Consider the following 52,966-nt stretch of genomic DNA (forward strand, 5'->3'; position numbering starts at 1 on the left):
AAGGAGACTTACAGTTAACGGAAGGGCGTGGGTTCAATTCCCGGCATTTTTTCCATTTTTCCAAGTATAACGCTAACGGTCGACACAATCAGTTTAAAAAGAAATCAATGTAATTTTCTTTCTTTAAATTTTGTCGACCGTGGGGAAGTTAATGAATCAAAATTCCAATTTTATTTTTACAACCCTAAATACATTGCCAACAAATATATTCGGAGTAAACCGATGAAATTATGTCTGTTTGATACGTTTCAGTCAAGTTTTCTATCACGCCGCCACGGACCATACGTACATTGAATAACTTAATATACATTATAAATCGATTAAATGTTCAGAGAGTTCCTCGTGTTGCAGCGGTAGAGGCTGTGACTTGTGAACTAAAGGTTATAATGATAGCCATGAGTTCGAATCTTCTGTAGCGCTATCTTTTAATAATATTACTTTTCCTATCCTCTTCTGTACGATATGTTTAAAAGCTTTTTTACCTCAACTTCTTTCTTTCTTTCTTTCTTTCTTTCTTTCTTTCTTTCTTTCTTTCTTTCTTTCTTTCTTTCTTTCTTTCTTTCTTTCTCTCTTTCATTCATTCATTCATTCATTCTTTCTTTCTTTTTTCTTTCTTTCTTTCTTTCTTTCTTTCTTTCTTTTTTTCTTTCTTTCTTTCTTTCTTTCTTTCTTTCTTTCATTCTGAGATTTAAAATAGCTCAATTGGTAGAGCGCGTACCAATTAAACGGAAAAGTTAATCGCACGGGTTCGAATACTACATGCTACATTTTGATCCCGATATTTTATTTTTCCTTAGTATTTACTTCTACAGAATAAATTTCAGATTTTTGTTGATCGAAATAATATTTTACAATGTGTTTGGTCAATGATGTCTTCTGCTATAAGTATGGAAAAATTTGACCTCTTATCTACTCGCAAACTGAGATTATGCATATGTTATCTCTTCAATAAACATTGTAAAAGTCGATTTGGCCTTTAAAAAAAAAAGTCACATGTTGTTCGGATTATAAAGACACAGTTTGTTGACCCTATAATGTTTGTGCACTCATAAATTGACCTCTGAGTGTATTTGGTATAAATGCATGATCTTCTATAACAACAGGTTAACTTTCTTGTTGAATGGAGGCCTCGAGGTCACTGAACTGTGTATTTGGAGATGATGTATTTTTTGGGTCATAGCACACGTGTTAAGCAAAAACATATACATGAGAAGTAAACAGGTTACATCTTCTCTGCTGTGACTGATACCATAGAAACGTGCTCTTTGTTTAAACATTGCAAGTAACATTAATGTTTCATATTGCTTGCAACCCCCCCCCCAAAAAAAAGCAATGTTGGAGCCAATACTAGACCAATTGTCCGTTCCTGTCTCAGTATCAAAACAACATTGACTGGTGGGTGCGGGGGGGGGTGAGAATTTCATACTAAATTAAATCCCTCATCACTGCCATCATCGTCACCATCACGACTCTAATAATCATCTGACATCAGTTGTATTATCCATCATCATCATCATCATCATCGTCATCGTCATCATTATCATCGTCGTCGTCGTCGTCGTCGTCGTCATCATCATCATATCATCATCATTACCTGACTACTAGCCACACACCCATACCAAGGAAAATAAAATATCAATTTTGCTGCAAGCCCTCAGAGAAAAGTAATATACAAATGTTTAAAATCATGTTTTATTACAACGTATCTAATAGTAATAGGAATTTGCACACAACCATGACAACTGCTAAATTAAGCTGAAATGAAGAAAATATAGACTATAAAAAAGTCTAAAATGAAAATAAATGTTGTTAGACCGTCGTCTATTTCAGTACATATTTTCAACAATTAAGCCGTATTCACTTTTGCATGGTGAGCATGTATGTGAATTCGCAACTTTCATTGACATATGATTTGATAGCAAACATACAGGCCTTCGTTATGTACAAATATGGGCATTGGCATGAATGGCGGTGTTTCACAATACTGTCATGATGTCAAATTGTATTCGTAGGTAACATTCGGTTACCGAAATTTAACTACGAATACTTGCTTTTATTGTTGACATGTCAGAAATATTTAAACGCAGGCTATTGAAACTTGGTAGAAATAAAGAGTGTATTACCCTGCACCTATTGCTTAACTATTGTTTACTATTCTCTCACTTTGTGGAAATGACACAGCTTTTAACATGTATTCGGAGGTAATGCATATTTTTTACCAAACCTACCTTTGTGCCATTTAGAATTTCTGGCAGCTAAACACAATAATAAAGATGTCCAAATGCAATGCATTTCAGTATTGGACATATCAAAGCTTGTATCAATTGCGCATTTATTAGTGATTTCCATTTTTTAAAGATATATCTAGTGCTATGAAAAATTGTATTCGTAGGTAATGTAAAAAAATACCACTCAAAAAATGATCACAAAAATTCATAATTATGTACAAATATGTGAAAAATTGAACAGGCAATCTTTGAATACACACCTTTCAGGAAATCAATTTAGATTCAATCCAATGACTTCTTTTCATAACTGATTTAGATGTTTTAAAAATACTTTAAGAAATATTTTGACAAAATGGGCAAAATAGCATGTTTTGGGGTCTCTGTGTCTAAGTTTTTCACAGAAGGGTGTTATTATATATGGCGCGAAGCGTGTGATCAAGGCGAATAAACACCATACAAAAACGAATGAACTCGAAGGTGACCTGTGATACTACAACATCCGGCGGAGTTTTTCTGACAGTCCAGAGACGTAGGGGATGGTGATGTTCTTACCACGTTTTGCCTCTCCGTCACCTTGGGTCTTGCGAGCGGCGGAGTCTTTTTCGGTGGATTTGAGACAAAGGGGTACCGGTGTCTTTCAAGCCCAAGAACACGCTACGTCAAGCGCTAGTCCACCCTAAAGACAAACAACCCAAGGATAAGCAGAGCAATATTGTTTACGCCATCCAATGTCAAGACAGCGGTTGTGAAGAACTGTATATTGGTGAGACAAAACAAACGCTTGCAAAACGCATGTACCAACATAGACGAGCCAGCACTGGTTGTGGAGACTCGGCCGTCTATACACACTTGGACAGTTTCAAACATTCCTTTGACAACAAGGATGTTATGATCTTGGACAGAGAAAGCAGATGGTACGAGAGAGGAGTCAAAGAAGCAATTTACGTGAAACGGGAGGAGCCTTCACTGAACAGGGGAGGCGGCCTACGTCACAACTTGGCCGGGGCCTACAGTTCAGCGATTAGGAAGATCCCTCTCAGGTTGAACTCGAAGGTGACCTGTGATACTACAACATCCGTTTCACAGGTCAATGAACTTTTACCGCCAGAAGATCAGTCGGGCTGATGATGCGTTCAGGATAGAACGTGAAAATTTCCCACTCAAAAACGTAAGTCCAGTTGCCTAGATTGTAGTTCAAAATAATTTATTATTTACTACCTGGATGAATGATAATCTTCACAAACGTATTCTAAACAGAATATTATTTTGGGGTTGAAAAAATATTTTGCGAAAAATGTTTCCCCAAAATATTTTCAATAACGTTTTAAAAACGTTTTCATGACCTTTATATAACCCGACATTTAAATGTTATTAAAAGGTTTTGAAGAAAACATTTTAAGAACATTTCCGTGTTTGCTGGGTTCAAACGTTTTAACATGATGTTATTTAAGTATTGACACAATATTTGGCAAAAATGTTTGTAAAAAAAGTTTACAATAACATTTTTTGAAAACATTTAAAAATATTGTTGTAGTGTGCTTTCATACAAAACGTTTTAAAACGTTATCATGACCTTTATATAACCCGACATTTTAATGTTATTAAAACGTTTTTACCTAAACCAAAAGCCAAAATATAACTTATTTAAAACGTTTTTGTGTTTGCTGGGATGGAATTTAATCCGAGCTTTAGCCCATAGGGATTCATCAAGGATGGCAAACTGTTAAATGAATAAACAGAGAGAGAATACATAAATGCCAGGCAATAAACCCATACAGTACAGGTAAATGTTACAAAATCAAAAAATGAGCAGATCAGAAACAATGTTTATGTACAAAGATTATACAGAAAAGGAATGATATTACAAACTATTGATGGCAAAAAATGCAAAATATGCGTGGACCAGTGACGGAAATGCGTATGATAAGACAAAGATCAATATAGATCAAAAACAGAGACAGCGCGAAAAGGAAACGAGGGCGTAAGTTGGGCAGTCACAACACCAGTTTGGTTCAACGGGGACCCAGTAATGGCCGAATGAATTCTGACGTACCATGACTTGTATTTTGGCCAAAAAGGGGTCGTACATTTTAGTTCGCTGTGAGTGCAAAATCCAGTAATAAAATAGCTATGTGTATCTGCTTTTGAATAGCCAATTACCATGATTATAACACAACATGATACTAACTCAATTATATTATCTACTATTTTTCGGAATAATTCTGGTATACCCTGCGTACAAGTATAACTCCACCCCTAAGCCTAACCATCACCCTAATCCTAACCCTAAAACACAGGATGCGCAGGGTAAACAAGAATTGTACCTATTTTTCTTAAGAGTTTGAAGATTTGTTTGTACGCGTACATATCAAACTTTGAAAATACTCTGGTCAATGATAACTATATAGATTGCCATGACATTTATTTGTGTTAAATTAAATCACAATATACATTTTTTTGGTCTTTGGAAATAACTAAAGTAACAAGTATAGAGTAAGTCAATTACCAAAAACTTAAATAATTGTTAAGTATCTTAAAAATCGTAAGCAGCACTGACTATATTTTGCATAGAAACAGTAACAAATAAATAGATTAAAAAATAACTTCCCTTCGGTTTATACCGAACATACACAAATAAAATAAATGATATTTTTCATGTAGTATCATGTGAACCCGTAGCCCTTGGCATGGAAGACGGTACAATAGCGGATGACCAAATCACAGCTTCTTCAAACCATTCCGTAGCAAATAGTGACACATTAAACTTTGAGCCTTGGAGAGCTCGACCAAGTGGTAGTTTATATTGGCGTCCACATGAGAATACTTTAGACATGTTACAAGACCAATGGATTCAAGTAGACTTCTTAGAACCCGTAATCATCACAGGAATACAGACGCAAGGTAATGATCAATCGGATATCACGATCAGGAGATGGATAAGTAAACTACAAGTCCAAACTGGGAATTCTGTAGACACCTTGACTTATATCACGAACCTCAACTCCACTCATCAGGTGAGAATTGTAATAACTTACATGAAGGCATATAAAGGTCCTATGTGACTTTCATTTGATTTGGCGATATTAAACACAATTTCTTGGTTGGTAAATGAATACCGGTACATTTCCGAAATGAGATCTTACTTAGAAATACGCATGGCCAACATTTTGTAATGTAACATGCTTCGGGAATAACTGATGAATACATTTTGTGTTGTCATCCCGAAATTCAAGTATAGACCTATAAAATACATTCCGTGGAATATTCGTATGCGTTCTGTTCCCGAAAAGTGTATTAATAGCTATAATATTACATGCTGCAAAAATTGTCATTACACTAACTTTAAGTGAGCAATAATGTAAATGGACGTTGGCATGGTTGGTGTGTTGATCTTATAAAAATAGCCATGAACGCCACAAATCATATTACTTACCAGCAGCGGTGTACTAGATGACCGGCTTCCAGAATGACTTTATTGGGTAAAATTTTCAATTTTAAAGCTTAAATGGGTCAAAATGGGCTTAATGACCAACACAATGGTACCCTGCACTTTAATGCACGGAGAGGTCTTAAAAAACAATCCAGCAAGTCCGGCTACCCTGTTTGGAAAAGACCACTACCCCCAAAAGGGTCGCGACCCACAGTCTGGGAACTGCGTGTTCAATATAAAGATTATAATCGGAAACCACATTGTCAAAAACAATAAGGCAAGTATAAAATCCAACCCAATGCTAATTAAAGTATACATATCATATTACATTTAATGAAGTAACCAACCCTTTCTCCCGAACTTTCTGCATAGACGGTCAATACAAACACTTGCAACTGTAATCAGAGGTCCCGGGTTCAACCATCTATTATAATCGTATATCAATGAAAGGCTGATTGTATTTTGCGTCACCTTGTAATTAACCCCAATTTCACCATTGCTTTCCTGTAGATATTCTCAGCTAATACAAATTACAACCAGTTTGTGATGGTAGAATTTCCTGAACCAATCAGTGCCCGGTATCTTCGCATCGTTCCAACAGAATGTGAAAATAAGTGTGGACTTCGTTTTGAAGTCTTCGGTTGCCGATTGGTAAATGAATGTGCGTTTGATCAAGACATATGTGATACCAATGCTGAGTGCCATGACAAAGACAATGGGTACCAATGTACATGCAACTCAGGATTCATCGGAGATGGCTTCCAATGTGCAGGTAATAAAACTACACTGGACTATGAAGACTAAGTCGAGTAATTGAAAGGAGTGAATGAATGAATCAATGGATAAATAGATAAATGAATGAATGAATGAATCAATCAATCAATCAATCAATCAATCAATCAATCAATCAATCAATCAATCAAACAATCGATCAATCAATCAATCAATCAATCAATGACTGACTGACTGGCTGTCTGTCTGTCTGACTGACTGACTGACTGACTGACTGACTGACTGACTGTCTGACTGACTGACTGACTGACTGACTGACTGACTGACTGACTGACTGACTGACTGGCTGACAGACTGACTAATTGACTGACCGACTAAATGAATGAATGAGTGAATGAATGAATGAATGAATGAATGAATGAATGAGTGAATTAAATAGAACACTTTAATTATAGCAAGAATTCTTATGTGGCGGCAAGGGAGCTAAATCCGACATATCCACCGATATAGAATATAGAATATATTCCACCGATATGATCGATTATGATCTTATAACAAGAAACACAAACCAGACAATATTAAAGGAATGTGTTTCATCACCTTCCCTGAATGGTGGCACCTGTACGAATGGTGTTCAATTCTCTGATATGTGAGTGACATGTGCGAAACAAGTATGCGATATAATGCTAAACCTACCCATAGGAAAGCACTATTCAACACATACATGTATGTATTATCATGAACGTGCTTCACTTTTTTGTTTAAATGCTGACATTAAGATGACGTCTTACAGTATCGTTCACTGGCAGAAAAATGTGTAAGCTCTGACAATTTGATTGATAAGGTCTTGTGCAGAATCTTGTTTGCCCCAATTTGCTACCAAACACTCTAAATTGACAAAGATTGATACCAGTATATGAAAGTTGGTGCATTTTCAAAAGTTGCAAAATTCGAAATTGCTAAGAGTCGTCAAGCTTGCTTGCCCGCGATGGGCTCCTGTTGACTATCCCAAGTGCCGTTACAATACAACGCGCGGTTTATTCAATTTGAAATGTATGGATGAATGATGAGAATGAAGGTTAAGCACATCGAAAAAAAAACCCAACTTGTTATGATAACGGGGAAAAACAGTTAAAGTAAAGTCCAGGTTAGAGTTTAGACAGCATTACACATGCTAGCAAAATTAAAACCATAATGCCCGCACTCTAGAACTTTTTCAACTTTTAAATGGTTATTAACAATTATTGCTTTCTTAAACAGCATGGTACATACAAGTAAAAAACACTTAAAAGATTCGTGGAAGCATGTTTTCAGATTTTACTAAAACAGTTTAAACATAAAAATTACTCTGTTCATAAAGATTTGTAAAGAGAGAGAGACACAAAAGTGTCATTTTGAGTCCTGCAGGTTTTTAGCTGGTTTGTAAAAATGGTTCAACTCAATATCTTGTATGTCTGGTGTTTCCCACGGCCACACAACGGCGCCTCATTCTCATTCTCATTCTCATCTCATCCATGCGTTTCCAATTAACAATTGAATAAAACTCGCATTGTACCGGCACTTGGGATAAAGTAGTCGACAGGGCCCATAGCGGGCAAGCAAGCTTAACAATTTCGACCGCGTGTATCATTGTGATTTGCAACTTTTGAAATGCACTTTCATATACTGGTATCAATCTTTGTCAATTTAGAGTGTTTGGTAGCACATTTGGTATCAAATTGGAGCTAACAGGATTCTGCACACGACTTTATCAATCAAATTGTCATAACAAGATCAGGTTTTGGTGTAGGATGGGCTACATAGCTGCGAACTTATAGCGGACTTTATTTGAGATGTTTATATATACCACATATTCCTCTCTGCAATTTCAAGTTCCGTAAAATTAATATTGATTGAATCAGATGAAACTTAATTAAATTAAAAAACAATCTAACCTATTATATTATATTATATTATATTATATTATATTATATTATATTATATTATATTATATTATATTATATTATAGTTGAAAATAGCACGACGAGTGGAACAGGTACTCCATCCACATCAACATCAACACCTTTGTCACATAGCAATCGAGAATATATAGGTGAGCATTATTGAAAAAGAATTTGGTCGATTCACAATACAATGCGCCACCAGCGTTTGATGGGGAGAGGCCAAAATACGCAGTGCATCATGGGAAAATGTCAACATCTCATCTATAGCCTGCGTAGTACGAATACAACACAGGAACAGTATGTTATTGCGTGTTTAAATATCAATATAAACGGATGCACACTAAAACACCAATTTACAATTTTAGTAGATCCATTCTCTATCTATTGATCAGACGGAATCCTTCGTGGAGCTATTTTTAAACATTATTATTATCGCACTCGCGTGAAAATCCAATGGTGTCTTAGACTATGCCATAGTCGAATTTTATTAAAAATATGTTATTATTAGTCATGATGAACCCATTTCGTTGAACTCAAAATTATACTGATGTTTATTAAAATTAAAGTATTCAATAGTGAAATGGTCATAAAGAATTAAGAATATCAGATGATTAGTGACAATAAAAGTAATTGAATGCAACATTATCTTGTATAATTATAATGGCTCACTTTAATACTGAACAATTCTGATTTTGGAATCTACCAGTTTATTGATAGCGAACCACGAAAACCCGACTATGGACTTTGAATTTTAAGCAGAAGTTTGCCCCGGGACTTTGCTCTCTAAAAACACACTGTCAAGCATACTTGTTTATCAGTCCATTAACCACAAGTACTAAGCATGGTATAGTACAAGACGCGCTAGATGTTTGATGAGAGATTAACTTTCGCGTCAACACAAAAGCGCCGCAAATACCCGGATAGTTGTGTACGGTGTAGTTAATGGTAATGGCGCGGGCCCGGAAGATTTAAACCATAGCGAGATATGGGCGACCAATTACAAGGCAGATCCATTTAAAGATGCATTACATCATGGCCAATTTTAGTTAGGCCAGAAATTGGCCTAACTCTCCATAGAGTCCCGTGTTAAAAATCTTAACCGCAAGGCAAAGTCAGTAGTCCACTTGGGAAGCTAACAAACAGAGGGAGTGCGGTGACTGAAAAGATCTATCAGTTGCACACAAATCAAAATAAATCAGAGTTTTATGCTTAAATGTAATAGCCAGAGAATGCAAAATGGGCAAGTGGACTACTGAGAAGTCTAATGGTGTCTTAGAACGGCGATGTCGACCCCGGAGGTCAAAGTTGAACTTGCAAAAGCAACTGCATGTAATTGCTACAAATAAAAATATTAGGCACGCAAAGCAAACAAATGGGGATGGCCGTATCGGGCCATATTGGTATTATTTTTGTTTGCTTTTGATGTGTTTTATGTATTTATATTATTATTTATGGAATTTATATGGAAATTGATAAAATTGAAAGCTCATGTAACAAAATAAAGATGTTCGTTAATGCTTATTTTGTCTTTGGCAGGTATCACAGTGGGTGGCATATGTCTAATACTTCTGACAGCACTTATCATTATGTGTCTTGTTAAAAGGTAGGTTGAAAGATTCGAGGCACGTATACCCAACGCACTGAAGAGTCTATTGTTTTATTGTGTCCGATTTGAGCGCTGACATATTGGAAAATGTTGCCAATCAATATTAATGTAGTCGTGCGAACGACACCTACAACTGTTCAATTGGGCGACTTTATTGTTAGGTGCTTTTATTCATACATTGGCGTATCGAGCTGTATCGGTTGGTCCGCAATTATATTTAATATAGTATTATAGGCCTACAAGTATGATTTGCTTTGCTTTGCTTTATTGAAATAGTATGGCTATATGCTTCTCGAGTTATCAGCAAATATATCACATTTGAGGTCCAGGGTAGACTCCTATATACGCGATGCTCATGTAAAATACTATGGTAGGCCTATATATAATAAAACACGATGTGGACCGCGGCTAATGTCCTTTAAAATACTACAGTAGGAGTGATATCATAATTACTTTAAATCCTTATATAGACCTATTGGCAAACAATGTAGACAACTTACTTGTGTAGATTCTTATATCCGCCACACAGAGCGCACACTTTGCCTATGCTGCTGAACTGTCCGTAGCGAAATGGTAGAGCAAAGCGTGTTCACTGAGTATAATCAAATGAGCGCCCAAACCAATTTGGGCGCTGCAATAGGTTTGTATTGTAGGTGAACCTCTGTTTTGTGTGCATGCGACAACTCACGCACACCCTTGGGATGGACTAGTACAAAAGGTACCTCTCGTTCGTATAAGCGCTTTTACGTGACTTTCGTTTCATCACTTTTTGACAGTAGCCTGCCTATTATAGCGTTAATACGCTAGTCCCGGGACGCTAGTCAGGTCAGTTACCGATTTAATGGCGGAAGCCCTTTGTCTCGAACAAAAGGTACTTCTCGATGAATAGCGTGTCGGGAACTCCAATTGGCACAAAGGAACAATAAGCGTTACATAATCTATTTCCTCTCCTTCCTATATAAACTCCTTGCGTATACCAACTTGGTGTGGGGAACAAAGACAAAGACAAGATAAAAACTATATAATACAGGGTGTCCCAGAATGATCTGTACCGGGAAAGATGGAATTTTTTAGGTATGAAGGGCATGTTAAATGTTCATATTGTTTTACATTTTAAGTTTTACATATATTTAGCTTTCTCAGATTTTTAGATTTTAAAATTGGACGTTTCTAGTAGAAGTTATAGAAGATTGCGTAAAAATGGTGAATTCTAAGTTTTGACAACGCAACCTATTTTGAAAATCTGTAACATTACTAACCGTTCAGCACAAAGTTATTTGGAAAAAGTTATGCAGGTATTTTAGTTGTGCCCTGTTCATATTTCCACTAAATAGCCGATATCTATCTATTATTTATGACGTTACGAAGCAATCATTACATGGAATTAAGGATTTGCGGCCTAATCCCATTCTCTCTTTGGCGGTAGTTTTAGTTATTGTGGTGTGAGGTCCATGTAATTTGAAATGCTTGCAGAGGTCGAACTGGTTGTGGTACAGAAAAGATGGCTCCTCAATTTATTGTGCAGCAGCGTAGATTCCTTTCAAAAACTTACTGGCAAACCGGCAGCTATGTTGAGACGCAAAGAAGATTCATTAGACGATTTCCGCGAGCACGCGTTCCAGTCAAAGGAGCGATAGTGTATAACGTAAAGAAGTTTGACGAGCACAGAACTGTCAGGAATCGGCAGAGTGAAGCTTCAGGTGCTCGTAAGACTGTAAGAACTAGAGCGAAGATTGCAGCTGTCTGGCAAGCTTTAAGGCCCAACCCCAACAGTAGTTGTCGTCGAAATGCTGTGCCAAACATCCCACGTTCGTTTTTAATCGTATCGTGCCATTTTCAAGGGTATGCGAGTCGTTTGCGCTGAAAATGAAAAGCAGTTTTTCATTGATTTTACATTATTGCATGCCACGCCAAAACAAATAAAGGTAGCGTGCTGAAATTCACAGAATAAGTAGGAGACATGTCCAGCATTATAATGCATGTATCAAAAATAGATACACTGCCCGTCTTCTATTTTTAGTTATTTTTGCAAACACGGTACAAATCATTCTGGGACACCCTGTACAGTATGTAAACCAGGATGGTATACACTGTTACTGCAATAGAAAAAATCCAAAACCACAGGGATGGTAGACAAAGTTAACAAAAATACAACCTACAAAGGTAGGTTACCAATCATTGTTATTGATTGATTGATTTATGTATTGATTTTTATTCTACGCCGTTTTATTGGGTAAAACCATGCCCAAAATGGCGTGTTTAAAATGTGCTTAGCACTCCCTTGGCCTTTTTCATTTTACCATTATAGACTCCCCATGGGGACAAAAACATATACACTGCACTTTTGTGCTTCCAGATGTCTATAATAAATTTTTAGTACAGCAGATAAGCGTATCAATTGAGCCCAAGCTGATAGAAGCAACATAATTGACATTAACACTCCCATAGTCCCATAGTGCGCAACCAATGTAAGCCATTTATGCAATCCCATAATTCCAAGGTCAAAGTTTATACAGGGATCAAAGTTGCTCAAATTTTGTTAAAACCAATTCCAAACTTCGACATTTATAACTCCGGAACGAAAAGCCGTAGATAGGTCAAACTATACATTTTCTGAATCATTATGAGCTGAGGGAAAATCTGGAATAAGTTTAAACAAAATTATCAAAAATGATTAATCTGCAGTACTATTTTCTTTACTTAGGAAATCGCAAAGGAAAACGACGCCACCTATTGGAGAACCAGGGTACCTGGAGCCTAAGCCTAAAATGGACGAAGAACCCTGGAACCCATACATCGGCCTGAGCGGGAATCAACCGCCAGCTTCAGAGACTGAATACGATACCGGTCTTATAAATTTAGCTGCTATTAACAGCAATGAGTCTGAATATGAAGTGTCTTTAGACCAAACACCACCACCTATTGGAGAGAACGGGTACCTGGAGCCTATGCCTAATAAAGGCGAAGAACCCGGGAACACATACACCAAGCTGAGGGGAAATCAACCGGCAGCTTCAGAGAAAAAATACGATACCAGTCTTATAAATTCAGCTGCTATTAACCCTACTAACAGCAATGAGTCTGAGTATGAAGTGTCTTTAGACAAAACACTGCCATCTATTGGAGAGAACGGGTACCTGGAGCCTAGGCCTAATAAAGACGAAGAACCCGAGATCACTTACACCAAGCTGCGCGGAAATCAACTAGTAGCTTCAAAGACGAAATACAATACCAGTCTTATAAATTCAGCTGCTATTAACCCTATTACCAGCAATGAGTCTCAGTATGAAGTGTCTTTAGACAAAACACCACCACATATTGGAGAGAACGGATACCTGGATCCTAGACCTACTAAAGGCGAAGAACCCTGGAATCCATACACGGAGCTGAGCGGAAATCAACCGGCAGCTTCATAGAAGAAATACGATACCAGTCTTTTAAATTTAGCTGCTATCAACAATGAGTCTGAATATAGTGTCGTTAGAAATTAACTACAACATAACAAGCACAGAAGATAACGATTATGTCGATCTAAAGACCCTAGTGGTGCTGAGCATGATACAAATGATATAAGGCACATACCGGTATCCAATTTAGTGGTGACAGGAATCATGATAATCTCGCTGACAAGCATTCAAAGCGAAATAACTATACAGGGTGTATTCACCTTTTCGGTAAATCCCATAACACTTTGCGAGTACACCTGAGAACTCGTCATTTGACGTCACGCCGATCTGCCGATGCGCAGATCTTTTATGGAACATCGTTACTGCGCATTGCAAGTCGGTGTGACGTCAAATGACGAGTTCTCAGGTGTACTCGCAAAGGGTTATGGATTTACCGAAAAGGTGAATTCAATAGGTGGGGCTTAATCGCCATGTTGTAGGACACTCTTGACTAAATGTAGTTTTAAGATGATAGACGGGTTCTATTTTGGAGATATGCACTATTTAAATGTTATTCAGCACTAACTTATTTGTGCTAATTTGGGTATCCTGAATTCGAATATTTTATCGACGGCAAAGCTGTATTTGAACTCATTCCTACAAATATTTAATATGCTCCAAATTCACTCAAAACATATCGAATTATTTGTCTGGTCTTAAGGATCACACAAATGTCATAATTATTTGAGCGTGTATAACCTGTAGTTATCAAGCATACTGCAGTTACTGTCCGTTTTCCTATACACAATACACAGTGCTCTCACCATTGACACGTGACCTCTAAAAATGATATACGTTGGAAGAATGGGCACTTGCCTAGTTAACATCACTGTGTGAAAAATAACCAGCCAATATTTTAGCTATTCTCCAAACTTCTAGCAAATATATTTCTCTAACATGACCTAAAATTACAGCTAGGTTAGATGTTCAGAAATAGTCGCACTTTTGTAAAAATATGAGTGAGGGCAAGGCATAGCTAGCCAACTCCCCGTGTTAATTGAATGGAGATTTGACCGAAAATATTGGTATCGGACTGCTCACTTCTGAAGGATGCCACAAAAAAACGGTACAAGCTACATTTTAACTATTCTAAATAGGTTCTAGAAAATATAGTTTTGTAACATGTCCTAAATTTTTAGCTAATTTAGATGTTTGGAGAGGGTCGCACTTTTGTGTTTTAGGAAGGATATGTAAACGACAGATAACACCAAAAATATGAAGAAATTATTTCCAAACCGTGTTAAGTCAACAATCATTATGTTGCTCATTTTGAAGAATGCTGGTTAACAAAAAGCAGGTCTTTGTCTCATTTCGTAAACAAAGCTACACATACCATTGTTTCCTTTCGTTTCCTTTATAATCGGTTAACCAACTAAAGCTATAGTACCAGCTTTATTGCGATGTCGCACATTGAAAACAGACACTTGTGCACAACCAGAGAAGATCTGATTTATTCAGTTGAGCTGCTTCAATGAGTGTTATCTTGGTTTAATAGCTTTTAATGGGGTTTAAGTCCTGCAAAGGTCGAGATGAATTCTACTGTAGACATGACTGCATCATGGTAAGAGGCTCAACAGGTCCAAAGTCAACTGCTTGCTGAACAGGGCTAAGTTTGTCACTTTTCATATATAAATGGAGGCAAATTGTTCAAGTTCAAGGAATTCCTTGCCTTTGTTATGCAATACGCATACGTCTACGAGTTGAATCTATCTCATTTCTCATACAATACGCATATTCCCTGTCGAAGTGCCGTAACAGTACGACAGCAACTTAGCTCACTTCCGGTAATTTTTACCGGCGTGACCTCTGCTGTTACGTAATGCAATGTTGAAAATCAGGTGGCAAATAGGGGTTTTCAGAAAACATCAAAAAAATGGAATACACGAGTCGTTCCTCCCTTCCTTTCCATATTGAGGCCATAGATAAGATATGAAACATGAGTATAAGGCAAAGAATAACGTGTAAAAGTTGAATTATTGTGGAAAAAATGAATGCTTTTGGTGCGCGAAGTAGCCTAAAAATGAGAGAAAATGCATGTCACGATCACTAAAATGGTTATATCTACAGCTTGGAGGAAACGCCGGTCTAATGCTTTTCTGTTATGATAAACATTAATTAACCAGAGCTTGTATTAAATTTTCAGCGAAAATGAGCGGTGGAACAACCTAGTCGTAGGTTGAAAAGTTGTGTTCTTTGAGTTCTCGTGTCGTAAGCGCACGTTGCAAGTGTCACGATGCTTCACGAAATGGATCCCAGCCGGCGCTGTCTATTATGCATGTTATATTGATCAATATAGCAATTAAAAACGTCTATTGTTATATATTTTATTAATGCAAAATACTCTATTGTGTAACAAAATATTGTAGTCGTCAATTTAACTGAAGTACACGCAGTTTTAAAAAGACTGTTGATGAGTGAGATACTTGAATATGTTGAACGAGAAATAAGATAGCAAAATAATACCTGTTGCAAGAACAAGATGCGATGGCTTAGTGGACAGAGTGAAGGTCTGCAGTGCGGAAGGTTGAGAGTTCGATTCCCACCATGTTATTCTTAGGATTTTTCAGTTCCTTTTTCTTTCTTTTTTTCTCTCCCTTTTGTCTTTAATAATATAGGCCTAATGAATGCAGCTTGAAGGCACACCTTTTTCATGATTTATTTCTTGTTGCTAAGTATTTCATATTTAGGCCTAATCCTACATTCGATTTGATCTTTTTTTAAATTGCATTTTAGTTCAGTAGCTTTCATGAAATAATTTCAAATAAAGCATGTCAAACTTAAGTAATTTTTAGTTCAAGATTATATATAGGCCTATCCAATAAAGGAACATCAACACATATTTTCACGATTTTTTAATTGGATTAGACCCCTCCCCTATCGACAACATATTTTATGAGCTTTTATGCATTCATATTACATCACGAGATGCACGAATTTCAAACCTAATATTTTGGCATATTTGTCATTTTTACACAATGTCCAACTTACACCTCGGATTACACCTAATTGGAATCAGCAGAAGTTCGTTTTCCAGATAGAGCTTTGATGTCTTATTTAATCCCCCATTATAGAACACCACAGTTAAGCGGTCAAGATATTAGGTGTTTTCTTTCATTTTTATCTCGCTACTCCTGGCTGCTTCAAATGCAGGGCTAATGTGAAAACCTTCCTGACAGTTATTTATTAATATTATAAATATTGTTATAATTTTTGGAATTACAAAACTTCAAATTTAATAAAAATATGAAAACTAGGATAAAAAAAAATAGTTAAAATAAAATCAAAAATCAAAGAGAGGTGCTAGCGGGGTTCGAACCAAGATCGAACTTCCAAATCTTTACTTTACCCCGGTATTTACCACCAAGCCATACCAGTGATTTGATAGATACGGTAATAATAGCAATATTATTCCCACTCATGGCTCACTCGTATATTCTATTTCTGGAATGAATTAACACCGTCCAAATAATGTAACACAAACCTTTATGCTGACTTTAAAATAATTGTTTAAACGTTGGGAGTATTATTTTCAAGGTAAATAACCAACAATGAACAATTGACAATGCAAGTTTCTTTGCAGGAAAAACATCGGCCTTACAATATATCGCGTGACAGTAGTCACGCACAAAGATAAACATTTCAACATGTTCAATATACGACTCGGAATATACCCCAACCAAAATTGATGAAATTTTCAGGCAAGCTCACTTTAGTTATTCTATAACATGACACCCATTTTGATTCCGGCGCTTTTTCTTGCTTGATGATATGAACATTTTTATGTTCGTGACATGCATTTTTTCTAATTTTCCGAGCTACTTTGGACATGTTCAAGCTTCTTTATTGTCCATTTAATTCAACTTTTACAAGTTATTTGTTGCTTTACACAATGTTTGATATCTTATCTGTGGTTAGGGTACATAAATGGAGCAATATACGACCCGTGTCTTCCATTTCTGGAGCTATTTTGATAAAACGTGTTTGCCGGCTAAAATTTCAACATTGTGTTACGTAACTCGTGTTCACCAACCCGTATAAATTTTCTGTCGAACAAAAGAGGTCACGAAGTTGCTGTCGTACTGGTAAGGCTAACATAGCAATAGGTGAATACAGTGCAGGGTGATATAGTCTAATCTATTGCTATGGTAGTCAATCCGATTATGGCGTCACTTCTACAGCGAATTGTATTGTGGGGAGGAATTTTAGTTAAACTGACTTCCGACTTATTTCGTTTATGTGAATGAAATGTTAGAAACGAGACCAAGTCGGATTGTTTAAATTAAAAAATGTAAATAAACTTTATGATTCGAGAAGATAAGGTACTAAATTTCTTTTAAATTGACCTCTCCTGGATAACCATTTTTCGTGTTATTGTGCAAATCACGCTTTTTCGCTTTCCCATACTTATTTTAAATTGTGCTATTACATATTTTATCTGTAAATGTGATATTTTTAACTATGTACTTTGTTTTTTGTATTATTATGTTGTTGGTGAAGTAATATTTGACTCATTTTAACTCTTGTTAAGCTGAGGTTTCAGAATGTATTCAGAATGCAATTTGGTGTGTGTCGTGTTTTTATTGTGCTGGTCACGCGCCTTCGAATTTTCATAATTATTCTGTTTTGTACTATTATTGTAAATATCATATTTTAAACTATGCGCAACTTTGTTTTGTATAATGACGTTATTGTTGATGTAATATTTGACTAATTTTGAATCTTGTTAAAGGTCCGTAACCTGATCGACATCATCATCATCATTCCCCATATTTCTCATTGTTGATGAGTTGTTGGTGTCATATAATAGATTATACTTATCTCATCCCGAAATTTGTCGATCTAAATCGATGTATTTCGAAGAAATCATCAAAAAACAGGCAAATTGTGGTTACCAATTTAAGTGAAATTTCATACGCCCAGGAATTCTGGTTCGCCCGGAAAAATAGATCAAAATATATAGAGGGCGCTCTCTTGTCAAGCATGATACGAGGAACATGAATAAAAATATAAGAAAGCCTTCCCACACTAAATAATTAATTAAAAATGAAATAAAGAAATACCATTTCATTAAAAACAAACATAAAAGGAAAATGTGGTATACACAAATTAAAAAGAAACACTAAAGCATGAGATATGGGTCAAGAATTGTATTAAGGCGCCGTAGTGTGGATTTATGGAGGGTACCGGGGGAGGGTACTATATCCCGACACGCTCTAACGAATATTTTACATGTGTGGTTTGTACGGATTGGTCTTGGCACTTCATGAAGAGGTGTTCTATTCTTAATGTCAAGTCTATATGTGCCTTTTTTGTTGTGCCTCCTCGTGTACTTATCCATGGCACATAGGAAGCGGCGTGGATTTATCTATGCCCGTCCAACGGGGAATAGATATTGTATTTGTTGTGTTTAGTCTCCTCCTTCTACTGTGCAATATACATCAACTTTTTACCTCAGTCATTTTTATAAAGCTGGTTTGTATTTTAATTATGTATATTAGATATTGCTGCCATGTGTGTATGCTCTTATGTTGTTTTGTAAAGCGCTATGAAAACCAGTTTTTTACTATGTACGTTTTTGCATGCAAGTAATTAATTTTAATGATTCAGTTGATTTTGTTGTTTTTGTATAGGTTAAATTTGTGAATTTCCTCTGTCAAAGCCTACGATGCGTATTCCACGTTTGTTGTTTTGTTCTTTCGTGCTTTAAGGGTAGACGAGGTATTGTTGGTCGAAGCAACCAAAAAATCGATTTTCATTATCTAGATCAATATATTATTGACAATTAACACCTTGATGTTTTGCAAAAGTTCATTCTACAAATCGTATATTTTGCAAACTTGCTTAATTTATTGTTGTTAATGAGTTATGTACGTTTTACAAAAGTGTTGTTGTTTCAGCCCTCTTTACAACGTAACTCAAGAACCGCAGCACCTATCAAAGTATATCTGTGATATTTTAATTCTTCCACACGCTCGCTATGAATTGAGCAATGCAGTTTTTGCCAAAGCGCACTACCATTCGTAAGATGCTGTGAACTACCAAATCACAACAGTTTAAAATAATTAATAACCTTAAAGCACTCCATTTCTGTGCAATATGCATTGTATGCTTTTCCAATCTCTTGCCTCTTGCACTGGTGCCTATTTCACATTTCCATTTTTTGCTGATTCTGCGTGTGCCTTCTTTTGATTTGCTCCTTGTGTGAAATATGCATCTTGTGTTCTTTTGGCTTTGAATTTTGCATGTTTATTGTTGTATATTTCACATGCTACTGTCCCCCCTTTGCTCGCCTCTGACGTAACTGTGCAATATACATCAACTTATTTTCTTTGTTAATTTTAAAATGTTAGTTCGTATCTTAATGCTGTATATTTAAATATTGTTGCCATGTGTTTATGCTTTTATGTATGCTTTGTAAAGCGCATTGAGATTTGTTTGTAATGCGCTATATAAGAATAAATTATTATTATAAATTATTATTATTATTATTATTATTACTTCTTCTCAAGATCACTTTTTGCACTCCTCTAGCTCAAGAACCATAGTAGCCTCAGGGCCCAAACTTGGTATAGTGATGGCCCGTGACCCCTAGCATCATTCTAGGGTACCCCCGACCCCCAGAGGTCAAAGGTCACGGGCTACAGGGGCAATATGTGTAAAAGTTCAAACAGCTCTAGCTCAAGAACACCCACAGGGTTCATACTTGGTACAATGATGACCCCATGACCCTCTAAATATTCCTGTGATAGCCTCGACTCCAGAGGTCAAATGTCATGGGCTACAGGGAGCAATACGCGTAAACTTGAGCTAATTAGCTAAAAATACTCAAATCAAATGTGGCAAATTTCATTAGGAACAACATACAGTGTATAGGGGACTTATTTTTTCATTGGACGCTTCTATTTTGAGTTATATGCAAATTAGCTAATTAGCATAAAAATGCTCAAATTTTGTCCAAAGTGTATCGTCATTGGTACCAAAATGTGGCAACAGCAAGTTGGCGATTTATTTTTTCATTGGACGCTTCTGTTTTATGTTATATGCAAATTAGCTACTTAGCATAATATCTTGGTGGATCGGGGGAGTCATGGTGGTTAAAAAAATATCAGGGTAGGTTTAGGTGGTGAATGGTGCTAGGGTTGACTAATGAGTGTCATGGTGGGTTAAGGTCATAGATATTCGTGTTTGCTCAAACACCGCTGTGCCATCTAGTATGATTTTCATTTTGTTTATATTGTACTTGTAAAAAGAAAATTACTTAGAAATTACAAAGAACATTAAAGTTATTATTTCACATTGCCTTTATTTGCCTTAAACCAGTTTCCTATATACATCCTTAGCGTTTTACAGAATGTAACAATACCTTTATGAAAACAGAAAAGACATTTAATATTTGTTTCGTGTTGTAAAGAAACAATTCGTTTCCTGTTTAAAAGATAACTATGAATCTGTAGTGATAACAAAAACTTAAATATATAGATATCATGGTCAATGGTATCAAGGATTTTAATAAGTTCATAAAAATACCTATCGAATAAAATAACACCATTATCAACAGCCTTACTAAATATTATCCATTTTATAAAATATTTTTCTCTATTTTACCCACAATGTGATTGTTACCAGTTTTCGCAGTGTATGCGTGGTCTTTGGGGGAAAATATTCGGAAATTCCAAAATGAAGTCACCTCTTTGTTAGCTTTTTTTAAATAATTTGTTTTGAAAAGTTTATGCAAGTAATTATTTTTTCCAATTATTAACTTCCTTTTGCGTTTGTTATTGCAAAACATAACTGCACTCCAAATATCAATTTATTGAAACATAAGCTACCTACATGAATGCAATGACCTTGAAGTAGTTATTGTTGCATTAAGGCGAGTGGGATGGCAGAGGCCATATAGTTTCCAGTGTAAGTCATTTAGCTAAAACATTGCAGTAGAATTTTCAATGTCAGTTCATTGTATATTGGAATTGGAATTCAAGAAAGCAAATAATCTCATATATATTCCATACGTCTTGCGATAAGGCCAACAATATATTACAACGACAGTTTTTGGCGCTTTTTCCTCCAGAGAAAAATCATGCATATGGGGCGGAAATGACATCTTTATTAGCTTTGGATCCCCTTTATAGAACCCATGCCATTCCACTTGTGTGTTAGCTTTATTAACACTATAACACGAGATATTAACACGAGATATTGAGACTGAACATCACATTGAAACTGCAAAGCAACGCTGAAAAAAATTATACAATAGATAATACCACTGAAATAACACTTTTAAAAAGGAGTTCTTTTGTTATGTCTATCACACTGAAAAAAATAACCGCAACACTTCTGAAAATGAGTGGCCATTGATTAATCACTCTGAAATCGTACTAATCACACTGAAATATGTTGGACCATGCTATTGTTATGAAAAGTAATCCCTGCACAATAGCCACACTGAAAATGGCTACACTGATAGCCAGAACGGAGTCAAGTGACTCTATAAGTGGAGTAAACTAGCACTGACTCTCCAAAGGAGTCACCTGATTATCACTGGAGAGTCAGTTGACTCTACCTGTGGGGTCAATTGACTCTACATTCAGAGTCGTCGACGGAGTCAAGAAATTTATGACTCTTCAAGGGAGTCAGACTCTGTAATTGCTTGGCTCTTGACACCTTGGAATGTTTATTCTCCCATTCCAAGGGGATGGTGGTCAAGTCAGATTTTCTCCATCGTGTCGTCTGACAATCGCCAATGGCGTGAAACTCAGAGTAAAGTCTCCTATTCCGGTAGGTCTATACTTTGAATTTTATCTTGATGTACATCTATGTGTATCATTATTTTGTCTTTTTTCGGACAGTCGAAGTGACTCTGTAATGGAGTCAGGGTGACTCTATTAATGGAGTCTGGGTTACTTTAGGGGCAGAGTCCAGCAACTACGCGACTCTATGTCTAAAATGACTCTATATTGGGAGTCAAATGACTCCTGTGTAGAGTCATCAACAGTGACTCGTCAGCGGAGTCAAGAAATGTATGACTCTTCAAGGGAGTCAAATGACTCCCAATATGGAGTCATTTTAGACATAGAGTCGCAGAGTGGCTGGACTCTACTTTTAGAGTCACCTAGACTCCAGTTTGACTTTCAGTGTAGAGTAACGCTGAAAATGGTTTTCAGTATGATTTTCAGTGTCAAAATTTCATGTCTCAATAGTTGAGTTCAAACACCGCAAATTTTCGACCCCGACTCGCCTAAACTGAACTAGAACTGTTACACAAGGAAGTAGGTCAATGCATAAATTAGTTACTATCATATTTTTGTTCGTGGTATCATAATCATTATTGTAAATGCACAGCACGCATTAACAGAATAAAAAACACCGTCTTCATGTGGGAAAATTTCATCGAATCGAAGAATCATCATGTTTTTCATCGTTATATTTATTGTATGCTGCTCATTTGCTGCGTCAGACCAAGGTAAGTTTTACCATAGACTACTTTTGTACTTTTTTACTAAGTTGTACTTTAAAGGTGTAATTTAGGAACACCTAAATTGAATTACAGCCACATCATACGATTTCGGTAAACTTATAATTTGTTATTATTTGCCAAAAATGTTGATATTGGTAACAACAGTGTGGAAGGGTTTCTGGTTATTTTAAGCCAAAAGTAAAATGAAAGAAAACCACTTACCATCTTTAACTGATGCATTATTGGGACTTAATGTGTTAAAACATCACTTCAAAATACAACAAATTCGGCTTATTCTAATTACGTGTAAGTTGGAACATCCCAGATATTGTAAAACATGTATATAACAAAACATTAACCCACTTTAAAGTTTAAATATACAAACCGTGCCCATTGTACATGAATATAAAATATTTCTCGCTCGAGGTCCAAACTTTTTTTGTCCAAACATGGATCAAATTGTAATAATTAAAAACGTAAAATAAATAGCGCTGTACAAACAAAATAATTTTCAAAATTGTATTAGATATTGATAACCAAAAAGTGCTAAATATTTACAAAAGAAAAACCCATAAAAATATTACTAAGCTGACTAAATCTCCAGCGGAACAGCAAATCAAGCGACCCCGACCAGGTCCAACAGAAAAAGGCGCCAAATACGAATATTGTCAATATTGACACCTTGGAGGAAAAATGTTAGTGCATTAAAAGGTCAACCCAGGTTAAATAATTAATTAATAAATAAATAAATAAATAAATAAATAAATAAATAAATAAATAAATAAATAAATAAATAAATAAATAAATAAATAAATAAATAAATAAATAAATAAATAAATAAATAAATTAATTAATTAATTAATTAATTAATTAATTAATACTATATTCGAATCCGGCGCAATCCCTTGCCAATACCCGACAAGATCATAACGAGAGACACCATTCCCTTAATCAATACATGTAACAACTATGGTTATTGACGAATATTGTCAATATTGACACCTTGGAGGAACAATGCTAGTGCATTAAAAGGTCAACCCAGGTTAAATAATTAATAAATAAATAAATAAATAAATAAATAAATAAATAAATAAATAAATTAATTAATTAATTAATTAATTAATTAATTAATTAATTAATTAATTAATTAATTAATTAATTAATACTATATTCGAATCCGGCGCAATCCCTTGCCAATACCCGACAAGATCATAACGAGAGACACCATTCCCTTAATCAATACATGTAACAACTATGGTTATTTAATTCCTTTCGCTTCAACGCAGTACAAAATTAATTATAACAATTAAACACAATTAAACACAGAAACATATATTCATTATTAAGACTAAAATAGAGGGTATGCAATTATGACGTCACTCAAATCAAATTCTGTCCTCTAAGAGGCCTCCAGGGAGAATGTGTCAGGATGAGACAATAAAACAAACGTAGAGACCTGTGCCATCTTCGAGCTATCCTCCAAGATTGCCACCATTTCCTTTATTGCATAGAGTCTATTCCCACTAGTGGAAATGCATAATGAGAATTCTTTCAAAAGTGATAAGAATTGGACAAAACAATGAAAATTGAAAAATGTTATCATTTCTATGAAACTGTAAACCCTGTAGGACTGATCGGGGCATTCGGCCCATTCTCCGATAAAGTGTTCAAGTTTGGTCTCAGGAATGACAAAATGCCAACCACGAAGAATTCATGAAATTCATTCAGAATCGTAAACGTTAATAGTTTAAGAACACAAAACAATGCATGGGTGATTTTTCAACAATACTTCATTTTTAGCAATATTACTCGTACGTATTGGGGTAACGTATCTGTGGTAACGTATCTGTGAATTCATTTCCCACCTTTGTCTTAATCGTGCAAGTGTAAAAAATTGCCGACTTAATACCCATACTTGATCAATCATCACCCAATGTACTAAAGTCTGGTATGGTATTTGGCTTCATTTATCACAGCGTTTTTTTCCGAGGGGAGTAGAATTTAGGTAACGTATCTGTGACCCGGAGCGCCCCTTGGCTGGCGACATGGAGGAAAACAATAGACATGCATAATCAGCTTTATTGTTGTTTACTTTCTAGGCATGTTACAACCTTTAGCCTCACACATTTTAGAAAGCAACTCCTAAGTATAAGTTATATTAATAAAAGTTATTTCTCTCTGACGAAACAAGTCTGAATATGACTTAAAACTATGGGCGACACAGATTTGGCATTTTGAACACTTCGTTCTCATCCAAATTTATGAGAAATATAAATTAGTGTGTAAGCAAACTGTCACATTGTTTTAAATGAGAAAAGAAAAAATTATAAGATAATTAGCCAATCATGCCCCGATCAGTCCCACGGGGTTTAAAGTTTCATAGAAATGAGAATATTATAAATTCTCATCGTTTGTCCCATTCTCATCGATTTTGAAGAAATTCTCATTTTAAATTTCCACTCGTGTCCATTACGAATGATTCCCGTTTGACTCCATTTAATTTCATAATAACCGGAAATATAATTGCTAGAAATGTTTTCAGTTCTGGAATCGAAATGGTGACATTTCTTTGTTGTAGAGGTAAAGGCTGCGGGAAAATATAATTCAGTGACCTTTTAATATTTACACGACGGGGGGGGTGGTGCAGGGGACGTTTTGACAAAAAAAATCGTATAATGTATGATTTCATTAAAACACTTCAGGCTTCGTTCACGTACACCACTGGGCATCACAATCAAGCAGAAACTAAAAATTCGAGAAACATTGAGGGCGTCTCTGTGGAGCAAACCACACATTATGGCTTAAATATGTATCATAATTGTTGTCATTGCAAACAGGATTAGAAACTTCCAGAATGAAGTGATACGGTTTCATAAACACTTATCCCGTATTTGACCTTCTATTTGCCTTTGTTGTTGCTTCATCAACCATATAAGCCAATTACTGCATGCGGCAACCCCAAATACCAATTTGTGAATAGGCAAAATACGCTACTGATGAATAAAATACAGGCTGTATCAAAATGATAGTTCCTGACACATGAGTCATTTTCCAAGAAAATATTAGACATATAAATCAATTTCATTTGGAATGGAGATTATATTAATAAAAACAATATATAAGTAGAATATATGATCTGATAATTTTACTTGAATTTGTATTTGCATTTTGGAGATATTCCTTTGAATGAAGGAATGTGTTTCATTCATAACACAAAGTAAGTCGTTCATTGCACTGTTGCAATGTCTATTGTTTAAATGAGTGGATCCATTGTGCCAAGAAAAATTTATTCTGAATTTCGTGGTCATACCTTTATCTTAATTTGTTCAAATACAATACTGAGACATAATACTCTTGTTGCAAACTTTTGCAGTCAAATCACATTATTGTTATTACTATACGGAATACGCCACCAAGCCAGTTTTGTGATAAAATCGTGAAAAAAACTTTCCTTAAAAGCGCGTCAAGCCTCAAAATATGCTACATATTATCATAACTTTTAAGCTAAATTTCTTAGTAAAGCTGGCAATCTTAACATATTGAATTTTCCAGCAAATTGAATTTTAAAAAATCACAAAAATTGAAAACAGTCGGGAAATAACCATTTTGATATAGCCCGCATTGACCTCTTGAGCTATTGTTGCGTAGAATTTAACTTGAACTCTTGAACAATGCACGATTGTGGCAATTGATCGTGACCTTAACTTTATTGTTGTGGTTATTGCTGCTGCTATTATTAATCAGTGTTAATGCGTAACACATGAGCAGTAGCACATGTTGGTTAAACTGTAATAAGGAAACGATGAATGGTGGATATTGCAAATTAATCGAAGAATCATCATGTTTTTCATCATTTTATTCTCTGTATCTTGTTCGATTGCTGGATCCGAAGAAGGTTAGTTTAACCAAATTTTACTTGTATAATTTCGGAAATCCTATCACAATCAAACATACAGCTAGTTTAAAAAATCCCTACTCATTATTTTCAGTTAACCTTGAATTAATTGTAGCCAAACTATTAAATCTACAATATTTTGTGAAGGATATTATGAAGTGCGTTAAAACAAAATGGTTTTGCTGCTTAAGGTGGCATTACTTTTTAACTCTTAGGACGACATTTGATTGCCTTTAGACGTTAATTCAATCGCACTGGCTCAATTCAAATATGCTTTATTGCAACAATATTATTTCATACATATTGCGCATTTTGTGACTTCTTTTGTTGAATTTTCTCGATACTATAATTCTTCAGTTAAGCACGAAATAAATCCCAGAATTGTTATTAAATGAGACAAATTACCAAGAACTAAAACCGAGCTAGTATCTCAAAATGCCAAAAGTGGGCATAAATACCCTGCCTTGAGAAAAATGGTGTACATGTAAATACTCACTGAAACATGTCATTGTTTTGACAAAAGATTATTAACTCTCAGTCTGCATGGTACAAAGGAAAATATAGTCCATGATATCAATGCAGGTGGCCCGAGGGTTCAGTAGCCCCAAGCAAAAGCGAAAATGAAATTGTGGGAGGGGGCGGGATAAAAAGGGAGATGTTGAAAGAGAGCCACACCGCTCATTGTCCATGGGTCTCCGAAGCTTCGGCTCTTTTTACGCTCCTGTTACTAGCTAGTCAACACCATGACAGTGTATGTAAAGGATAAACTTAACTGTGCATATGAAAAGCTATGAAATTGAAAGAGCTACAAATCAATGTTGTGGTTTTTGCAGCAGTGCTGCATTAATTCTGAATTGGCTGGGTGTTACTATACTGAAATTTTCGAATGTGAAAGGCATTTTGTACCACTGAAGTTTTTCGTACACATCGATAGCTTTATTAATATAAAGATTGACTTTTGTAGAATTTTGGTTGTGTATCCATTGATTTTATATGCGATTTCATTGAAAGAAGTGTTTTTTAATGCAATGATTTTCAACAACACACTCAACCTGGGCTCCTTGCATGAGGAATATTAGCTACAAGCATTAGCTGAGCATGCGTCCTGTCAATTTCTACTCTCACACCCCTGATTTAGCATAGGGATTGGGCTCGTTTGCATATGCATGAGTTCGTTGAGTTGGTCGTAGCGTCCTTGGAGATAGTACATTTCTAGTAAAATGGTATAGATGAGTTTATAGTCAAAATGCGTGATGTATTTTAGCAGTTTAAACGTAGGCCTATGTTTTTGTAAATGTGCATAATTTCCAATCACGTCGCAGATGGCAACTATCACAGCACAAGTAATAATTTATCCTAGTGTATTGCCCCGGTAGAATACCTTGCATATGCCATAGACAAATTTTGATAACTTGGTTGGTAGACAGAGATGACGTCAGTGGTACTGATTTTGGTTTAGATCTGAAACCATATTATACCTCAGGTTTAGATTGAGAAAGTATAGGCCTACATAACATATCAAGTAATTATCTGGTGGGAATTGTTTTATTGTTGTATTAATTGTGGTATACTGAACCCGACAACCACATTTGAAGAAAATAATTATAACTATGATTAATTTTATCATGGGCTATATTTTTTTTCGGCGGAGGAATATGGATTTAGCCTGGGGAGTTAGCTTTCAAAAACTGTATCACGTGTCATTACATGTGGATGGGATGGGTGAAGTTTCGTGTTACCAAAGTATGGGTGTGTTACCATTACAACAACAACTTACTTATTTACATAGTACATCCAATCACAGCGTGCTGATCTGTCTAAAGTAATAAACAAAGGTTGTTCAGTCGCACAGTAACAGTGCATGCACGTCATTAGAGGCGCTGTAGTTTAATATGGATATGCAAACGAGATGGCCGGTGACCGTGACTCAACTGTAAATGATTATTCTTCGGGACACCTTGACGGATTTTCCGCAATTGACACACCGTGCTGTAAGCATGGTAAAGTGAACCTGTAAAATGTACCAAATGCAGTTTTTGATATTGCGGTACATGTCAGCTATTTTTATGCAATTTTCGGCCGTTGTTTCGGCCTACAGTTTGTTTAGGACTTCTTTGTTGTGGACCATACTATTTTGTTTTTACGAAAGTGATAATTTCTCCATCATTTTGTTTCAAGTTGCTTTATTTATTACTAAATAGCCTATTCGGTCTGGGTATTAAATTGATAGGCCTAATGGCGCAGTGTAAAGGACCATGCGGTTATAAGTTGAGACTCCCAAAAGACTGACGGCGTGACATTTTTCTTGAACAAATGAAATGATAATGATATTTTCAAAATGAATACTTACACCCCTCATAGGGGTCTATGTAAAACAGTCAATTATCAGAATTGCAAGTGTAGTCTAAAAGTGACAAAGAGATATTGTATTCTCTGGTTTGGAATGAGTATTTATGACTGAAAGCAGTTTAAGCAGCTAATTAGCACTAATTAAACCTTTTGAATAAATAATTAGGTCTGTTAATGAAGTAAATTTTGATCACCCTGTATACATAGAAGCAAACATCGCACCCAAAATAAAGTATATTTCTGGTTGGCTTTTTCAATTCAAGCTCTGTTTGATTTTGTGGTCCTCAGATTGAGAAAATATTCCTGAAAAGAAAAATATACCACATGTTCCTTAAAAAGTTCATTTTACACACTGTATATCGTCTAGTACACCCTGAATATTGATTTCGAATTTTGGTCAGTTTAATCTCTGTTCTTAATGCTTTCCAGAAATAGGCCTACCTGTAATTGGTTCATAAAATGATATAACTATTCATCGCAAAATTGAAAACAATGGCCATACCCGATGTCAGTCAATGGTATATCCAAACCACAATATGAACCTGAAGACTCGTCATCAGACTTAGACACTATCCATGCTATCAATGAGGAATTGCTATTACCCCATACCACAGTATTATGTTTATAATCATTCCTAGGCCTTATTAAAGGCTCAAATGCATACAACTTTTTAACTCATTTATGTTAAGTACAAACTTGAGAATAATTATGTTCTTCATTTTAAGTAAATGTCATCATATGTTATTAAGTATACCAAGAAATGAACTAAGTACTCAGCATATAAATTAATTTGTGCCCTCATTGTGGGTTTTAAGACAAAATAAAATAAAGGAAACAAACATCATTCTCCTTTTTACAGTGTCGTTTCTAAAAGCTCATTTTTAAGCCAAAGGTCCTCTCAGTGAATGTGAAATCCAACATTTTTTCTTCATTCACTGCGCCGTCTTTTTTAAAGACATTTCTTGTTTGTAGTATCATGTGAAGCTGGGGCTCTTGGCATGGAAGACAACACGATATCGAATGACCAAATCACATCGTCTTCATATCATAGCGTAGAACATAGTGAAACATTAACTTTTGGACCTTGGAGAGCTCGACCAGGCAACGCCCGATATTGGCGTCCACGGGAGGATACTTTAAACATGTTACAAGAATCGTGGATTCAAGTAGACTTCTCAAAAACCGTTATCATCACAGGAATACAGACACAAGGTAGTGATAGTAATGAAGATTCTAACGACAGATGGATCAGTATGCTACAAGTACAGACTAGAAACTCTAACAACACGTTGACAAATATCACAGATTCCAACGGCAACCAGGTGAGAATAAGCATCACTTAAAGTTAAGCATTCTGTGTGTATAAAGCAAAATTCAAACCCAATTCCCTTAGTTTTGCAAAAAGAAGGGCCTTTTTTGGCCCCAGCCCTCTGTTTATATCATATACTATTATTTGTTGTATGTTTCTAACAACAACAATTTCGCGCCGCATTGTGAAAATGTCAACTCTTTAGGGGTGGTGCAATAATTATGTATACCCACGGGATGGTAATTTATAGGGGGGATATTTTGGCACACGAAAGGGGGGGGGGCAAGCATTTTTGGCAGATTGAAGGGGGGGGGGGGGGGGTTAAAACGATTTTTGGCAGGTTGAAAGGGGAGGGGTGTAGGCCTAAGCGATTTTGGGCACAGATATTTAAAACCTTAAATTGTTTTATCATTTATCGTTTCTATATTACGCCCTAAAAAGATGTAGGAAAACAACACTAACACATTCAAATATGCACAATTTTCCTGCTCGCTGCGCTCGTATTATATGATAAGATAATTTAAGGTTTTAAATTCGGGTTCCCGAAAATCTTAGTGTGTAAAGCTAAGGGGGGGGACAGTAATTTTGGGCCGGCCAAAGGGGGGCAAGCGACCACTTTGAGATTTTTTCACCACCCCGTGGGTACACAGAATTAGACCTTAGTCCGGGCCGCACGTCTGATTTTTGATACTGTGCGGTACTTGGATAGCTAGATCACTGTCATTAAAACGTGTTTTCTGTAACATAAATTTTGCAATTGTGAGGAGGAAGTCACCAGCTAAAAGTCAAGGACTTAAAAACACATACTTTAAGACGTGTAATGCAAGCATTGATTTGAAAACCCACCACTAGTGGGTTTTTTTAATGAGTTTTTCGATCAGTTGTGGCATAAACTATATCTTCCCGTGAACCAAATTAAATATAATTATTTTCTGAAATTAGGCCTTAACGTAAATTGTTGCTTTTTACTCAGGAATAAAAAGCACGACTTATTTCAAAACAAGCTAGATTTTAAATTCGTAATACCAAATTTGTTTGTCCGCTGTCTGAATTCCTTGATATCACGGTACACATTAATATAGCTTGAAATTTCGTAGCATTCTAAGTAAAGTATCTAGAGCATAATAATTTTATCGTCAACAAAATGAACGAAGTACTTTCGTTCTTAAGTTAAGAGAAAGTCACTTGTTGACCAGGTTACAACATCACCGTATTTTAAGTCATACTTGACACTATCACAAATTGTAAAAATACCTTATTCTTAAACAACTCTGTTAATGTCCAAGCTTAATCCTCAAAAAAGAACATACCATAACACTTTCAGTTCATATTATACATTGGGATGTTGCACAACCATATATATAAGAATGACAATCTAACAACTTTAATTCATCGTCGGCCTCTGTAGGTTCTGCATCCAGAACGGATTGGCATATGTTACAAGTGATGTCAATTTTCTATGCAATAACCATTCATGCTGTTATTAATTTATCGCAGATATTTTCAGCAAATACAAATTACAATGGAAGTAAAATAATAACATTTCCAGAACCCACGAGTGCCCGGTATCTACGCATCGTTCCAATAGAATGTTACAACAAATGTGGACTTCGTTTGGAAGTGTTCGGTTGCCGATTGGTAAATGAATGTGCGGAGGGCCAAAATATATGTGACAGCAATGCTACGTGTCATGATCTACAAAATGGATACCAATGTACATGCAAACATGGATTCATTGGGAATGGCTCTCAATGCGAAGGTAATAACACGTACAACACACTCTCGTGACAGCCTTTTAATTTACTTTTATTAGAATGCCTATTCATTTATTTTTGATGTCAACGATTATTTTTTTACTGCAACGATTAAAAAAAACCAGATTTTAAATACAGTCATCGCCAATACTCATATCTTTATTATTTTTCCTGTTAAGTTATATACCGCTTTAATACCGTAAAACCCCGTCTACAAGCATATATAGTGTTTTTTATAAAAGCTTAATTAATTCGAAGCAAGCGTTAATATACCAATACAATAGATCGGTCTTAAAATAATACTTGTTTGTATATGCTTGAATCCGTAATTTATTTGCTCAAACTCCATAATGGCGACTGGATTAATGTAGCTTTCATCAGAAGCACACTATATGCTTGTAGACGGGGTTTTACGGTAGGCTATCCCATGGCATGCTGACATACAATGGATGACTTTTGTATGATTAGATTTGTACTAGGTGTCCGGTATTCCATTAACTATTCTAATATAATTCCAATGAATTCTCTTTAATTGAAACACGTCACTTATTCATTTTCTGACCAGTTAACTACTCATTTTTTTCTTTTCATTTCATTTCTTTTATTTCTGACTAGGTTATTTTCAGGTCTTATGAATTTCTTGATCTGAGGTGGTTGGAACGATGGCCTAAAATGAAAAGATTCAGAGATCTTAAATCACCGAAAATATTATGGGGCTTTAATATTAACTGTTTTTATTCATTATTCATATATTCATTTTGATTTTCCAGGTTTGGCTAGTAAAGTACATTCATAAAAAGAAACAACATCTACCAAATATTTTTACAAACGGAAATAAAGCTCAAAAACCTTTGCAGCTTCTTGAAACTTGGTCCCATTTTGAAAATCAACAGCAAATAATTTTATGTACTTTTTATTTACATTTTGAATTTGCTTAAGTCGCTGGGCAGGAAAAGCCTCCCATGTACATTTTGACTGTTACTCATTTCGCAAAACAGTGAACAGAAGAAAATGTAAAATTTAAAGGTTTGGCATTTAGCAGGGAAAATCAACGCTATTAATTAATAAAATTAAACATTTGCGAACAGCCAGGCAGTATTTATGTCCCCTGAAAAATAACAATATTGTTAAATAACATGATTTGTCATTGCTAACTATTTGCCAAATAGGTAGTAGTGAGAATGCATATGAGGTTTTTCACACTAAGCGACGTTAATTAACAAGACATAACATCATTTGAATAAGGAGTTCATTAATAGATTTGAGGGCATGAGCGATTGTTTATGCCAGAGACATGGGCAGATTTCGAGGGAAAAACACTTTTTCAATGTGGTAAATCTGTTGAAAACATCCTATTCATGCACAATTTTTGACCAAAATGTAGGTTTTAAAAGTCAAAACCCCGAGGGATCCTTACAATATTTTTCAAATCTTATGTCATAAAATGGAAGAGCACACTTATATTGTCCATATACTAGCTTCATTTAAACGAGAAATGGCCAATTCTCTTTATATTACCAATCTTGTGCGAAAGGTATTTTCGCCTGTTTTGTCCTACGGTTGTAAATTCAATGAACGATGACTTTAAAAAATTTTTTTATTGATTTTGTATCGCTGAAGCATAATGCCATATGTTAAAACCTTATCGATATTATGAAAATCATTAAATCAATGCTCATTGGTATTCAGAATAAACAGGTGAAAGTGGATGTTGTAATTTTTCTTATGTATGTGTTATTTAAATGCTGTCTCAACAGATATTACTGATATCGACGAATGTGTTTCGTCCCCTTGTATGAACGACGGGACTTGTGAAGATGGAATCGGTGTATATACTTGCCAATGTTCTGAGGGATATACCGGTGACATATGCGAAACAGGTATGCATGCCTACACTAATCGTCATATTCATTATCATCTACATTATCTTCTTTACGATTTTGTCTTCTACTTGTTATTTTACTTTACGTGGTTATTGCACAATACTGGTCTGTACAATTTCAACGTCGCACTGATGTAATTAGAAAATGTTTAGATAAACCTCCTATGTACATGGGTGTACATTTTGACTGTTACTCCTTTCACAAAACAGGGAACATGACAAAGTGTCAAATGTGAAGGTATTTTCATTTTGCAGGGAACATCAAATGCACTTATTAATAAAATACAACATTTAAAAAAAAAGTCAGGCAGTTTTTGTGTCCCCTGTATAATAACAATATTGTCTAATTGGACGATTTGTAAAAATTAACATGAGGTTTTCCCGCCCAGCGACGTTAATAAGACAAAACATCATTTCAATAAGAAGTTCATAATAAATGTGAGGGCATGATCGATTGGTTATGACCAACCGAAGGAAATCAACGATAAGTCTTCAATTCTATTAAAATAAACACACAAGAACCGATAACCGAAGTCTGAAGACGTCATGATGGGCGCCAACCGAGTAGTCCTGGGCACCACTACATCTCGCCTTAAAGCTTTTTGTATTGATTTTATATCGGTGAAGCATAATGCCGTCCGTTAAAACCATATCGAAAGTATGCCAACCAATGTTCGAGGGTATTCAGAATAGAATTCAGAATAGAATTGAAAATGAATGGAATAATTTTTCTTTTGCATGTCTATTTTAATGCTGTCTCAACAGATATCGACGAATGCATGAAGTCCCCTTGTAAGAACGACGGGACTTGTGTAGATGGAATCGCCAACTATATTTGCCAATGTGCTGAAGGATATACCGGTGACATATGCGAAACAGGTATGCATGCCTACACTAATCGTCATATTCATTATCATCTGTACGTCTTCGTCTTCCACTTGGTTATTAAAAAGAATATTATTCTCTACAATTTCAACGTCGCGCTGAGTTTAGTTGGAAGGAGGGCCTACCGCGCACCCTCGGATATATACTTCTAATCAACGTTTTTAGATCAGAAAACATATGTAGAAAAAGATAAGCTATGTTAAAAATTTAAAAAGTGTCCCTAGGGGTTAACAGGGATCATATTTTATACATGGTTGGTATTTCAAGATTGCCAAAGTTTTCCACTGGCCATAACAATTCAGACAAGAAGAGTCCTTAAAAAGGACAACGTTCCGCTATGGCATACTGGTATTGAAAATAAATCAAAATCTACTCTTTCTTGACTCATGGAAACGATTAACATTGATATAATTTAGCTGAACTACTTGCATGGGGGTGTAGAAACACGCAATACAACAGTTGTTAAATGGCATGTTGTGGGACCGGTGCACTGGCGTAACAAACAAGTGGTAGAATCCATTAGTTGCTATGACAACGTACCTAGCCCAGTTCGGACAACGACCTTATGAACTTGAGGAGGTCTTTTTAGCTGAATGCATATCCAGTAGAGAGAACCAGAGAGAGACTGTCTATGCTGAATGCTGGCTTAGAATTAGTAGAATTAAATTTGATATATTTTGTGGAAGACTTGAAATCAGTATAACTTTTGTTAATGAAACACTTTTGATATATCATGGTTTAAATGATTTACAAACTAAGTATTTTAGAATATTTACTTCAATCTTCATTCAAAAAATACTCTAGTGCATGTATGCAGTTTACTAGTAGTATGCCTAGATGCTTGTGGACTCAATTTCCTTGGTGAGCTCCCACCAAAGGGCAGTGCACTCACTGTTCATTTAGGGCAAGTTCGTGAAAGTAAATACACATAAATCATTACCAGTTTATAAATTTAGCCGAATCTCTGCAAGGTGAAGTTACAATTTTAAATGGTAAAAAATATTAGTTGGCTTTGGGTATGAGAGTATTGTATTTCTGTCATTACTTTGCTGTCACATCCCAAGATCCAATAACGTTAATACAGATTAAGAGTCAATGAACTGAGAACTCGGCCATTGTGATGTAAAACAGCAGGACCAATGAGATGCCTTGTTACACACTAAACTGTGGTGATTGTCTCTGCTACATCTCCTGGCCTCCATGCACTTTCATGACTATTAAACCAAGCAACTATTTGACAACCTAGTGTACGAGAGGCAGCATTTTACCTCTTTACAGTCTCTTTCTCATACATATAATTCACGCTTCAAGCAAGTTTTACAAAAAGGATATGATGAGAACTGGTACTGGGTGTTTTGATCAATCTGAGCATATCGTTCCTGCGGAACAAAAAAGTATACTTTTGCCTATCTGCGACTTACCGTTCTTCAGTTATAAACAGAAAGGTAAAATGGGGAGTCAAAGTGCTCCGATTTCAATAAAAACGGTCTCAAATTGTAAAATGAACTCAAATAAGGAATAGTTCCCACCTACTAGGATACTTCGTTACCTAGACTGTGCAAACTATGCCTTATTTGAGTTAATTTTACATGACGAACAATTTGAGATCATTTCATTGAAATCTGATTTCTTTTAGTTCTTGACCCTGTGTGACCAAAAACAGACCACTCCAATTCTGAACTTTCTGTTTATAACTTAAAGCTATATTATAACATATCTGTAAAAATAGATTAGTATTTATTTTCCATAAAATGTTAGCTTTTACTGTCAGATATGTCCCCTTTTAATTTTGAGCCGAAGAAGTGAGGTAAAGCAAAGAAAATTGGACTTTACTACTAGCGCCAATGTAATACGGTACGACCCTCTGGGGTGTGTGTGTATGTGTATCTCGCACGCCGTGTACGTACTGTGTTATGTGTTATGAACATCGCATACGTGTTCGAATAATATTTTCATCATAATAATAAAACGACGGTTCCTGCGTTTTCAATATCTTGATTTTTACAGAGTATCTTTGTTTACTAAAGTACATTACAATCGTGTAAAAACTAGAATTTAACATTTTTGAAGGCGTTCTCCTCAGCAAATGTTGCTAATATGGCTTTAAGAAAGGTATGTCGCAGATAGCTCAAACTACACTTTTTCTTCGTTATGACCGGAGGTGTACTTTTTGAAATTTCAACTTTGTTGTATGAAATTTTATCCCTGTTGACCCCTAGGGACACTTTTTGAATTTTTTAAACATAGCTATCTTTCTCTACGCATGTTTTCTGATCTAGAAACGTTGATTAGAAGTATATTTCCGATCGTGCACGCTCGCCCTCCTTCAAAATAAACTAGATGTAATTAGAAAATGTTAAGGTCAAACTCTTTATTGCTGGTCTGTATACATACGTAACAGCCCTTTGCATGGTCATATCATTTCCCTGGGAAATTAACATTTTCTGCATGGACCTTTAACTAAATTAAACAGTACCCCAGGGTACAAACACGTTTTAATAACACTCGGAAAACATATTTGAAAAGGTGATGCAAAACATTTTAACAAAATGATATTTAACTGTTGACAAACAAAATATTGTTCAAAAATGTTTGGCCAAAATATTTTACAATAACGTTTAAAAAGTATCCAAGACCTTTATATAATCCGGCATTCAAATGTTATTAACAATTATTTGAATAAACGTTTTAAGAACAAATTTGCTTTTGCTGGGACTAACCTACTATTCTCCAATATCTTTGTATGTAACATTACAGCGGAAAGTACCATGTCCAGTGAGACTCAAAAACCATCCAAATCAACACCAACCTCTTTATCGCCTAACAGTAAAGGAAATGCAAACAAGCAATCGATGACAAATAATGCAGGTAAAACATTATTAGCATGTATTTTTTTTTTGCAATTAAATCTAATCTGAAACTGACCCGTTAGGCTGGTCACGTGATAAAAGGCTGATTATCTTGATTGCTATCTTGAGTGCCCATCTCTTGTTTAGTAATTTTGAGTAACTTTCACGAAACAAGAGAGAGGGATTCCGGTTTAACTTATCTCATTCATGTGACTGTGCCATCAAGACGATACCTGTATCATGTGATAAATCAAACAGGTCAATGAAGTCTGGAGGTTCCAGACGCAACTCAAACACTTACTCCTGCCTTACTTTTGACTGCATGAATGCGACATATATAATAATGAGGTTCTCGCAGTAGCTGACCTAACTCATGCACTTTACAGCAACTGTCACGAATGGTGGCATGGCTCTCAATCTTCAGCGGATTCTCTCTCTTCTTTGGAAGAGGAAAGGACAAAGGATAGATCCCTGAGGAACGCCTGAGTTCTGGCTGGATGCCTTCCCGTCGGGATTCCCGTTTAGGATGACCTTCAGTGAGCAATCTAACAGGTAAACCTGTAGCCAGTACAATAGTTTGCTTGTGAAGCCAAGGACAGATAACTTTGCTTTGTAGGGCATGGTGCCATATGCTATCGAATTATGTGCTGATATCAAGACACATTATTCCTGTCATTGATAAAATTAGTGATACATTGGGCAACAAAGGTCAAAGCATCAGAGGTGGAATGGCCAGCCCTAATGCCAAATTGCCTGTTCGATATTAGCTGGTGTGAGGTAAAATGGCGCACGTGACTTCTTATCAGTCCTATCCATAACTGTGGCGAGCATATAAACATAATTATGCTTGTTACACAGCGTCTTTTGCAGGTTCACATTAGCAGAATTGTTCTAATAATAGTGATACTACTTATTATTACATGGCTTTTTTAAAAGCTGAAAACGTAATTAATAGTAATGAAAGAGGCATGGATATTACAGTTTATTTTCACTTTTGCAGGTACCGCAGCGGGAGCTGTCATTGGTGGCATATTTCTAATAATCTTGACAGTACTGATCATTGTATACCTTGTTAAAAGGTAAGAGTAGATATTTATTTGTATTAATAATGAATGAATAAATGAATGAATGAATGAATGAATGAATGGATGAATGGATGAATGAATGAATGAATGAATGAATGAATGAATGAATGTATAAATTAATATGTTATTAGCTTAATTAATTAACTAATTAATATGTTATTAAACTAACTACAGTTATTAATAAATTTGCCATAAATCACAATGGCAAGATATTATTTAACATATCTGTATTTCCTCATTAACAGGCGCAAGAAGCAAGCCAAATCTTCTGCACCCCGGGCTTCTAAAAATCCCATCCTTGATGATGAGGACGGTACGTGCGTCATCACATTACAAGAAACAAATGTTAAATACTCTGCTCCAAATGAAAAGAACACAGAGAGTAGACAATCATTGGCTCTACGATCCTTGTCTGATGGATATGAAGATATCAATGATGTCAACCATGACATACCAGACAATGGCAAGGAATACCTGTATGAACAAGTTGATAGCAATAGGAAGAGTCAAGGGAGCTCACCCTCAGCGGCTGAAGAAGGCTGGGCGGATAACATAATTTACGTTACTTCTGATGATAACGGGGATGTAAACCAGGAACCTGCCTTGTATGCAAGCGTCGACGATAGCAAGAAGAACGGCGGTAAAGATAGCAACGAAGAAGGCCAGGAGGATAACACAAATTATGCTGCTACTGATGATAACGGGGTAATGAACAAGGGACCTGCCTTATATGCAAACGTCGATAAAAACAAGAAGAACGTTAGTAAAGATGACAACGAAGGTCAGATGGATAACACACATTACGCTACTGCTGATGATAACGGGGAAGTGAACCATGAACCCGCCTTATATGAAAGCGTCGACAATAGCAAGAATGATGCTGGTAAAGATAATAACGGAGACGACCGGATACATGGCACAATTGACGCTACTTCTGACAATAAAGGGGACTTGAACCAGAAACCTGCCTTATATACAAGCGTCGACAAAAGCAAGAAGATCACTGGTAAAGATAACAACAAAGAAGGCCGGATGGTTAACACAATTGACGCTACTTCTGATGATAAAAGGGAAGTGAACCAGGAACCCGCCTTATATGAAAGCGTAGACAATAGCAAGAATGATGCTAGTAAAGATAATGACGAAGACGACCAGATACATGACACAAGTGACGCTACTTCTGACGATAAAGGGGACTTGAACCAGAAACCTGCCTTGTATGCAAGCGTCGACAAAAGCAAGAAGATCACTGGTAAAGATAACAACAAGGAAGGCCGGATTAACACAATTGATGCTACTTCTGATGATAAAAAGGAAGTGAACCAGGAGTCTGCCTTGTATGAAAGCGTCGACAATAGCAAGGAGAAGGCTGGTAAAGATAACACAATTGACGCTACTTCTGATGATGAAGGGGAAGTGAACCAGGAGTCTGCTTTGTATGAAAGCGTCGACACCAGCAAGAAGAACGCAACTTCTGATAACGACTGACCAGCAAATGAAGCTACTCAATGGTACTCAAATGCTACTCAGTGGTACTCAAATACTACTCAAAGTTTCAAATTTATATCAAATAACTTGTCTTGACAAAATTATGGTTTGATATACCTTTAATGCATGGTAAAGACGATTTAAAGCCGCAATAATACGATTACAGTTTAATTTAAAGTTCTTATTCTTTGCCAAGAATGAAATAATATTAGTATTAAAAACCTGCCAGGAAGGCTATCTCGTCATTTTAAACCGAAATAATGAGATGTCTATCTTGGCCGTAGCCCTATCTTGGCCGCTTAACCCTAGAACTACTGAGTCATATTTTGTAACACGGACTGCGAAGGGGTGGGGGTGGGTGCACCCTTTAATTTTCAATTATAACCTCATATACCGTTATATTTGAGATCAATGTATAGCTATGGGTGTTCTCTATCCAGTGATACAAAAATAAGTACAAACATGCCCCACATATTTCACCGAGTTTTTTCCTCAATATAAAAGGAAATGACTATTTCAACCTAACTAACAAGTAAATAGCTCTTGCAATAACTACAGAGGAAGGAAATGAAAATCATTGATTTTACTGTAGAAACCAATGGTGGGCCTCACCAATCCCCCATGGTCATCTTTGACGGCCAGTCCCCGTGTAAGGTCCTGGGGTAAAAATTGAATGAAAAAGAATGGATCTACGATAAGCTTAGGTCGTTTGGGCGTAAACGCGTGCGTTTTTATATGGGGGTGCACCCTGCGTTACACCTCCGTTGGTACGTACAACCCCCCTCGTAGTTCTAGGGTTAATTCTTGTATTCTATGGGATTGTCCTACACATACTATGAATTTGGCTGATTCCAATCAAGTGCAATAAGTTTGGGACATGTGTAAATGTCACCAATAAATGCACAAAAAAGTTTGTAGAAAAATAATAATCAAATTCTATTAAAGAAATGGTACATTATATATCAAGCAATGTTGTTTAGCCCTGGTGGGCAGTGGTGGTACCCGTAAATGTCAAAATGTAACAAAATCAGTGAGGCGTCAAAATAAACTCAAATAACAAATATGACCTTTTACGATAAGGTGAATCTATTATTATTATTATTATTATTATTATTATTATTATTATTATTATTATTTGTTGTTGTTGTTGAAAACTTACTGCCAAATACTCTAACATAATGTTATTTAAGTGTTGACAAAATATTTGGCAAAAATGTTTCCAAATATTTTACAATAACATTTTGAGAATGTTTTTAAAATGTTGTTATATTGTGTTTCCATACAAAATGTTTTAAAAACGTTTTAATTACCTTTGTATAACCCGACATTTAATGTTATTATAACGTATTTTCCCAAAACCCAAGCTCAACACATAGGGCCTAAATGACATTCTGGCATCTTATTATTTGTTACATCATTATGTCGCTTATTGTTTTATCACCCAGAAAGTTTCCATTTTTTTCTTCTCTTTTTATTCATTGTGTACACAGTATAATTTGTTTACTTTTTTTGCAAATGCAAAAAATGCTCATAATAATGTCTTTATTTAAAAAAAGTAAATGTGTATGGTGAAATTGGATTCATTATTTAATCTCTTTCACCGCATACTGACTTTTATTTATTGTATGCAGAACATGATTTGTTAACCTTGGGGCAATATTTTTTTTAAATCACAATGTTCGTATAACAAAAAGTAAATTTTGTGTAAAGTAAATGTATGGCATGGTGTATTGTATTGATTCCACTTTCATCGCATACTGACTTTTATATATTGTATACAGAACAAGATTGGTTAATCTTGGTGTAAAATGTTCAAGCCATAATGTATTTAAAACAAAGTAAAATAAATGTGTATGGGGGTGATGGACTTAATTATTGAATCCACTTTCATCGCATACTGACTTTTATTTATTGTATACAGAACAAGATTTGTTTATCTTGGTGTCAAATTTTCAAGCCATAATGTTTTTAAGACAAGGTAAAATAAATGTGTATGGTGTATTGGACTTCATTATTGATTCCACTTTCATCGCATACTGACTTTTATTTATTGTATACAGAACAAGATTTGCTTACCTTGGGGCAATATTTTTGTAAAAGCACAATGTTTGTATAACAACAGGTAAATTATTGTGTATGGTATGGTGTATTGGATTGATTCCACTCTGACCGCATACTGGTTTTTATTTATTGTAAACAGAAGAAGATTTATTTACCTTGGTGTAAAATTTTCAAGCCACAATGTTTTTAAAACACAGTAAAACAAATGTGTATGGTGTGTTGGACTTCTTTATTGAACCCGCATTCAACGCATACTGACTTTTATTTATTGTATACAGAACAAGATTGGTTAACCTTGGTGTAAAAGTTTGGAGCCATAATGTTTTTAAACCTCACACTGGCTTTTATTTATTGTAAACAAAACAAGAGTTGTTTACCTTGGGGCAATATTTTTCTAAAACCACAATGTTCGTATAACAAAAAGTAAATTATTGTGTATGATATGGTGTATTGGATTGATTCCACTTTCATCGCATACTGACAATTATTTATTGTATACAGAACAAGATTGGTTAACCTTGGTGTAAAAATTTCAAGCCATAATGTTTTTAGAACAAAGTAAATAAATGTGTATGGTGTATTGGACTTCATCATTGAATCCACATTCACCTCACACTGGCTTTAATTTATTTATTGTAAACAAAACAAGAGTTGTTTACCTTGGTTTAAAATGTTGAAGCCATAATGTTTTTAAAACAAAGTAAAATAAATGTGTATGGTGTGTTGGACTTCATTATTGATTACACTTTCATCGCATACCGACTTTTATTTATTGTATAAAAAACAAGATTTGTTTATCTTGGTGTCAAATTTTCAAGCCATAATGTTTTTAAAACAAAGTAAAATAAATATGTATGGTGTGTTGGACTTCAACATTAAATCCACCTTCACCTCATACTGACTTTAATTTATTTGTATACAGAACAAGATACAGAATAAGAAAAGATTGGTGTAATTGTTTTAAAGCCATGTTTTTTTTGTATAAAAAGAAGTAAAATAAATGTATAACTATTAGAATGATAGCTGAACGAAAAGAACAATACCGTAACAACAATAAAACCCACATCAAAACCCCATTTGCACTCCACATCTAAAACAAATTGTATCATTATCATACGTTGGTATAATTGAACAAATATAGCACCAAGTAATATTTTATGCTTATTCCGTGTCAATATGTTGTATTATTATTGATCGTTGGGCGGCCATGGCTACGGAAAGTTTATTATAAGGAAAAAATATTTACACCCAATTTGGACAAAAAAGGCTGCCCAGAATTTAAATCTCCTAGGATAAATTCTGTAGGATTCAAATTCTGTTTAATTTAATCAAAATTATTTATAGAAAATAACTTAAAATAGTTACTGTCACCTTACATAGTTCCTTTAAAGTAAAATAAAATATCCCATACATATTTTCACCTTTCACCGATACAAATTGAATGAGCCACGTGGTAATGATCTTTGTTATTGCAGACTGCTATTTATACGGATCATTGCATGAACTTTGTTCATGTTACTTTTCATGAACATGATAAAATTAGTAACCTTAGTAACCCACTGAAAACATTTCCCCCCGGCATTTCCCTTTACGTGTCGTTAACAACTATACACTACAAGATTACTATTGGGGCCGCTTGCACATGTGCACAGTACACCGTCGCCAAGGTACTGGGCTGGTACTGTGCAGTACCAGGGGAGTACCACTGCTGGTGAGTCCTGTGTAGCAGCATTGGTACCGTGTAGGTACTCTGTTTGTACCAGTCAGATACCACAATTGGAATCCTGTAGTGTAGCTATAAACTTGCTACATGTATACTTCTATAAAAGGTTACTCAAGTTTTGCCCTGAAAGGTGTACACTAAAGAGATTAAAATTCAGTTGAAGTTATGTAATTTAATATCATTAGAGAAATTATTTGCGATGACTCTCTACACAATCGGAGCATGCTGAAACAATTTCCCGGGGATGACCGCAAACATTTTAACATATAAAGCGAAGAAAAAATATACGACAAATTAAACATATCCTTGTGACTAGAGGATTAAGTTTCCTACAATCACCAAACCCAACATCATTCGACAGTGAAGACCAGTAGATGGATGCTGGTTGCAGTCCACCAACGTCCACAATAGGTAAGTCGTGAGAATCGTAAAAGCACTGAGTAGGCTATTTTGTGTGGATACCCTGTCAATGGTAAGAGCAGATTGATTGTGTAGTTTCCATGTTATAACTAGCAGGTTTTAACAATGCTAAAAGTCAAATTGTGTGTTAAGGGATCTGGAATGAGCGTTTTGAGTGTTTTGACAGTATTTTTTGTGGGACATAAGCGCACATCAGACATATCGAATTGCATTCTGAATACGAAGAATGTCTTTCTGATATCAAATTCACGATATAATACAAATTTTATGACAAATTATTAAAATTTGATATTTTTCACATTTTTGATATATAACAGTCCTCAAAGTATATTTGATAAACCTAGTGATATATTCTTGAAGTGTATGTAGCTGGGAGGAAAAGCCGACGATGAATTGAAAATTTTGACCTTTCATATTAAAGATATGGATTTATTTCCCAAAAAGACCTAATTTCTTTGGTGTTTTGGGGAAAAAAATCCATACTTCAATACGAAAGGTCAAAAGTTTCAATTGATCGCCGGCTTTTCATCCCACCTGCATTAACTTTAAGTATAAATCACCAGATTTATGAAGTTTACTTCGAGTACTGTTAAATATCAAAAATATCAATTTTTAATAATTTGCCATAAAATATGTAAAAATCCAAGAAACCCAAGCAAATCAGGGTCACGTTCGACCTTGAGAAACTAAAGGACCCAGACGTGGCAAAAGAATTTGCAGCTAACATCGGAGGGAAATTTGCACCGCTGATCTGCCTGAATGATACAGACCTGGATTTGGACTCCCTCACTGACACCTTTAATACAGCTCTCACTGAGACTGCCTCCGAGCTTTTGGGCAAACACCGCCATGTAAAGAAGCCATGGATCACAAAGGAAGTGCTTGAGCTCTGCGATAGGAGAAGAGAGTTAAGTGTAAACGATACAATCCAGATGGTGCGAGAGAATACAGGGAGGCCAACAAGCTGGTTAAGAACGGCATTAAGAAAGTGAAGGAAAACTGTATTGGTCAGCAGAATGAAGAGGTGGAGTCCAGCCTGAACAAGAACAACAGTGGAAAGGAATATCAACTGATAAAAAACCTAACCACTGTAAAGAACAGCAGATCTGTCACTATCCAGGACAAGGACGGGAAGTGTCTAGTGGAAGAAAAAGAGATCCTTAACAGGTGGACACAGTATTGCTCCGAATTGTACAACTATGAATTGCAAGGCGATCCATCTATCCTAGACTGCCCACAGTATTACCCAGATAATGAGTAAAGTCAGCCTATCTTGCGAGAAGAGGTGGAAGTTGCTGTGAAAGCACTGAAAAAGGGCAAGCAAGTCACCAGGCGTAGACAACATTCCAGGTGAGCTTGTTCAAGTAGCAGGTAATGCAGCTATTGATGTACTTACTAAGATATGCAACAACATTTGGAAGACAGGCAACTGGCCTACACCTTGGACACAGTCACTAGTGATCATGCTCCCCCAAAAGGAAACCTCCAGCTTTGTCAAAACTACCGGAAAATCAACCTCATCAGCCACCCCAGCAAGATAATGTTAAGACTCATCTTGAACAGACTGAAACCTCTGGCAGAGAACATCATCGCTTGAAGAACAGGCAGGTTTCAGAGCAGGAAGGAGCACAACTGAACAGATATTCAACCTTAGAATACTATGTGAAAAATATCTCCAACACCAGCAGGACTTATACCATGTCTTCATTGACTTCAAGAAGGCGTTTGATAGGGTGTGGCATGCTGCGCTCTGGGCCACTATGAGAACCTATAACATCAACCCAACTCTTGTGCGTACCATCGAACAGCTGTACAGCAATGCCATGAGTGCAGTATTGGCAAATGGAAGCATAGGCGACTGGTTTCGAACAACAGTGGGGGTTAGACAAGGATGCCTGCTATCACCAACGCTTTTTAACTTATTCCTTGAAAGAATCATGGCTGATACGCTTGAGAACCATGAGGGAACGGTCAGCATTGGAGGCAGAGCAGTATCCAATCTTCGCTTCGCTGATGACATAGATGGCTTAGCTGGTAGTGAGCAAGAACTGAAGTCCCTGATTAACAATCTCCATCAAACATCACAGAGGTATGGAATGGAAATAAGCGCAGAAAAGACCAAGCTGATGACCAACAATCCATCAGGAATCAGTGAAGCAGTGGAAATAAGTGACCAGTTTTAAATATCTTGGTGCGATGATATCAGACGAAGGCTCAAAACCTGAAGTGCTCTCCAGAATCGCACAAACAATCGGTGCCATGGCAAATTTAAAGCCATTGTGGAATGACAAGAACATATCTCTGGGATCAAAAATCAAGCTAATGCGCACCCTCGCCATATCCATCATCCTGTATGCTTGCGAATCGTGGACACTGACTGCTGACCTGGAACGGAGGGTACAAGCTCTGGAGTTGAGGTGTTTCCGTAAGATCCTAAACATCTCATATAAAGACCATGTGACCAACCAGGGTTTAGCAAGCTATCGGTCCCTATGACAACCTACTAACAACAGCCAAGCAACGTAAACTACGCTGGTACGGCCACATATCTTCCTTCTCCGGGTTAGCAAAGACAATCCTGCACGGTACAGTGAATGGTTCAAGAAAGAGAGGAAGACAGAAAAAGAATGGACTGGCCTGAACTTTGCCACCTCACAGAAGGCAGTGGAAGACAGGAGCAGATGGAGAGAGATTGTTAAGATGTCATCAGTGGTGCCCCGACGACCAAGTCGGTTAAGGGAGCAGTAAGCAGTAAGTAAGTGTATTACATTGCGAATTTCAAAAAATCAAAATTATTTGATATCAGAAGGACATTCTTCGTATTCAGAATGCAATTCGATATGACTGATGTACTCTAATGGCCCACAATAAATACTATCCAAACGTTCATATCCCATCTCTTTATATTTAATATTGAGATCTTTGTAAGCAAAAATAACTGTGAACAAATTTGGATCATAATAAAATTGCATTTAAAAAAATAGAAATAGAAACTAAAATAAGATGTTTTGACCTTCTGTCAACATTTAAAAATTACCACGCTTACTTCAAACTTCGACACATAAATCATTGCAACCCAAAATACGGTATTGTTTTAGATGTAAAGGGTGAAAAGCTATTTGACAAAAGGGATGTTGCAGATCATTTCAATTTTTTTTTTTACAGAAATTGTTTCAAAGCTGGTTGGTAAACTTCCTAAACATTCTACTTTTGCTTACAGTTTTATTACAGTCACCTTTATTTTAAAAGAATGTTCCGGCTGACTCAATCCTTAGAACTTTATCCTTGAGGAACTAAGCAAGAGCATTGGATTTGACTACCTTCCAAGCCCGTTTTATCAAAGATGCGGCAGATGCTCTTAAAGGGCCAATCACTTTCATTATCAACCTTTTTCTTAGGTCTGGCATTGTTCCAACTCAAACGAAATTGGCAAAAGTCATCTTTCTCTACAAAAAGAAGAGCAGGCTGGATGCAGGAAATTATAGACCTGTCAGCATTCTCCCAGTTGTTTCCAAACTGTTAGAAAAGGCTGTCTTTTTTCAATTGAACAAATTCCTGGTTGAAAAATAAACTCCTGTATGAATTCCAATCTGGCTTCAGAGGATCATACTCAACTGACACTTGACTCGGGACTCATTCACCTTCAAGATCATATCAGGAAGAAAACTGCTGCTGGCGTCTACACTGGGATGGTTTTATTAGATATCCAGAAGGCATTTGACAGTGTTGACCATAAAATCCTGTGTAACAAACTGTCTGCCGTGGGTGTTAAGTCCACAGCCTGGTTTGAGTCTTATCTTTTTGATCGTAAACAAATTGTTCAAATTGATGGGGTTGTCTGATCTTCTTGCCATAACATGCGGAGTTCCCCAAGGTAGTATTTTAGGTCCTCTTTTATTCATATGCTATGTCAATGGCATGTCCACTTCTATTAATTGCATTATGTTGCAGTATGCTGATGATAGTGCTTTGATATATATTCCAACAAAGATCCAGAAATCGATCGTGTTCTTCGTGATAATTTGGAGAGCTGCAATAAATGGCTTAAATAAATCTCTGTCTCTACACACAGGAAAAACTGAACTGGTTCTGTTTGGATCTAGGCGCAAGGTCAATAATGTTTCTGATTTTTCAATTATCCTTAGCAATGGTAAAATAATTAAGTCTTAACATACTGTTGTTTATCGTGTTCTATAACTTAATCAGTTTCTTGATGGTGAGGAAATTGCAATTAAAATAATATTGTGAAACACGTTAACCGTCTCGTTTGAGAACTCCTCTACAGACAAGCAAATCAGCTCGTGTTTTGTGCCTGTTTGACTATTCTATTTCCTCCTCCTGGTATTGCGCTATTTTTAAATATCAGTCGATCAGATTGCAGCATGCTCAGAACAAAGTTATCAGATTTATTTTGGGCAAAGATCACATGTATCATACAAAGCTGACTTTCAGAATTTAGGCATTTCAAATATCAGGATAAGGGCTGAGCAGTTCCGATTGATGTTTCACGATGTTTGCCCAAGCTATATGAAAGAAAACTTTGTCAAATTATCTAATCTTCATCGTTATAACACTAGGGATAGCAATTTTAACTTTCAAGTTCCAAAAATTAAACAGCAGATTCTGCTTCCTTTTTGTTAATGCATTTGATAATTGGAACACACTTCTTGATGATGTAAAATTATACAATACAATATCAATGTTTAAAAAAGATGTCAAAATTAACCTTTTAGACCACATGGATATACAGTTTTGATATTGTAATCTAGGTGTTTCATGTTTTAAACAGTTGCATATATGTGACCGTACACCACGAATGAGCCGTAAATGTCCTCAATTGTATTCTGAGTTACAGTGTCAAATGGGCATGAAGGTCGTATTCATAGGTACCTCAATTTGGTGCTACGTGTACCTCATTTAATGAGATACACGTAGCACCAAATTGAAATACCTATGAATATGACCTTCATGCCCATTTTACACTGTAACTCAGAATACAATTGAGGACATTTACGGCTCATTCGTGGTGTACGGTCACATATGTTTTATTCTCATTGCTTATTGTGTATTTTTAAGGACCCTTTGGAAATAAGTCTCTGACTTTAAGGGACATCCTTGGCATATTATTTTATAAGAATTGTGTTTTTGTATGTTCTGTGCAATATGTTTACTGACTGTATGATGATATGCTGAATATATTCAATTCAATTCAATTCAATTCATATTAGAATAAATATAATATTTTCAATTTCCTGTTCTGCAATTGTAAACATGGTACTTTAGATTAATTTTGTCGTTGATTTTTGTTCAATACATGCTGCCGATGTAATACAGCGAATTAACTCCGGGACATAACAAACATATAGTTGCCATGGCCACCGGCAATTGGATCTTACTTTTTATAATTATAATTAATTAAATAACGCATTTCTGCCTTCGTTTTAGTATCAAAGCAACCCCACGGATAGTCTCGTTTTGGTTACACGGTCCTGGCAGTAGAAATCATGCAAGAACGATTGCAAAACCGTACGTTCGTGACATCTTTCTATTGGGTAATCGATTCGTCGATTAATGCTTCTCAATGTTGCAGCCTATATAGACAGTCTACATCGTTTGTTATTTTATTTATATGTTACTCTGCTTAAACGATTACTCCGTACGGAAACACATTTTTGTCCTGATGGTATGAGATGGGTGCAGCACACAACGAATCAAACCATCATTGCGTTGAAACATACAACATGACTGATCCAGAAGTTGCTAATGGCTGGCTCTATAACGAAACTGATAAATTTATTCTTCAGGTAGTTATTCCTACCGTTTCTTTCATTGGCGTTACAGGAAATGCGGCTTTTCTTTTTATGATAACGCGACTTCCGCACATGCGTACTAGTTTATCCAGTTATCTAGCCATCTTATCCGTTTGTGATATTTTATTCCTAATAATTGCTAATATCTTATACGCTATAACATTGATCCAGACAGACGTAAGTATTGCCTGGCCTGCACACTCTTCATTAAGCTGCGGTGTCATAATTATTTCCTCTCACGTCTGGTATTTTGCGTCAGTTGGACTCGTAATATCGCTGGAACGCTATTTTGCCATTTGCCAGCCATTACGACATATATATTTTCAAGGCATGAAACGCAACGCTAAACTGATTTTGATGGTTTTGCTAATCTCTTTAGCTCTCACCATTTCAACAACACCACGATACACGTGGTACCACAATTACTGTTTAACATGGCCGAATACAGCCAAATTCGAAAACTACCCGTCTTCGATTGGTGTTTGTGGAACGTGGAACTACTATTATAATACGTACGAAGGACTTTTATTAGTGACAGTTTTCATTGTATCAGCATTAATAAACGGCATACTTTATACAAAAATCCTATTAGCGGTAAGCAGCTCTAAGAGGCCAACAGATGCTTGCAATTTTCAAAGCAACCATGTACGCAACCAAGTGGCACGAACTCTTATCATCAACGGCCTGGTCTTCTTTATCTGTCAGATTCCCTATCGCATTGACAATCTGGATGATGCACTCGAGCATTTTGGCGGGAAATTTGATTTGATCATACAACTGCATGCTGAAGCAATTGTTAGTACCATCGGCCAGGGGTTTCTTTTTCTTAACTCTGTAATTAATCCATATATTTACGTGTTCTGTTCCAGACATTACCGACAGGGAATCACAGAAGCATTATCTCTACTTAAGTAACCCAACAATACATTCCATCAAAATGACAAATACTTACATGGACATATTGATGTGAATATCTGGTATTTCTGCAATGCCAATTTTCACCAAAACAACTAATTTGATTTATTATGCCAAAATATTCATCCATTCATGGTCTACATCTTCTGTTCTTTAACCCGTGAATAAATAATAATGTTAATATACTATTTAACTACCATCCCGTTACTCCATTAGAACATGTAATGCATTGGCTGCCAGAAGAACTTAGATGGTTTCTTTTTAATAATGCTCTGGGCTCTGGGTTTAAAGTTGAACCCGATTTACTACACCATCTGTAAGACGATATAGTACTGCAGGTTAGCGAATCACTTAAGCCCCAAGTCAGAACTCTTTTCCCAAAAAATTCAACTTTTTGCGGCAATTTTGCGCACAATTTGTTGAAGTGGAACAATCTTTGAAGTGGAACAGAGCAGAAAAATTCTACCAAGATTTATATGACAGTATACCCCAGTGCCTGATGTAAATCTAGGTCCAGAGCATGAAAAGGAAGATATCCTTGATGTGGGAGCAGATCAGATGGGTGGAAGCAGCTTAGAAGTTAATGAATAATGGAAAATCTCCAGAGCTAGTTGATATCGTGGCAGAAATGCTAAAGTGCGCTTGAGACACAGTCATCCACTCATTGGCAAAACTCTATGCAAAATGTCAAATTTAGTCTAAAAACCAACAAATTGGAAGAATGCTACCCGGGGGGGCACCCCAACTTTGGAGATGACACGTATGTAGGGCTGTTAATAAGACCCCTTTTTCAGCATCGCTGTCACCCAAAGACCCCATATTTTTTACGAACACATGCTCGCTCCGCGCTCTGTCACCCGAAGACCCCCTATTTTTCCATTTGATCTGTCACCCAAAGACCCTTATAAGTTCAATTTGAACAGCAACTTTCATTTATCACTGATTTTGTTACTTATTTTGAAAAAATAAAGAAATTTGAAGCCATTTAGAACTAGAAATTCGATTTTCGAGGTTTTTTTGGCGCTGTTTTGGTTCTCACCCAAAGATTCCATTTAAAAAAAGGTCATGTTCTCACCCAATGACCCCATATTTTTTACATTTTGCTCTCACCGAATGCCACAAATCATGCTCTCACCCAATGACCCCATATTTTTTACATGTTGCTCTCACCGAATGCCCCTTAGTGCGAAAGCGCCAGCCCTACACCTATATCCATTTCAAATTGAAGTGCCCCCGGGAATGCTAATTCTGAAGGCGACAGCCGCGATACTAAATATCTTAAAAACTGCCGGCAATTAGCCTTCTCTCGCACACGTCTTCACCAAAGTGATCACAAACAATGGCGTAGGTTCATAGGGGCACGGGGGGGCACGTGCCTCCAATCGATCTGAAATGTTCCAAAATCCCATAGGAAAATGGCCGAAAAACGGCTTGTGCCCCCCCCCCACCAGACCCGGTGCCCCACAACCCCAATCAGGGTGGTTGCCTCCCCAATATGATGAAACACGCTACGCTACTGAACAGACTGACCACTCAACTAGACGAAAATCAACCTGCAGAACAAGCTGGATCCAGGAGCTATTTCTCCACAATTGACCACTTATAAGCAGTGAGTCAACTTGTTGAAAAATCTAATACAGCTGTCCTTATGCTTCGCTTTTTTGGATTATGAGAAAGCTTTTGATTCGGTGGAAATAAA

General features: G+C 36.1%; 2 protein-coding genes across 2 annotated transcripts; both read left to right on the forward strand.

Moving 5' to 3' along the window:
- The first annotated feature begins 4,890 nt into the window (after positions 1-4,890).
- Positions 4,891-15,948, forward strand: LOC140164565 (uncharacterized). Its single transcript, XM_072187872.1, has 5 exons — positions 4,891-5,242; positions 6,169-6,430; positions 8,399-8,482; positions 9,870-9,936; positions 12,644-15,948. Exons 1-5 carry the CDS (start codon positions 4,916-4,918, stop codon positions 13,353-13,355), a joined length of 1,452 nt encoding a protein of 483 aa, XP_072043973.1. The 5' UTR covers positions 4,891-4,915; the 3' UTR covers positions 13,356-15,948.
- Positions 15,949-26,448: 10,500 nt separating this feature from the next.
- LOC140164567 (uncharacterized) lies at positions 26,449-41,413 on the forward strand. Its single transcript, XM_072187874.1, has 8 exons — positions 26,449-26,737; positions 30,059-30,408; positions 31,893-32,154; positions 33,907-34,029; positions 34,797-34,910; positions 37,674-37,784; positions 38,766-38,844; positions 39,096-41,413. Exons 1-8 carry the CDS (start codon positions 26,683-26,685, stop codon positions 40,336-40,338), a joined length of 2,337 nt encoding a protein of 778 aa, XP_072043975.1. The 5' UTR covers positions 26,449-26,682; the 3' UTR covers positions 40,339-41,413.
- Positions 41,414-52,966: the final 11,553 nt, after the last annotated feature.

The sequence above is a fragment of the Amphiura filiformis genome, chromosome 11, assembly GCF_039555335.1.
Source record: "Amphiura filiformis chromosome 11, Afil_fr2py, whole genome shotgun sequence".
Lineage (NCBI taxonomy): Eukaryota > Metazoa > Echinodermata > Ophiuroidea > Amphilepidida > Amphiuridae > Amphiura > Amphiura filiformis.

Excerpts from the sequence above, each read along its gene's own strand:
- LOC140164565 (XM_072187872.1), top strand. The coding sequence starts at position 4,916 with ATGGAAGACGGTACAATAGCGGATGACCAAATCACAGCTTCTTCAAAC. Across the intron at positions 5,243-6,168 it reads ACCTCAACTCCACTCATCAG|ATATTCTCAGCTAATACAAA; the intron begins GTGAGAATTGTA and ends GCTTTCCTGTAG. Across the intron at positions 8,483-9,869 it reads TAGCAATCGAGAATATATAG|GTATCACAGTGGGTGGCATA; the intron begins GTGAGCATTATT and ends TGTCTTTGGCAG.
- LOC140164567 (XM_072187874.1), top strand. The coding sequence starts at position 26,683 with ATGTTTTTCATCATTTTATTCTCTGTATCTTGTTCGATTGCTGGATCC. Across the intron at positions 34,911-37,673 it reads CGGTGACATATGCGAAACAG|CGGAAAGTACCATGTCCAGT; the intron begins GTATGCATGCCT and ends GTAACATTACAG. Across the intron at positions 38,845-39,095 it reads ATTGTATACCTTGTTAAAAG|GCGCAAGAAGCAAGCCAAAT; the intron begins GTAAGAGTAGAT and ends CCTCATTAACAG.